The sequence below is a fragment of the Anarrhichthys ocellatus genome, unplaced genomic scaffold, assembly GCF_004355925.1.
Source record: "Anarrhichthys ocellatus isolate YVR2014 unplaced genomic scaffold, GSC_Weel_1.0 scaffold43, whole genome shotgun sequence".
Classification (NCBI taxonomy): Eukaryota; Metazoa; Chordata; class Actinopteri; order Perciformes; family Anarhichadidae; genus Anarrhichthys; species Anarrhichthys ocellatus.
The window spans coordinates 2867206-2931227 of record NW_022280073.1 but is presented as its reverse complement, the minus strand read 5'-3'; the positions used below and the strand labels follow the sequence as shown (position 1 = coordinate 2931227).

The window sequence follows — 64022 nt, the reverse complement described above, 5'->3', positions numbered from 1 at the left end:
CTCTCGCGCTCTCTCCCTCTCTCCATCAAGTTTCGCAGCGGACCGTCTGTGCGGGTTTTGGAGGACCGGTGGTTGAGTCAGCCCTGCGGGGCTTCTTCAGCCCAGCTGCAGCGCTACTGGCAAACAGGAAACGGAGCCTCTCGCTGCTCTCTCATCAACTAGTAACAACAAATGCCTTCTTGGGATTTTTTCAAGAACGCAAATACATCTCCAAAAGAGGCAATAAAAGTCACAAGCAGAGGCATCCGAGCTGGAAACAGCGAGTGATCTGCTGCGGCTTCCCGGTTCGTCTCTTTCTGTTGGTTAAAATCCTTTAAATTGTAAAACTAGCTCTGACTTCGTTCTTTCTTCTCTCGGAGTCCCAGTCGCTCCCTGCTCCACCGCAATCTAGATGTCATTTTTGGGCATTCTCTCTCTCTCTCTCTCTGGTTTCTACCCCCCCCCACCCACCCCTGGACTCGAGGATTGGAGCGCTCCCGTGGAGTGCCGCGTTTCCATTGGTCCCGGGGACTGGCCGTCACTGGAGCGAGCCCGCCCTGTGCTGTGTTGCAGGAGGAGGAATATTTTCACGGGAAAATTGTCGGCGGCGCTCCTGCTTGAGACCGCTGCCCCCTGCAAGACCCGTCCAATGTGTGCAGCTCCAGGTATACCCCCCCCCCGAACACCGGCGGTGTCCTTCAACCCACCTGGCAGACTCATAGCGGGTTAACAGCTCTGTTGTGACCCGTGCTGTACTTATTTGTATATAATGAATCTCTACTGAGTTTGCTGATGTACAGGAACAGATGGACTTATCCTCCTCCACGTCTTCCTCGTGCATTATAACATATTTATGTTTAATAGGACTCCTCAGCATCATTTTTGATTCCATCATTTTGCACGTTTTTCTTTCATTAAGTTTTGTTTCAGCAAAACCTCCCAGCCAACATGTAATACCCTGCAGCCCATTTGCCCACAATGATACCATATTGTGTCAGTTAATTTACAAAAACATATAGTTGGGATTAAAGCGACCAGAGCTCTCCAAACTCGCCATCAATCCTCTAAATCCTGCAGCAGCGGGCCCGGAGCTCCTTTCCGCTTCTGTCATGTGTCTTTACGCGCCGACTGGCATCTCCAGTGTGATCATGTCTGTACTGCAGTCACCACAGCAGCTGCATGAGTAATCCAGAGGCACCAGAGGAACAATGGCGTATAGCACTGTATATGTATACATAATATGTCTCGGTTTGGTTAAGCTGCTGGAGAGCGGCGCGCGCTGGAGACATCTCTGGAATGCAGAGGGCTGACGTGGTTTATGCTGCTGCCTAATTGCTTTGACTGGAGCGCGCTATAATTGAGACAAATGTACAGCTTGATTAGTTTGAATTGGTCCTTCATTATAGAGCCGTTGTTAATGATGCATGCACACATTTGACATACATTGAACAGGCGCCTCTGCAGTCTGTGAAACATCAGATATTTGGTGTGAAACAGGATATTATCCAATTAATTCAAAAGCCAGACTTATGAGGCTCATGTGAAAATGCTGAGTTGAGCTTTTGAAGAAGTGGACCAGCTTCAGAGTTGATATGCAGGTTTAGTTCATGTTACACACTGGTGGGTAGCTGCATGTGGAAGATCACAGCCAGGTCATGAGAGAACTGTAACATGAACAAGTCTGACCACACACATGTTTGTGTACATTGTGTTCATCTCAGCATTTTAGTTGTTCATGAGCATAATGCTACTTTAAAGGAACCTCACACCCAATATGACCGTTTGTATATCCATCAGTCACCTCGTGTTACCTTGGATTCTTTGAAGAAACGTCTGCTCTGTTCTTCTCTCGGGCCTCACGGTGAACGGAGAACCCAAAACCGGAGAAAAGTCTTGATGAAGTAAGTGGGCCGCTTTTTAAGGCAAACACATTGTTTTTCATCCACTGGTGAATTTTAAGATTTGGGCTGATTTTAGCTTCCATAAAATGTCTTCTTTCAGACTAGTGGAAGGAAAACATCCAAAAATACACATTTGGGTGTTTATTTTACTGTTTAGTCTAAGTCTGTCGATTTCTCCTAAATTCACCAAAAGTCATTCGATGAAGCCTCATGTGCATTTTTTAATACAAAACTTGTTATACAAAAAATATATTCTCTTAAATGAAGTGGTGAAGTTTCATGGTGATATCTAGTTCATTATTTGTTTACGATATTCACCTGTAGTGTCCTCAGGATGTATTTGACAAAAGGCCGTTTTCTCTAAATGATCCATAAATCTGCACTTCAGCAGCTGGTACACCAAACGTTAGAGCTTCACTCCTCTACAGTCTGAAGGGACAGAGGGGTTTGTTCATATATCATTCAGTCAGATTTATACAACATTGTATTATTAAAAACATGGAGAAAATAGATTTCCATGGATGTTAACATTACTTTCTGATTAGTAAAAAGAGATATCCAAAACGCCCTCTGTACAAGCCTTTAACAGGTAACACAATAATACAAGAATTTTGCTCTCTACTTCCAAAATGCATGCATATTTGCTTAATCAAAGTGGTGCTTGTGAAGATTATCTTGCAAAAGCAAGGGGAACCAGTAGGTGGGCCAACAAAAGCAGCAGGACTCTAGAGGTCCCATGGACTGGTTTTTCAAAACATATTCAGATGGAGTTTATATCAGCTACAGGTGAATGAGATGAGTTTCACGGTTACCTGAGAACATTTTAAATGGCACAAATACCCAAATGGAGCCACGTTTGCGCCCTAACACACCCCTGCTTCATATTCTCAGCATCAGCATACAGGTGATGTTCAGACGTGCTGTGGTTTGCTGGAGGGTTTTGGCTGCAACTGCATCATTCCAAAGGAACTATTAAATCTAAAATGCAGTTTTGTTAGACGGAAATTAAATCTTCTATTTATGCTGCGTTCCATATTCATTTACATATAACACATACGGATGCTTCCACCGCTGCAGAAATCTCACAAATGTGACCTTTCTCATGATACAAAGATAGACCTTGTAGTGGCAGAGATGTTCTCTACATGTTGGGCCCATTTCTTTGAGCAGACATGTAACTTTAATTACAGCTGCTTTTTAATGCTGTTGGCCGGGATGGAGCTAATTTAGCTATTCACACTCATATCATATCATACCAATATATCATATTTCATAGTCCGATGATAACGTCTGTGTGCAGAATAAAAATCTGTGAGGTAGCTAGGATCTGGAGCTGTGAAATACATGTAGCGGAGTTAAACATATTCCGTGTAGGTGACAGCATCTTTAAACCCTGCAAACAGTCAGAGCAGAAAACACCATTCATCAGAATACATGAACAAACCTCATTGTTTAAAAGAAGGAATTTATTGACTCAGATCTCATCTGCGGTACAATCATTTTCATAAATCAATACTGTATATACAAAGTGCAAAGACCGATATGAAACTACAATATTTAAAAAGAGAAAACTCATGAGGAAATTTCAGAAGACAGAAGAACTCTGCAGGATCTTGACAGGACTTTTTGAAGTTATTGTTTGAAAAGAGTAAGATGGTGGTTTGTGTCTGAGTCGTGTCACTGTGAACGAGGGCCCAGCAGTGAGAAATGTGCACCACTCCAGCTACCAAAGGCCAGCTCCACATGGTGCTGGTGGAACGGGTCCAGTGCAGCTGCTCTACTCGTTCTCAAACTTGCTGTACGGGTGGTCCGAGTCACTCATCAGACCTGCACACAGGGAGAAAACACACAAGTTTGCGCTGGATCAGAGGACATGATGCTGTGTTCCTCTGCTTACACGTTCTACTTCCTCCGTGGATCTCAGCGGTAGACCACATCAGTCCAAGGACACACATTTCTTTAAGTTAAGTGGAAACTCCACCATGGATGTTTTTATAACGATACAAATCTGACGTTCAGTGCATTGCTGAAATGCTTGAATTAAGCCAATCCAATCTTTTCCTCCATCGGCCTCGTCTTTCTACTTTTTCTCCATTTCCCAAAATGACTTTTCAACAATCCCCAAAGATGTAAACGAGCATGAAAGTGGTCCTCACGTGATTTAGTATGGCACCTCAGACACATTAAGGGATTTAAAACACAACAAGACACAAATGTCAACAAAAGCAGCAAGGACCGTGGTTTCTTGACTCTTAGTTGGATTAAGCTTCATAAACACTAGATCCCAGAATGCAACTCAGTAGCTGGCTTTTCCTAAGAACTACTGCCCTCCTCTTCCATGTGCCACACCCCGTGTTTAAGGCATGCTTTCCCTGAATGTCAATGCATTACTACCCTCACGACCTCATCTCAGACTTCAATCAATATTGAGATCAACAATTAATTTCAGAGCACTGATTCTTTCTTGCTAATGTACAAATCTATGCATTCAAATAAGAACTCAAATCTAACTGTACCAAAATGAAATCAACAGCTGTGCATCATCTGGCTACTTCACACATCTTTGCATCAGAATAAGACAGAAAACAAGGTTCTTCTTCAGCCAAGTTTAGTCTGTCTGCTCTCTGAACACACAGTGCATCACAGCTCCCCAAAAGTGAAGCCAAAACATCTGGATCGCCCCCTGGTGGCTGGCTGTTAGTTTAGGAGGCGCTTGATTCAATATGCATCAGAGGTTTGGCTTTCTTTAATGTCAATACTTCTGTTCGATCATGTTCATTTAATGGTGGGAATACAAAGAAACCGCTGGATTGTGATTAATATTGCATTAATTGTGCGGACCTACATCACACAGCTGCTTACACAGACTGGACACTACTCCATGAGAAGGAAACTGATGTTGAGTTTCCATTTAACATCCTCCATAACGTACAGAAGAGGAGCGGCAGCCTGAGAAAGTACATCACTGAATACATCTGTGATTACCACAAGTAAAAACAAAGCCTTTCAAAAGTATTCACCCCCTTTGGTTGCTTTTATACACTGTGTGCACAATTATTAGGCAAGTCGTGTTTCTGAGGATTTATTTTATTGAACAACTACAGAGCTCTCGGTCAATCCAAAATGTTAATAAACCTCAAACCTGAATATTTAAGAAAGTAAGAGTGAGGTTTTGGTTTTTTTAGGAGAATATCTATGTGTGCACAATTATTATGCAACTAAATGAAAACCGAAAGGTTTCCCATCTCACTTTTCATCATTTTCATTTTCATCTGTTAAAGTGAGAATAATAAACAAACAACTCAGAATGTACAAATAAACAGTCAGTGGCCAGTAATAAGCCTTCATTCATGGATTCTGGATTCATGAATACTGACCAGCCCCTTCCTCACCGGACCTAAACCTACTGAGAACTTGCGGGCTCTTCTTCAACGGGAGATTTACGGTGAAGGAACACGTCCTCTCTGAACAGTGTGGGAAGCTGTGGTTGATCGTCAACAGAACAAGAAAGTGACAGAAGTGACATTAGTTTGTAAAAATCTGTTTTCATTTTGACATAAAAGAAGCTTTTTTTTTTCAAATTCTTGTCAAATAAGCCAAATTATATTGACCATGATTCCATGTATAAAAGCAACAAAAGGGGAAAACATCCAAGGGGGGTGAATACTTTTTATAGACATTGTATGCGATTCCTCCTCCGCGAATCGCCACCTTAACGTGGTGGAGGAGTTTGAGTGGCTCAGTGATCCTGGGAGCTATGTTGTCCGGGGCATTAGCCCCTGGTAGGGTCTCCCAAGGCAAACAGGCCTCAGGGGAGAGCCCAGACTAACAGCGGTTCAAAACGATCCCAATGAAAAGCAGCCCACGGACTTCAGTCACCTCGCCCGGACCAGGGAAACTGGGGCACCCTCCCGGAGCCAGACCCAGGAGGGGAGCTCGTTGGCGAGCATCTGGTGGCCGGGCCTTCGCCCATGGGGTCCGGTCGGGCTCAGCCCGAATAAACAGCATGGAGCAGCCACCCTGTGGACCCACCACCCGCAGGGATAAGCATCGGGGTCGGGTGCAATGCAGACCGGGCGGCGGGTCAGGCGGGAGGCCTGGGCGAGCCGATCGCCGGCAGCATAGACTAGCTCTAGGGACGTGGAACGTCACCTCGCTAGCGGGGAAAGAGCCAGAGCTGGTGCAGGAGGTGGAGCGGTACCAGCTAGATATAGTTGGACTCACCTCCACACACACTGGAACCAAGCTCCTGGAGAGGGGTTGGACTTTGTCCTTTTCCGGAGTTGCCCAGGGTGAGAGGCGCCAGGCGGGAGTGGGGATACTCACGAGCCCCCGGCTGAGTGCCGCTGTGTTGGAGTTCTCCCCGGAGAACGAGAGGGTCGCCTCCATGCGCCTACGGGTTGCGGGGAGCAAGGCCCTGACTGTAGTTTGTGCTTATGCACCAAACAGCAGTTCAGAGTATCCGTCCTTCTTGGAGTCGGTGGGAGGGGTCTTGGAAAGGGCGCCGCCTACCGACTCCATAGTTCTCCTGGGGGACTTCAACGCTCACGTGGGCAATGACGGAGAAACCTGGCGGGGGGTGATTGGGAGGAACGGCTTGCCCGATCTGAACACGAATGGTGTTTTGTTATTGGACTTCTGTGCGTGCCATGGTTTGGCCATAACGAACACCATGTTCGAACATAAGGTGGCTCATAAGTGTACCTGGTACCAGAACACCTTAGGCCAGAGATCAATGATCGACTTTGTAATCGTATCATTTGATTTGCGGCCGTATGTCTTGGACACTCAGGTGAAGAGAGGAGCAGAGCTGTCAACTGATCACCACCTGGTGGTGAGTTGGATCAGATGGCAGGGGAACCGGTTGGAAAGTCCCGGCAAGCCCAAACGTGTAGTGAGGGTGAACTGGGAACGTCTGGCGGAGGACCCTGTCCGGGAGGTCTTTAACTCCCACCTCCGGAAGAACTTCTCACACATCCCGAGGGAGGTTGGGGACATGGAATCCGAATGGACCATGTTCAAAGCCTCTATTGTGGACGCGGCCGCTAGGAGCTGTGGCCGGAAGGTCATCGGTGCCTGTCGTGGTGGCAACCCGAGAACCCGGTGGTGGACACCGGAGGTGAGGGAAGCCGTCAAGCTGAAGAAGGAGACCTTCAAGGCCTGGTTGGCCCAGGGGTCTCCCGAAGAAGCTGACAGGTACCGGCAGGCCAGAAGGGCTGCAGCTGCGGTGGTCGCGAATGCTAAAACTCGGGCATGGGAGGAGTTCAGGGAGGCCATGGAGAAGGACTTTCGGTTGGCCTCAAGGAGGTTCTGGCAAACCATCCGACAACTCAGGAAGGGAAAGCAGGGCTTACCCCAGGCTGTTCTCAGCAGGGGGGGGGGGGAAACTGCTGACCCGGACAGGGGACATCGTCGGGCGGTGGAAAGAGCACTTTGAGGAACTCCTAAACCTGACCAACATGTCCTCTGCAGAGGAGGCAACGCCTGAAGTTCTAGGGGGAGGCTCACCCATATCCCTGGCAGAGGCCGCTGAGGTAGTCAAAAAGCTCCTCGGCGGCAAGGCGCCGGGGGTGGATGAGATCCGCCCTGAGATGCTGAAAGCGCTGGACATAGTTGGGCTGTCCTGGCTGACACACCTCTTCAATGTCGCATGGGGGTCGGGATCAGTGCCCATGGACTGGCAGACCGGGGTGGTGGTTCCCATTTTCAAAAAGGGGGACCGGAGAGTGTGCCCGGAGAGTGAGTCTACTCAGCCTCCCGGGGAAGGCTTATGCCAGGGTGCTGGAAAGGAGGCTCCGACCGTTTGTCGAACCTCAGATTCAAGAGGAGCAATGCGGATTCCGTCCCGGCCGTGGAACATTGGACCAGCTCTTTACCCTCGCAAGACTACTGGAGGGGTTCTGCGAGTTTGCCCAACCAGTCTACATGTGCTTTGTGGACTTGGAGAAGGCTTTCGACCGGGTCCCTCGGGGGTTCTTGTGGGGGGTGCTGCGGGAGTATGGGGTGCCGGACCCATTACAACGGGCGATCCGGTCTCTATACGACTGCAGTAGGAGCTGTGTCCGCATTCTCGGAAATAAGTCAGACACGTTCCCGGTGGGTGTTGGCCTCCGCCAGGGCTGCCCTTCGTCTCCGGTCCTGTTCGTGACTTTCATGGACAGGATATCTAGGTGCAGCCGGGGGGTGGAGAACGTCAGGTTTGGGGGTCTCGGGATCGCCTCTCTGCTGTTTGCAGATGATGTGGTCCTGTTAGCCTCCTCGGATCGTTACCTCCAGCATTCACTGGGGCGGTTTGCAGCCGAGTGTGAAGCGGCAGGGATGAGAGTTAGCACCTCCAAATCTGAGGCCATGGTGCTCTGCCGGAAACCGGTGGATTGCTCCCTCCAGGTGGGGACGGAGTGCCTGAAAGGAGTCAGCTGAGGTGGTTCAGGCATCTAATTAGGATGCCTCCTGGACGCCTCCCACTGGAGGTTTTCCAGGCACGTCCAACTGGGAAGAGACCCCGGGGAAGACCCAGAACACGCTGGAGGGATTACATCTCCCAGCTGGCCGGGGAACGCCTCGGGATCCCCCAGAATGAGCTGGAACATGTTGCCGGTGAGAGGGAAGTCTGGGTCAGCCTGCTTGGCCTGTTGCCACCGCGACCCGACCCCGGATAAGCGGAGGAAAATGGATGGATGTATGCGATTCCTTTTTTTCCTGTGTGAAATGAAATGGAATGGAAAGTGATGAGTGCAAATATGTTTAGTATTAATGTTTCTCTTATACTCGGTTTGCTTCAGAGCAGTGGTTCTCAACTGGTCTGACCCACCATCACCCCTTAATGACAAGCCAAGACACACATCTTCAACTTCTCAAATGTATTTAATGAAAAGATGGTGCAGTTTGAACCTGAGCTGAACATGTCCTAAACGAGTCTGTGGTCTCTCTGGCAAGTTTTCTCTTTTGGAGACGGTCCAGTGATTTGACTTTCACATCTCACATATAGTAGCCCTGCTCTGCTACCTATTTCCTCGTCTCTCCCCCTTGTGTCACGGTGTGTGTACATCTCACTTGAGTCAGGAAACTTGTCAGAATGCCCATATTTGATTGGCTGAGCTGCATCACGTGATGTGATTGACAACGCATTGGTCGGTGTTTTTCCTGCACCGCTGAACAAGTACCGTAAATGCTGGAAAAGCTGTGCCGGTTAAAATAGAAGCGATCCGTCAAAATTGAATAATTCTCAATTATCTATCCGTTTTAGGTCCTGGGTCCAGATACAACGTCGCCTGGGTCCGGATCCGGACCGCGGTCTGCCAGTTAGTGACCCCTGCTGTGAAATGGCGGGTGTCAATTAGCATCACAAGGCATTAACACCAAATACTGTTAAGGAGTGTGAATAACTCCGCTGCATAAAAAATCCCCTTCAAAATAAAAGCACAGTTTTTGTTTTTTTTGAAAATGGGTCCGTGACCCACCAGTTGAGAATCACTGCCTTAGAGTATCTAACAGGAAATGAGTGATGGAGGTGGTCTGTGAACAACTCATACAAAGTTGTCTGAAACAGAAACAAGTCACTGTGGCTTTGTACTATTTGGGTTTTTACAGTCCAGCATTGGTCATTAGATGCACATTAGAAGCAAACCTGAAGACCATGAGATGTTACACTTCCTGTTGATGCTAGCCAGTTACTGGCTGTTGCATGAAGAGACAGGAGTAATCTAACATTCTGTGAAGTACACACTTCTTTCTTCCCGAGCGAGTGTTGTAGAATGTACGCAGCTCCCTGGACTGTGTTCTGCAGAAGAGACCATGGTGAGGCTGAAGGAGAGCAGGCTGTGCTCCCTGTGGAGGTAAACTGATGAAAGCAGGAGGCCTGAGGAGACCACAGCATCCATCACTCCGTCATGCTGTCCATACACTGAACCATCTCACTGCAAGGATGCTGCCAGGGGCCCCACATTTTTGCAAGATGCTAATATGCTGACTATTGCGATATCAAACATTGCAATTTATTACCTATTTTCAACTGCGAATGATGCAGTTTGTCAACATGTGTCTAATCTAATAAAACACTCGGTTAATCTCACTCTAGTCCATTCCTAACAGGCCTATTGCCAGTGGACTAACATTATTATCAACTAATCTCATCTTTCACTTTGTTTAACTCCTTTATAGAGGTGATTTACATTCAAATGATTACGAAATAAACTATTGTATTTTAATTGATAAAAAAATTCTTAGCATTATTAATTTGAATGATGTATTATAAACTGCTTAGAGCTGGTAGGAAGTTAAACAGCTCATAATTCATCTCTAATATCTATTTTATATTCATGTGAAAACATCTTCAAACCGCTGGATTCATTCAACTTTATCACCAAAAACTACATTTTACAGATTACATGTGAACACATCATACCGTTATAATTTAACATCGCCCAACTCTCATTACTGAAGAGAGTTTGAACGCATCATAATGGAACTCAATGGGACCTCCTTCAGGTCTTGGGACTAACAGCTAATGTTCACTCGCTCTTAAACAGGGCCGACCTGTGTTAAAGTGTCACACAGCCAGCAGCTCCTCACAGCTCCCAAGCGTCCCGTACATTTCCAAACAGATCAACTGAGCACATACTAAGAATCTAATTGGATGCTTTCTCACCTGACCTTTTTACATAGATTACAAAATGAGCCTGCTGACGCATGAAAAGGCAACAGGAAAAGGGACGAGGGCTGCTGGTGGGGTCGGGCGATCCTTTTTATTCTCATATCGTCCAACCGTGGTTACTGAAGGGGGCGTGGCTCATCTCTGAACCTTTAAGCTATCCGATAGCATGGTTAAAGTTTGATTCATGACTCAACCCTTGTACAGTTCAGGCTATGATACAACCCTTTGTCTGTTGCTTCAGTGACCTGTAACATCTGACTCCTGACCCCGCTGCAGGATGAATGATGCTGACACTGTTTAAGCAGACAGGAGTCTGTAGCCTACAGGTGACCTCAGCAGCCTTGCTTGAGGACAGAAGACGCATACTGCTGAATAATGCATTGCTGGCACAGAGTATAGAAATGAAAGTCAATAACAAAGTCCTAGAAAATCTGAAACCGAGTCAAAGCAGACGTAAAGGGAACAGAGGAGCAGGGAGAGTCGGTACCGAGTCTGTCCACCCATTATCAGAGAGGTTCAATGAGGATATGTGGAGAGCCATACATACCATACTTCTTGCGGATCTGATCGTGCCTCGCCTTTCTCTCCACGTTCCTGTAGAGAAACAAAAAGGTCAGAAAAAGATTGAATTTTCACACCTATAGTTTGATTTATCTAGTCAGGCCCAAGAAAACAAATATTTAACGGTTGGGTTTTAGTTCTGGTCCGTTTTGTGTTCACACTGACTTCATACGAATGAATCAAGGTGTGAATAGGAAGTCATATGGACAATTTAGTGATGTCCTCAAACATCCATGTCTGTCCGAAATGTCATCACGTCATCATGTTGTTCTGTAGACATTTGTGTGAAATCGTCATAATTAGCATACAAATTCTTGAGCCAGAAACGTGTTTTGTGAGGTCACAGTGACCTTTGACCACCAACTTCTAATCAGTTCATCCTTGAGTCCAGGTGGACGTTTGTGCTAAATCCTAGAATGGAGCGGACAGACAACCTGGACACATAATGCCTCTGGACACGCGGACAGAAAAAGCACTCCAGCACGAGCAGGTATCAGGGAAGATCAATGCATTTACTGATGAGATAACCAAATCCTCTCCTTCATAGATACGTCACAGAGAATGACACTAACTTCACAAAAATCACTAAATTGTGTGGCTGGTCTTTTCTCCTTTCACACCACCAACCACACCAGAGTCTGCTTGGAGTTAGAACATCGGCTTGAACTCAAACCTAAATGAAGCGGACCAAAGAGGTGAACACACCAAACTGAAATGAGCCAACCATGCGACATGTGAAAGCACCCATTCACACTCAAAGGTGTGTGGGGAGCACGCTGTGTTTGCTGTGTACACGGAGCTCATTGGACCTCACCGTATTCATCCAACCTGTGCACAACTTCACCATGTCAACCCAACAGAACAGGTTCAAAGGTGGACCTCACGGAACACCTGTCACCCTCCTGTCCTCAGACACAAGCCAGGCGCCACCTTCACCACATCACTGACCTCTGGTCTCTGTCACAGCTAACTGGAGATCACTTTAATGAAACTTGAGAATGTGTAAGTGTAAGATGACAGTGACTGGCACAGGAAGCGGAGCTGTGATTGCAGGTGAGAATGAGGATTTGAATAAGCGCGCACACACTGCTGGCTGCAATAAGACATTTCATGTGTGAAGCTATGCTGCAGGAACCACCACATTGGACTGTGTGTCCATTTTAAGAGGCAGGATGTTGATGAAGTGATTATATTTAGGATAGAACTGCTTTTGCTTTCAAAATATACAGAAGCAAATGTAGAGAAATGATGATTACAATTGTTGATATGATGGTTAAACATGAATATATATTGTTGATGTTACTGAGCAGGAACAACCTTTTTTCCTGTACTGCCACAGTGACCAGGGAGAGAGTTATTGATGATTCTCCAGACCGGCTCTCCATGAGGGCTCTCCGTGGGCCAGGCAGTGTCTAGAGACACTCATCTCTCCCATGATGGGACCGATCTCGTCTCAATGTCCTGTTCACTGCGTCTATGTAGGTCACTGCACTAACTCCGACCTGGGAGATTTGATCAAGCTCACTGCAGGAAACCCAGTAGAGTCCGTGGCACGTGAGAGAAGAGCTCAGGGGGAGGTTGGAAAATTCAACTCACAGGCTCACTCTCGCACGCACACACACGCGCACACGCACACAGGGATGTTCCCAGCTCTGCAAGCGATGATGAGGATCCACAGTTACCGACTCTCCTTCTGCACGACTGCTCGGAGGACGGATGCAGTGGGAGCACAGCTACTCACTAGGAAGATGAGGCTGAAACATTGATGGGGCTGCAGGAAGAGGAAGGCTGCTGGCTGCTGTGTTCAGAGACTAACACACTGGCTCTTTGACGGTGGATGAAGCCCGCTCTATTTATGACCACATTACCCAACAGCAGCTGCTCAGCCATGACAATCCAATTGGTGTTTTGAGATGCGAGTGGAGGAGCACGGAGCGCCTCCTCTGGGACATGGACTTGTCGGGGCCACACACGCGCACACACGCACACGCGCACACACACACACACACACACACACACACACACACAGGGCCCTTTTGTTGTGGACTATGAACTATTCGGTGGCAGGAAATCCCGTGCATGTCCTGCTGGGATACCGAAGTGTTGAAAGAACAGGATTAGGATAGAATAGTCTGGGCCATTCAACCTCATATGATCACACAGCTAGTTTGATTCTATTTATATTATATGAATGAATGTGTATTCAAATGATTTGCTTAATTTAGTTTCCTGTGGTCTCATAATAGAACTTTTCATGTGAAGAAAACAGAAGAAGAGAGTTGAACCAAAGACAAGTTCCACTCCACTCCACAAATAATGATCAACAGATGAATCGATTAGTTGTTTGGTCGAACCAAAGTCCCCAAACAAGACCAAGATGTCTTCTTTGTCCAGAATTCAAAGGTATTGAGTTTACTGTCACAGAGGAGTAAAGACACCACAGCATATTGCTATTTAAGAAGCAGAGAACAGATTTTGGTTTTCCTTAAAGAAATTGATGAATGGATTATCTCAAAGGTTGGTGATTAATGCAACAGTTGACAGCTAATTGATTGATGGTTGCCGCTCTAACACTCCACAGCGGTGCTCAAAAGAAGGACTCAATGTATGCTTTCACTCAGAACTAAGAGAACCCAGGGACATCTGTTCAGTGGACTTTTATCCATTTAGCTACAAGCATTACAATAAAGACTGTCCATCATGTCAAAGTATAGATGGAGCTACAGAAACAATGGAGCTACAGTGATCATATTATGTTATGGTTGTCCAAATTTCATAAGTAACTAAATGAGTTATTAAGTGTTTGTTTTATTCAAGTGAAGTTTCGCTAATGTAATGAATAAAAGTTTACTTTAAATGTGATTTTGCTATTTTTTATTACATACATACAGACTAGACATATCAGAATAATGTCCTGCTAACATTGTGATATCAGTCATAGTCATATCTACCAGCCCTACAACGTTTACATCTTGTAGATAGAAGAAATATCTAATTGTTGTTTATTGTGACTGATGTTGCAAATGTAGTTTTTGGCGAAACAACTTGAAGATGTTTTCACAGAAACATAAATAGATATTATTTATCATAATTCAGGTGATAATTCATCTGAATTATGACCTGTTTAACTTCCTACAGCTAGCTCGAAGCGGTTTATAATACAGCTTTTACAGGTTTCTTAAACAATGAACATTTGAACTGTGTGTTTTTAAATCTATAGATGGTGGTGAATAAGTTAGTCTGGAGCCTTGCTGTCACTATAGAAAACAAACTGCAATCGGTGCATCTCCAATAGTTTTGACATGGTTGTTGTCATTTTCATGTAAAACATATAAAAATGATTCTGGTGCGATGTTTGCGTGGATGTGTACCGAATGAAGGCTGTAGAATATGATGTGTAGGTCAGGACATCTATTGGGAGCAAATGGCAGCTGACCATATTATAGTTAGATAGAGTTTGGATAACTCGCCCTATATGTAGTTATTACTTGAACCAGAGGGGAGCGACACAGCATTAGTTATGACAATAAAAAACACAAAGACCTTCAAACATTGCTTTCACTTGATGAATTATTGAACGCAGAGAATGAAATCACGTGAAGCCGTTATTTAAATCAACATGTTATTGTTTTTACTGGAGTTCTTACCGTTCGTCAGCGCGCTGTTTGATCTCCTCTCTCTTCCTGACAAACCTCTCCTCATCTCTGTCAGGCCTGAGACATAAAGACATGAACAGAGCACACCACTCATTACATACGTCTACCAATTGCCTCATTTGCTTGAGGGAGGTTCTTTCCACAAAGCTCAACAACATAAAAGTTACAGTGAATCAAATTCTCTGAAGCGTGGTTTGTATTCTGTTCATGCTTTTGTCTGCAGCTGGAGAAGCAAAGAGGAACTTGATGTTCAAAAGTAAAGCGAGAGCTTTTGCTACGGAAACAAATGTGCGTCACCTTTGATAACGGAACTGCCTCATTTAACTGAAGCTGAGCAATCAGGAGGGGAGAAAAACAAAGTGCCTCTCGGAAATGTAACTACAGGGTCCATTTAAACGGGCACTCTGTGTGTGTTCCTCTGTCAGATGATCGACGTGAACGAGACTCCTACACCCACAGGACTGTCAGTGTGTGATTGACTGACATGACAGTTTCATTTAATTTAAGCCACACACACACACACACACACACATGCACACACACACGCACACGCGCACACACACACGTCTTGTCAAGGCAGCTAAAATGATGAGGCTACAAGAGCAACAGTGGAGAGTGCATGTAGCCCAGATTCACGGGACGTTCACTGCACTGAACACTTTTTGGCCACAGAGCAATTACAGAGGACCAGCAGCTGCTGGGAAACGATATTATTTCATTTAAGATGACTGGTGTGCTACAATTTGAAACCCTTTCAATGAGCACTGTAGAGAGCATCCAGACTACAGAATGTGTCTGTAAAGCTATTTTTGTATGAAAACATGAAACCTTAGACATAAAAAGAATAAAGATGCACAAATGTGATGTTTCAGTCCTGATAGCTGGGCTCTGCACCAATACCGAGTAGCAACCTGACACCAGTGTTCATTAATAATAATGAACAGGCTGTATGCCCACTGTGTGGACCTGACACCAGTGTTCATTAATAATAATGAACAGGCTGTATGCCCACTGTGTGGACCTGACTGGGATCATTCTTTATGTGGAAAGAAACATCAGGCCTGACATTAACATTGCTTTTCCTAACTTTGTAAATGTAACAAATAAATACATAGATATAAATGCACTGAATTATTGATAATAAACTCTACAGAGGAAGGTAGAATCTCTCTAAAACTTGATCCACTCAAAAGAACATATGTCACAGCTGACTGTGATTCAACGTTACCTTGAGCTACGCTTCTTACAGCAGCAGCAGCAGCAGCAGCAGGCAGTAATGCTGATGAGGATGGTTCCACCCAGGACAGCCATGGCAATGATCAGGCCTTCAAAGTTCACTGAATCACACAAGGAGACATCACTCATATTCATATTCTTGACAACAATGGGATTTATTATGAATGAAACCGAGAACTGTGGGTTCCTCTTTCCTTTGAATGAGGATATAAACTCCACTTGTTTGGAAGCGGTGCCACCTGCTGACTTGAGGGCAACACTACAAGTCACCAGATGGTGATGATGAAACTAAACGCTCCACCTGCGTTTCCAGTGAAAACACAACCGAGACGTCCGACATGAGACTGTGAGTCAAAGCCAGGAAGCCAGCAGCAGCAGCTGGACCTGTTTATCAGCTTCAGAGATAAAACAGCTGAACTAGCAGCTAGGGCTGCACGATTATGGCCAAAATCATAATCGCGATTATTTTGATCAATATTGAGATCACGATTATTTATCACGATTATTCATTAATTTTAGGGACATCTTTTTATTGCACTTTCAAGGTTAAATGAACAAGAACACTGCTTCCACTTCCATTGTTGTGCTACATTCCAGCTAATGTACACGCCTCTGCATCAAAATACAACGTATACGGTACTGATCACCTGAAGCAAAATATAAATAAAATGTTTACCCAAAATAAAGGGCTAACTAAAAATAAATATGTCTGTTGCTCACAGTATTTATTGGACATGTCTTTGGCTAAATGAAATGCGATTGCATCCGTTATTTCAGCGTGTCTTTGGGAGGTGGATGGATACGCTGTCGCGCTGTGCAGGGTCGCCGTTATTGTTTTCTGGGTTAACGTTGGACATGGACGGAGATTCAGTGAGGTAACGTTAGCTTTGGCCTTAATGCATTCATCATACTGTGGTTTGTGGTGATTTTTCAGGTGGTTGAACAAGTTAGTTGTATTGCTATGCGGCGCAGACACAACTCTAACGCACTCTGTGCATATGATTTGTTCCTGGTTAACATCACTTGGCCTAAATCCAAAAAACTTCCAGACAACGGATGATGATCCTTTTCAAGGGGCTAGCTCCTCACCTTCTGCTCCTGACATTAGATTTACCTTTCACACGACACCCGTGACCGTCTGTTCTGTTCTGTTGTCTGTCTCTCTACTCTTCTACTCGACTGCAGACAGAACTTTCTTTGAGGGTGCCGCTGCAGGGTGCGCACATGACACCTCCCAACTCGTTCGCCTCCTGGTGGTCGGCTGACTGTTAGTTGAGGAAGAGCTTGATTTGATATGTAGCAGAGCACGCATTTTAAACGTCAATATCGCTGACGATCATGCTTATTTAATCGTGGCAGCCAAAATCGTGATCGCGATTAAAATTCGATTAATTGTGCAGCCCTACTAGCAGCAGAGGTTACCACAGGCTTCCTCATTCTGTAAGGCACTGTGGCTCCTTTGTGCTCAACATCAACATTTCGTACAACTACAGTACCTTAGAGCACATTCATATAGTCTGCTATCCACTCCTGTTGAAGTGATGAACGCATCATATTATTATTTAGAAAAAAAAAAAGCTTCATTACATGAATGCCTATAGGGATATGCATCTAAGCCCACGGCATTATTATCAACCAATTTGACAACTTTTGAGTTGTTTGTATATGTGGCCACAACTCTTCACCCTACTACAGTGTGACTGAAAACTCAGCTAGACTACTAAATGTCTTCATAGCCGGACCAGTCCTTCTCTTCAGTTCCACAGGAAGCACGGTATTAAACCAGTACACAGGTCATCTAGTTTAGCTCCTCTCCACTGGAGGCTCCGGGCATGTGCTCGTTCTCCAGCCAACGAGGTGTAGTAGTGAACATAGTGGTGAGTCTGCTCCAATCATTGAAATAAGGCAGACACAACCCCGGTGGGAATGATAGAGAACAGCAGTGATTGTGAAGCCCTGGTTACATCTTCGTCATTCCATTGAACTATGTTCTGAACCCCCAGTGCACTCCCTGATCCTGACTGGGGGGGGGGGGTCATGCCATATCAAAAATAAGTCATATTTAAAAAAAGAAAAATTCTCACTTCATATATGCATGAAATGTGGATTTCCCTGTTGAGTGTGAGGGTCATACATGATACCATGTGTTTCATCTCTCCAGCTCTGTAATGGGCTGTGTTCTGGGAGAACTTTGACAAACAAGTTCTCTCACTCTGACGAGCCACAGTGTAAGTTCAGAATGTCAATAGTACCAAAGCGATTGGTTGCCCCGTCGCTCAGAGGTCCCTGCGGCCGATCAACCCGGTCGCGGCTGTTTTCTGTCCTGGCCCCACAGTGGTGGAATGAACTCCCCACTGATGTCAGGACAGCAGAGTCGCTGCCCATCAGGCTGAAAACTCACCTCTTCAAGAAGTACTACCCTGAGCCTTCCACTTAGCACTTATTGTATTCGTACTAGTTTGTTGCACTTATTGTATTCGTACTAGTTTGTTTCTGTACGTTGGCTCTGGTTTATGCTCTCAGGTGCTTGTTTAAAAAAGGAGATGCACTTATGACTTCTGGTGACTAGTTCTCTTGAATACCTATGTTGAATACACTTATTGTAAGTCGCTTTGGATAAAAGCGTCTGCTAAATGTCTGTAATGTAATGTAAAGCTAGATCATTTTAGGACATCCACCTGTACACAGGCATGTGACAACAATGACTATTTTTAGTTGCATAGTTTTTATTTCTATGGAAACCTTTGTTATGCTGCATATATTCTATACAGGTTTGATACCTAAAGATGTATATTTTGACAAACGCCCCTCTGCGTTACCAGTGGGAGAATTGATCGCAGTATTGAAAATGTACAGATAAAAGAGAAGAGCAGACATAGTCACCACATTCCACATTTAAAGAAGACTGAAGCACTCACACCAACACACTCCCCAACGGGCCTGGGACAGCTGGCACACGGAGGCCGGAGGCAGCAACCAGCTCACTGGGTATTCTGTGCAGTTGTTGGTGGTGAAGCACCACAGACACTGTGAAGACAAAACACCAAGATCAACCCTCTGCACCCGCTTCTATTAATACCTCAAACTGTCTATTTGATATGCAAACCTAGAGCTGCGACGATTGGTCGATTTAATCAATCAACAGCAAATAAGTTAATCAATTAAAATGCCAAACATGCCCTGGTTCCTGCTTCTCATCCATGCTTCGTTGGTACTTTGTTTAACGTGATAGTAAAGTGAACATTTGGGACGATTGGTCGGACAAAAGAAGCAATTTGAAGATGGCAACTTGGGCTTCAGGACATGTTGACGAGCATTTCCAGAAATGTATTAAACAAGAGGGTAATCAGAAGATGAAGCCATAATGAAGATATGCTCTGTGTGTTCACAGCAACATCAACAGGCTTTTTCATGAAGATATGTCCTCAACATATGTAATTACCATGTAAAAGCTGTCACACCAAACTCCATCGAAATTTGGCAAATGTACCACTGGAATACATGGTGAACTAGCTGTATAACAACTAAAATAAGCAGTACTTGCATTAAATAAAAATTAAACTAAACAAAGTCACCCAGATTTGAGGGGCCCACTCTGGTGCATTGTGATGGTGGATTTGGTGGTAGTACATGGACCAGAACTAACTCGCTGTTGTACTGTGACTACAGAGGACGGGATGATGTTAAGTCATGTCTGGGAGGTGAAGTAGGCCGCTTCATGTGCAGACAAACAATGGAGCATAAACGTATGATTTATGACAGCAGTTTGATAAGCTCGGGCAAAGTCTAGTCCCGTCTTTCAAACTACTCCTACCTAACACCGTACCTTTGCATTTGGAGCACACTTGTCACAGCTCTTGTAAGCAGCGCAGGCTGAAGAGAGAAACAGAAACGTGAGGTTAGCTAACCCGAAAGCAATGTTAAATATAGAAAAGCCACGATAACAGTGACGTATTCACTAAACAAACACCATTTCACTGGTTTCTAACGTAGTAAACTAACGGTACTTATATACATGACGCTATACGGTGGAATGTCACCCTTGTCAACTTTGTCAACTTTAAAAACGACTCAACTACTTTTCAAACAACAATTCAACTTACGAGTTGGCGGTGGAGTTGTTTGGCTTTCCCCCTGGCTGACAAAGCTAACGCACAGCACGACGGCACCAAGAAACACCGAAGTGGTCAATGTTCTCAATCTCTCCTTTTTGAAAGGAGACATTGTGAAAACAAAAGAAGAACTTTGAAGCTTAACTGCGTCTATAAATACACAATGTCCGCCTGTCTAGAGTAGCCGCTTCCCTTTGATAAACGCAGTTGTTTCTGTTTAGCCTGGATTCTACTGCTGCTGTCACTTCCTGGTTATCTAAGGTTAGCGCGTTTGGGGATTCTTGACAGCCCGGGCGGGAGGAGTTTATGCATCTAACAAAAAATACAAACTGTTTCATATTAAAATGCAGCTAAAAGTTGAATTATATAACTTTTGCTTACTCATTTGGGTTCTAGATACAATTTAGTTTTTTAAGAATTTCTAATACCAAAACATGTTTTCTGATTTATTAATTTTATTAAATATTGTTTTGAACCATATTTTCATCGGAAGTGGCTGTGAGACCTTAATGTGGTTTTACAGAACGTTAGTAAACCCACGTTACATAAACATTAAATACAGATGTCAATGTTATGGGCTATTGTAAAATACCAGAAGCTTCATGGAAAACAAACAAAGAATAAAAAGAAAAGAAAGAAAAGAACAGCCAACATGTCCTCTTTTCCCTTTACTCTATGTTTAGTATATACATGCATTAATTGCATTTACTCGGTTATTTAGACAGTCACCGTTTTATCACAGTTTTAAATAATTAACTTTGTCATGGCACATTTTTGATGAATTTGACGTGGTATGGTGACATTGTTGGTTTTGAACCTTGTGGTCCATCAGAGAGGAAACTATGTTTGAGAGAAAACAAAATGTGACGCTTTCTGAGTGTGAGTCTGGTCTGTTTCCTTGCCACAGGCTGGCTTTTCTTTCTGATATGGCATCAGCAACCAAATCACTCCATGGGATTTTAATGCAGAGTAGACTGAAGTGAAAAGCTTTTAGGCCCCTTGTGTAATCAGTAGGTGGCAGTGTAATGCCACACACGCTCTGACTCTCTGCTCAGCAGGATCTACAGGAATCCTTGTGATGACTGCATCTGTCTGTCTGTTGATTGGCTGTTTGACAGAATCTGTGTTCTCTACCACTTAATGTAAATAATGCCTGCATGTGTAATGGGTACTGTAGTGTATTTCACTTTACACATTGTAAAGTGTGCAGTCACACATTTCATGCACTGGTGGTGGTGAAATATGGACCTGATTCAAAAACCCTGAGAGTCTGAGACTGAACATGCTTTAACACAGAGCGTGTTCTGTTTGTCTTTGTCTTCCATCCTCATTACCGCTTGTCTACAAAAGGAATGTCATTTGGAGGACACATGGAGAGGAAGAGAAGACATTAAAGGAGAAGAGACAGAAGTGTGACAGTTGCTTGTTTATCTATCAACATAAAAGTATGCGTCGAGGCATCCAAGATCAGTTCAATATTCAGTCACACCAAACTATAATGCAACAAACCCATTTGTATCTCATTTGTCGTTCAGTGTGGACCACATCCAAATGATAGAGTTCTACAACGGTCTGAGAGACAGTAGTGAGTAAAATAGAGTACTTAAAGGAAATGAAATGTCCTAACATTGTCCAGTTAACATAAACTGGCATGCCAATAGCAACTGTGGAAATCTCAGCGGTTAAATGAAAAGTTAACAAACAGGCAATTGCCTTTGCCAGACAGTTTTAGTGTTGGATTTTATTGGTACTCTGAGGCTGTAAGTTGCCCCTACGCTGTACCCGTCAGGGATTTAGGCTCATTTGTAAATGGCTCACTTCCAGTTAGACTCCCCAAAACACCTATCACACCTTCAGCTCTAAAAGCCCCAGGCCCAAAATGTGTTTACAGAATCAATTTGATTGAAAAATGAGGAGGCAAGTAGATTCTTTTATGCCACACTTAGTCTACCACATTGGCCCAGACTGAAATATCAGCCTCATAATAATCAGGTTGACTTGTTTGTTTGTTTTGGGTGAATTGTCCTGGCAGCTGCAAGATGGATTGCCATAAAACACCCCAGAAACAAACGTTATAATAATATAATAATATCAACAATAATAACAGTAATAATTAATAAAATGATCATTGTCATACAACTTAATTTGATGGAAAATTGAACACAATAGAATAACATGGAAATAAAAATTAGATAAAACACACAGATAGTCCACATCTCCAAGGACCTCTCTTGGACCTTCAACACTTCAACCCTGATCAATACACCCTTCTTCCTGAGGAGACTGGAGAAAGTCCATCCGTCTCCTCTGAGTCTGGTGAACTTCCACCGCTGCACATTGAGAGCATCCTTGGCAACTGCATCTCACTAGTCTTTGTCAACTGCCCTGTTCCCGGACCAGAAGTCACTGCAGTGGGTGGTGAAAATTGCCCAACGCATCAACAGTTTTGGCTTTTTTTCATTTTGTAACATTTTATGCAGGAGTATACTGTTTACTTTCACCTCTCAGTCAGCTGAAGTTATTTTGAAAGAAACCTCTCATGCACTTGCTATAACATTGACACATTTTCACTTCCAACAGAGAAAGAGAAACATTGACATTAATTCGAAGTTTTGCTTATGATGTATGTATGTATGTATGATGAATGTAAGTCCAACATTTAGTACCCTTTAGTTAATTATGTTATTAATAATGCTACGTATGGTAGTTACAATGGGTCCTAGTGCACATGAGGGATCTGCGATGACGTGTTTTTGTCACCCAGAAGTTAGCATCACACTGGTTCCCTCCACAAAAAGCCAATGAGATTTTTCTGTTGGATTTTGGATTTTTGCAGAAAATAATCTCTGTGGCAAACAAATGTTTATGCTATACTTACAAGTTTTGTTCAGCAAGATCATCTTCACAAATGAACACCACTTGTATGAGTTTTGAAGCGTCAATACAATCAGCAGAAGTATAAAGCTAACGTTAGCTATAAACAAACTACACCACGGTCACATCACTTCACGTCACCACGTTCGCTCATAGAACAAAATGTTGAAATCTCTTAAGCTTGTGTTAACCGCAGACCTTATTTCAGGCATCTAACCAGAAACCCATTTGAAAAACCTATTGACTTCAAAACGAGAGAACTGGACTCCAGGGCTCGGTTTTAGGACTCCTTCCTGCAGCTGTATTGTGACGGGCTCTGCTCTCTCTAGGGCCATGGGCTCCACTGCAACCAGACTGCCTGCAATGTCTTCATTTACGCCCGTGCAAATATAACAGAATATCAATTGACAGCCTTTTCGGTCCATCAGTTGCTTAAATTGAAGGATATTGTTACACGATGAATGATGTTTATTTCATTTTGGCATCTTCATCATAATGTGAATCTTTTTTGTTAAAGCCCAACAACATGTTGTGGAAAGAACTCTGTCATCTACTGCCTTGTGTCTGGCACACATGATTGGTTATCAGCTTTGAAAGCATCTAATTCGACATCTGCCTCCAAAAAGCAATATCTGAAAATTTCCACTGCGCCCTCTAATCGCTACCTCTCCATCTTGATCGTTGACTGAGGCTGCTCACTTGACCGCGCGCCTCTATTTGATTTTCAAATGTGCAGCATCAGTCAGCTTTGCTGTATTGGGTGAGAAAAGTTCAACTTCCGCAGAGTTGACGTGACAGCTTTTCCAACAGCTGAGTCATGTTTTAATGGTCCTAATCGCTCGTTATTGTCGTCTCCTCAGGCCCTTTTTTCTTTCTCTGCCGCTCATTTGAGAGGCTGATCACTGGGAGATAATAAGGGCTGATGGTCTGAATGACGGAGCGAGTGTGGGAACGTACAACACAGAGCAGTCTGCCCATACATGTATGTTAGCCAGTTTAAACTTAGGTCCGAACCTGGAGGTCAGTTATTTATTCGTTCAGGGAGAAATGCTGAGGCAAAGGTATGCCAGACATAGGTCCATATATGGAGATGGTCAGAACACAGGCATGTAGGACATAATGGTCCCTATTTAGATCAGAGCTGACTCCACTGGTTTAATCACCTACACCTGTTCAACGAAGTGTGTCCAGTTACACAGAACTCATCTGTGAATAGTGTGTGCGTGTAATTTTACAACAAAGAGGACATATATACTAATAAATTGCTATAGTATTACATACAATGTTATCAATCCTATCATGAGATATAAAATATCTCCACACCGTACACTACAGTATGTGAACCATGCAATGGCCTCACGCAAAGCTAGTTAGACCTCTAAGCTGTGTCCAAAATCACTTCCTCGTTCAACTCATGGCTGAGCAGTACATTGAGATTTTGGACACTTACTGTCACACGACTGTAATTCTCACATCTATAAAATGCAACACATTGCATTGTGGGATTGTTAGCAGACAGTAGAGCACATGTCATGGACATTGGCTTCATTGTTTTCAAAAGTCCAATATATTGCATAACATGTACATGCAGAGCACTCAAGTAAAATGGTGGAGTGAATATGTAAAAAGTCAGGTTGAAGTTGAATTGAGTTATGCAGGGAATTACGTGATGTCGCCAAAGTCTATTCAGGTATAAATAGTCTGCTTTCTCCGCAGGGGTTAAACAATAGTCACCAAAGTCAAATCAAATAAAACTTACATGAATCCAAATAATATATATAATCAAAGGCGGGGTTGGCAATCTTCTTTGATTTCAAATTTTCATTCACCCATTCACTCACTGATGGCTACCATGCAAGGTGCCACCTGCCCATCAGGACTATCTAACATTCATACAACATCCACACACTGTAGGCACAGCTATGGAATTTAAGTGTTTTGCCCAAGGACACATCGACATGGACTAGCAGAGTCGGGAATCGAACTGCCGATCATCTGATTGAAGGAGGACCCTGCTCTACCACTAAGCCGCAGTCACAATAATTACATTAAATTTTTGTAGCAAGTGCTGCTAGCTACTTTCATTGGAAAAGAGTTGGCAACAGCAGGCTGGATCTTTAGGTTAGATCATTTTTTTAATCTAACATACTCTTGCTTGCTTCTAAACATCACCAACCCTGCCTTAAATATCTGATTCACCGCAGTGTGATGCAAATTATGTTTGCTGATTTAATGTGTCAACAACTTTTACTCCTTTTCTTTAGATATTATTGGCATGGTAATGGTGAACGGCAGGATATCTGCATTATGAATCTCAGAAACGCTCACCAGCTAATGAACAAGTAGTCTTGTTGTAGTAGTTTGATTTACAGTTTGTGCAGTTACAAGGTGTGCTTGAGTCAGATTTGGAAAACTCGTATGAGCAATGTGGGAAGTTTAGGGTAAGAACAAGACAACACTTCTCCATGAGTCCCAATGTGTCAGACCTATAACTTTCCTATAGAGTGGGGTATTACTTTTCAATACAAGGGTTGATACACTACAATATTAGAGTTCTGTTACAAATACCAAAGCAATGCTTCTTATTAATATCGTTGTTTGATTTTGTCTAAACATGAAGTGGATGCACATATAACTTTAAATTTAATAAAATACAGTCCAAAATGACAGTCTGATTGAAATGAACTATCTCATCAAAAATTGGTAAACTCAACTAAGAATATGACCAAACATTCAGTGCCAGCTATTGGCACTTGACAGTTTTCAGTACTTGCTGCTATGCCAGCCAGCTTGTCACGGTTGGGCTTTGCTGTGTGTGTGTGTGTGTCTCCTGATCATGCTCATTCTCTCCACCTGTGCCAAATCACCTGCCCCTGGCTTTTCCCTCTGGAAACCCCATTCATTTCCACTCACCTGCCGGCAATCCGCTCATCACCCCTCACATACTTATACTCCCCTGCTTGCCCCTGTTCCAGTTGCCGGATTATCATTTGTCCTTTTCCCTCCCCGTGGACTCTTCGCTCCCCTGTGGTCATCTCTCTTGGTGACCCTCTGCGTTCCACGGTTTGTGACTGTGTTTTTTGTGTCGAAGCCCTTTTTATGACTTTGCTTTTTATTGCAGTTTTGATTTCCCGCGCTCCTGTTGGAGTTGTTTTTGTTTTCAGTGCTAAATGCCCAGTAAAGCCTTGTTTTCACCGCAACTTGTTTCCTGTGTCTGAGTCTGCGCCTGAGTCTCTGCTCCACACCTAAACCCACACGGAACCCCGTGAACTCTCACACAGCTAACCCCATGTCATCACTTCAGTCCAATCACATGGCTGGACAGACAAAGGTGGGATGTTGGGTCATTTCCAGTTTTTACATCTGACTACCTTTGGGTAAATATGATACAACTGGCTGAGTTCATATAATCTGTTTCCTATCATGGCTGATGAATTAAAGAGAAAGTGTAACATAGCCCCAGTTAATTACTCAATTACATTTGTGTCAGAGTTACAGTATCAATATTTTTTTTTTCTGAAACATGGATATCAAAAAGTCTTCATGAATTCTGGAAATTATTTTCAAAAAGCTGTAGTTATTAAAATGACCCCGTAACTATGTTGATGAAGATTGTTAAGCTGGTCCTCATGATGCATATCCTTGCTCATTTTATTAACGCATGCTCTCATAGCAATGAGACTGATGACTGAAGGCTGCAGCATATGAATCGCACTCTTTTCACACCCACACAACTATTCTGTGAGCTGTGGATGCCTCTGCTTTCAGTATGTTTCATAAATGTTTTCCGGGTTTCCCTTTAGCCTTCTATTGTTAGTTTTTCACAAAGCTATAGACTCTCATATTGAACCTACAATGCCTCTCATTTACCACGGGGTGGAGTAAGGGGCCTGCAGAAGGCAGCCAGTCTTCAGCAGCAATCATATAGAGACAGACAACGATCCCGTGAGAAGGAAAGGACAAAGCGGGGATCAATTGAAGCATCTATTATTGGCAAACGAGAGTGCATTCTCTTCTTAACATGCTCCTGAATCAGACCAGCACATTGACTGTAATCGCTGTCAATCATGGATCAAAAGGAGGATCGTCTTTCTTTAGAAATATCACCGATCCACCTGTAGGTGCATTCTCAGGCCTCATCCGAGGGACACTGCACATGGAACAAAGCCAGCATTCAGTACCTTTTTAAAATACTTTTTTTTTTTTTTTTTTTTTTTTTTTTTTTTTCTTTTTTTGAAAGTACTCATCACTTTCATAATACCTCTAAATGCAATGAATTGATGTATTTAGCTATGGATTATTTTTTCAGTGACCCAGTGAAATGAAAAATACATTTTCACAGTTTTAACCCTGTTCATGTATCTCTTGTTGTAAGAATGTCTACAAAACGGTTTCAAATGTTTGACTCATTCTGCACTATGGGGCTTTTAAAAGAAATGATCCAATCAAATTAGACTTTGATCGACTATCTAGCCACACCTTTCCCATCAAACTGCTCTTAACCATTTGTGGTTCGTAGTAGCTAAGAGCGATATGGAGAGAGACAGGAAGTGTGTTTGGATATCAGCGGGCAAAAACGGTGTCATTTCTAAAAACAATGTGGCTGAGGTGTAATTCATTCAAGGGAGACTTTGCCCATTTACAACCAGCTCTGTGTCACTGTGGCATGGGGATCACATGCAGAGGAACTTTTACTGGATGAAATGAAACGATGGCAAAAAGACTGGCAGAGTTTTGCTGGCGGTTGAATGAGCTCTGGTGCTCTGGCGGCATTCATACTGCCTGCGCTGCAGTGACACAGAGCGGGTAAAAAATCTGCAAAGTTTCCCTTTCATCTTCTCTTCCTCCTGATCTTAGAAAAGGTGAGGGAGGTGGGTGTGTGGAGCAGTCCTCTGTAGAGCCTACCTCTTTATATCGGCCCAATCGAACGCCAAGTATTGAATTTACATCTCTGTATCGCTCAAATATTCCGTTTTGCTGTGAAACACTTCACAGCACAGAAGCTAAAGACGCTCTAACGTGTTTCACTTTAAGGACGGCTACTCCATCATATACTATGTCATGTGAAATGTCTTGACTATCAATGTAACAATCTAGAGCGACGGTATAATACAAAGAGGTTCTGTGATAAAGCTAAATAATTTAAAAACTGCTATATTTCGTCGTTTCAATCTTGAAGTCGTACTGAGCTCACTTAGCAGTTCCCCTCCAGATTCTTCAGCGCGACATCTTATTCCCTCTCTCCCATGTCGCCTTAATTAATTCTCATTACGTCCCTCAGTGGGGCGTCTACTGTCTTTGTAAAGTCTGTTTAACCGATTTCAACTGTGGATTTTTCTTTGAGTCAACAGAAAGTTAACAGAATGTGGTTAAAGTCGGTGGCACTTAGCACAGCTGGGGGAAACGCACACCATTTCCAGGTGCAAGACAAAGCTCTTCGAATATGTGCGGTGGAAAGAAGTGTGATGGAAGAAAAACTGGACTACTCTGGATCTCGTTATGGTGGAGGTACACAGCTGACACCCGAGTGAGGGAGAAAGAAACATGTGAGGGGAAGTGGCTGGCTCACAAATCTGTACGCTCATGAGCCAATCTGTAGTGAACAACCAGTCTGTCACTAGATAATGATCCAGCACACAGCGTCCACCTTACCTTGGAAACTACCAGTCGTACAGGAGGGCGAGAGTTCCCTGATTTGAGTCTCAGATCTCAGCTGTATGTCTGACCTATGGCTCAGTTTTATACGTGCAGTTCACTTGTATAGTATTAAACTGAGTTTAAAAGAAGAATGCATGTCATTTAAAAATGACTGTCGACACACACACAGCATGGAGTTATGAGTGTGTGTGTGTGTGTGTGTGTGTGTGTGTGTGTGTGTGTGTGTGTGTGGAAGGTGTGGTGCTATGCTTGTTGAGGTCAGTAAAGAGGTGCAGGCTAATAGAGGAGCAGAAGGTTGATAATGGCTCAGCCTCAGACCTCCAGAGTCTGCAGCAGATTCCCAAGTCCACAGTCATCAGCATGCACACCACGTGACGCCTCCCTCTCTCTCTCTATCTCCCCCCCTCTCCACCGCCTCCTTTTTCTCCTCCCTCCTCTCCCGCTGTGTGTCTCCCTCTTTCTACTTCTCCTCTGGCTCAGTGGTGTGTTTCCAAGAGATAAGACCCTTGCTCATTTCACACATGAGTGGAGTTGGGTAAGGCGTGTGTGTGTGTGTATGTGTGTGTGTTCATTGTGTGTGCGTATACCTGTGTTTGTGTCTGCATGTGTGCGCGTATGAGTTTGCACGCTTATGTATGCGTTGAAGGTTAGAGAAAAAGAGTCCAAGTGCAGACTACGACTCCAAGTTTTCTCCACTTGCTGCTTCTCTACTTCAGCTTTTTGGAGGCGGTGAGTCGTCTATCCTCCAGAGCTGTCTGTCACAGGGGGAAAGAGGCATTCATTTCACTGTTAATTAAGCTCTTAATTTTCACTTCGGTAAGTTTATGAATACAGACCAAATCATACCATTTTCTTGGGCAAAAATTATAAAACAACTTGTATATTTGTTTTGTCATCGCTGCCGCCAGGACACCACGTCCCAAGGAGAACAGTGGGCAGCAGCTCCGGAGGCTAGACCTTCAGTTAGCAGTTAGCTGTAACAACTAGCATTCAGCAAGCACAAACCCCAGTGCCTGGAGTCACAGGGGCTGGTGGAACGCTGGGCCTAACCTGTGTAACAGCTACAACTGAACATTTGCTGCTCCGGTAGGGAGTCGGAAGTCCCTGGGATCAGACCCCAGAGTTGGGGTTTGTTCTGGCTGAATTCCAGTTGCTACAAAGCTACTGACTGAGGGTCTTTCTCCCGGAGCTCTCTTCCTGGCCAAGTTGTCCCCTCGTGGCGACGAGGAAGAAACAAAAATACAAGTTGTTTTAACGTTTCTGCCACTTTTTCCAATAAACGAACTCTGAAAACATACGTGGACCACACAGGCCCAGTTAGTGGTACAGTTACCACACAGATGGCCAACGTAAGCTATAGGCCAACGCCACACTTGAAGATTATAAGATAGCAGTGTTATTCTGACCGGTTTAGAGTTTCAACAGTTTGATTAATCTTATTGATGTAGCCACGGCCCAGGGCAGGTGTCTGTGCGATTTTTTTATGTATACTGAATTGAAACTACAGCAGGCATGCTGCAGTTTTTGATGAGCAATGGAAGCAATTCTCCACAAGGCAAAGTATATATATGTGAACAGAACGAGCATAGTGAATATGCAAAAACAAGCACAATGTGTAAACCATTTGTTGTATTTGTACACAGGAGGAATTATAAGGTTGGGACTATGAAATAAGGGTCAGAATCAGTTGTGCCTTTCTTTATTTCAGTTTTCTTTTGGGGGGGTGGGGGCTGTCAAGGCTTTCCATGCAAACACAAGCTAATGAAGAGTTCTCTCCATCCTCAGAGGGCTCCCCTTTGTCTCTGCTCTGAAAGTATAGTTTGGCGGGAGGATGGGCGCTCACAGCGTCGTTCATCTCTGCAGACAGTCAGGTCCCATGGGGAGCAAAGAGAAGGCGTCTCTGCCGAGGAGCTCCTCGGACAGATCTGAGTGGTCTGCCTGGCCTGTGCTACAGTTAACTGTCTCCTTCTTGGTTCGCCTGTACCAGGCCGCATCGACCCTCGCTGTCAATGCTTGAGGAGGTGTTTGGAAAATGCCCATTTTATCTGGTAGGCTCATTTATTTTCTACATGAGCGGGTCAAGCATGTGTCTTTTACAGGATGTTCCACATCCCTCCTTGATTGAATTTTAAAATGAAATTGGAGTTAACTCTCAAAAAACTATGACTAACAAACCCTATCCATTATTAATATGTCAAGATTAAGAACATTAAGACTTTGAAATTAAAAGGATTACAATCTTCTATTCAAGGTCGGATTACCAATCGTGGCAAAATGTGCAACTGCCCCAGACCCTCGGGGGCCCTAAAAAGGCTCCAGATCCTTGAAATGCCAGTTCTAAAATAAGTGTTAAGGCATAGTGGAGGTCCTGTAACAGAAATGTTTCCGCTATCTCACTAAACATCCACCCCAAATACAGTGGCGTGACACAGATTTGACACCTGCCCTCCCGCCCGCTCTCATCTCTGTGCCTCGTCGGCGGTGTCAGCGGCTCGGAGGACCCCAGGGACAGTCAGTAGACAATAAATGCATATTTACGTTCATAAAATGCACCCGAATTCACAAATATGTAGGTTATTATTAAAGACAATCCTAGAATCTTATGTCTCAGTACTATTTCCAGCAAATTGTTTATCTATATTAGTGTTCGGGGTCTCAGAATACCACAGCCGCCTTAGAGAAATCTGTAAAATACAGATAAAATTAAATTAAGTTCCAGTTATTTTCAGCATGTGGTGTCAACCAATCATTGGGCATCAGGAATATATAAACACATTACACACAAAGTAGGCCCTTTAGCACACAGACATTAGTCGTTGCACATTTCTGTAATCATTTATGAATTATGTGAGAGAAACAACTGACACTTTTACACAACACAGCACAAAAATAGCAAAAATGATTTGTCATTCAATCTGTATCTATGTATGTATGTATGTATGTATCAAATATTATTTTTGAATTGGAGGAGGGGCAGAGCCCCAGCACCCTTAAGGACCACACACCCAAATCAGATAAAGTTGCTCATTAAGACAAGGCAAGTGAGATTTACTTGAATTAAGTCAAACAGTCTTGCATTGTCTTGTATCCAATACATAACCAAAACAAGTCGGACTAGATGAAATGTAAATATAAAATTAAGAGTTTTTTCAGTGTGTCTTTAGTGGCCTTTTTTTCTTAAATTTGATTGGAATACTTTTTAAGTAAACCACATTTGCAGTACTAATACTACAGAGAAGTTTGCAAGTATTGGTAAAACTTCCCACCAGAGATGATGCAACTACAACATAAAACTGAACTTGATATTGAGGATGAATTATTACATTACAGTGTATGGTAAGAGACAGTGCAATTCAGTGCAGATCACCTTATCTTCACCTCACACTGTGAATAGACTGATCTGGCCCACTCCCTGGTTATTGTTACAATATTCTGGCTATAGCACAAGACTGGATTAAGTGTGAAGTTGCTTTGCTTCCATTTTTTCCCAACCCACCGATAAAATAATCCATATGAAGAAATTACACTGAGGTGACCATCAGTTTATAAGAATTAGATAAGGAAAACTATGGTCAAAGAAAACCTCAATTGAACCCAGCATGTGTGTCAACAGTGCAGCTTCCAGTCCCAGCACAGCCCCATAGGTTAATGCCTCCAGATAATGCAGTGCTGCCCACAGTCTGAACCCTGTGCTTGGGTAACACGGAGGCTGAGCTTGGCAAACCCTATCTCCTGAAACAGACATCAAGTCTGAAGCCAATTTGTATGCAACTCGAGTGTGATCCGAGTGTGAGCCTCTAACTTGAAAGGCCCTCCCTGGCGGAAGCAGGTAGTCGTCACTGGTGGGTGGACACTAGGTCTCACTGGGCGTCTCACTTTCCTGACAAAAATAAAGTTCTCTCGCTCAGGGCTAAGGCAGAATGTAGCAATCCAAGCTTGGGTTATATTAAGAAGCTCCATCTCCAATGTACTTATTACAGGAGAGCCACAGTGAAACCCGTCTCCTCTAAGCTTGGGAGTAGGAATATAGTGCATATCAGTGTAATCATACACCCACGGTGAGTTATAATAAACCTATGTGGTTACTGTCAAATAATACTTTTCAGCAGCTCTGCGCCAACTGTTAATGCTGCCTCCTCTTCCCGAGAGGATCAAATATTAGCATTCCATTTGGTAAATATGTCACTTATATGGAAACCATGCAATTAATCATAATGGTTTGATATAAAAGATTTACCATATATTTTCTTATTTTCAAATTGGCCCTTATTTTTACACTTTTTCGATTATTTTTCCAGGTTTTGTCAAGATATCAGTTGATAAAATGATATGTTTAGTCATTGTTAAGTCCAACTGTTGGAATGTGCTTTGGTTCCTGGTGCAGTGTTCACACAATGAACGACGCAGCAACAGTCTACAAGTCCTTTTCAGTTGAAGCCGGTGACATATGAAGCTATACACTAACTGACCCCGTGTGACTCGCTACAAATCAAAGCTGATCATGTCAACCAATCATATGTTTTTGTTTTACCCTGTTCCATTCCGTCAAAATAATAAATGCAGTTAGCCTGTTCCCAGTGCTATTTCACGCCATTAGGCCAACGAGCGCTTGAGCAAGACTTCATGGAAACTTCGCCAACAATGGATGGCTGCGCTTGGTCATTTTGTTGCTTGTATTGCTTGTGGTGTTAAATAACGTAAGTGTGTTGGATTGCAGCGCCACCAGCAAATAAGTTAAGTCATAATAATTTCAATAAGTGCCAAACTAATTCTTCATGATGTCATGGAATAGGAACAGGTCATTGAAAGAAGAAGAAGAAGAATCACTTATCATGATTACAATTCATAATATATTGTTAGTCTTTCCTGGCCTCTGAGTTACTGAGCTAATTGTCTTTGTTGATACACAACACAGGTAACGCGAGGAGAAGGAAACTTGTGGGTTGCCCAAAAGATATCACCACATCATCACTAGAATAGGAGTGGAGAATGCACCAATCTGTTGTATGCACAGAGGGGACGGGGGGGAATCAAGCCCCTACTGCACATGAAAATACTTCAAACCTGTAATTTTCCACTCTTTACAAATGGGAGGAATGAGTTCATTACAATTCCCTTCAAGATAAGCTGTGGGCTGCTTATAAAAATTATATACTTTGAGGTTTAACTAATTCCATGCCACTAAGTCCATACATTAGTAATTGTACAGAGGTGCTGACCTTTGGCTCCATGTTGAGGTTTGTTCTGATTACACGTTGCAGAACAACCAATACCAAGACAAATGAAAATGAAAATACTGCGATCATGTGATCTTTTCCATGCGTGAAATCTCACAGTGGTCCTTCTAGTTCTTAGGGATCTGCACGTTTGAGAGTTTGACTTTAACATCCACTCACCTGAGCTGAGGCACTATGATGTCCATGCATTAGATATACTGTATGTGTTGAAAACTCTAAAAATAAATAAATATTGTAACTATATTTGCTTGGCAAAAGAAAAACTGTAATAGTGCTGTAATATGTTATCGTTCATAACAATATCTAATAAAAAAAGCTTTTCTGGCACAGTTCATGCAGTCAATCATTTTTCTTCACAAGGAAAAATGAATGATTAGTTGCCTTTATTTGTTTTATTTGATCACAATAGTCTTGAAAGATGTGATAATATAGTTTAATTCCGTATGTTAAAAACATGCATTCATTATGCCATCATTACATTTTCCCTCCCTCAGTTTCAACACAACCAATCACGTTCCCTGCCACCTCCTGCCTCCCAATGGCTGACCAGGACGTGCAGGTCCGATCCCGCCCCTTGGCTGGTCAAAAACTCACTGCTTATTAATTTGTTGTTTTTTAATTGAATTTCTCCCACCGTTTCCCCTCTACGTTAATCCCTGCACTGGCCTGTGGGCAGATGATTGGCGTGTAATTACCAGCTGCTGGCATGTGTGCTTTCTCTGGGCTTCTCTTCTCATTCTGCTCGCTGCAAAGTCTTTGTGTTAATCTATCTCCACTCTCCACCTCCTCCTCTCATCCCGTCTGTTTCCTCTCTTCTATCTTCTCCCTCCTATCTCCTCCCTGTTCCTTGCACTCCAACTCTCCCTGCTCTTCCCTCTCACTCGATCCACGTATCTGAGGAAATATCGCGCCCCAGAGGGAATTTAAAGAGTGGGAGTAGTGCAGAGGAAATAAAAAAATAAAAATAACCACAATTTTCTTTTCAGGATCAAGAGAAAAGGAATGGGGGATGTTTTTCTCCCATTTTCTAATCATTTTCTGTGCTGGTCTATCGAGCGTGGCATCAGTCGGAGCCAGGGCCAAGTTAAGCTTCTCCATTCTTTGAGGACACATGTTAATAAAACAACCAGCAGATAACAGTAATTACCTCTCAGTGGCTTCTGCTCCTCATGGGGGACACGCTGTGAGAGAGAAGTCTGCCTCTTCTCCAGCCTGTGCGTCCAAAAGATTAATTCTGCTTTGAATTAGAGCAGACACTGAGTGATACACCAAATGTTGCCCCCCCCCCCCCCCCCGCGTGGATGATTGGGTGGGGGGGGGGGGAGGGTCCTCAGGGAAGAGGATCCTCTTCCCTGCTTCCCTGCCTCTCTGTTGTCACCCTATTAGCATAAGTAATTAGAGATTCCTCTTTGCTTGCATGGTCTCGCGCTTTAAATTGAACGGGTTGATCTCTTTTGATTCTTCTGTAGTTTGAGGCTGCCTGTCTTGTTCAATTAAGATAACCTGCAAGGAGGGTGGTTGATGGTGGGGGGGCTGGAAGCCTGCAACCCCGCTGTTGAAGCGTTATCTCTATTTTGTTGTAAACTCTCCAGAGTTCTGTGGAGATTTAAGAGGTGAGGAGTGGAGCTTTTGCAAGCTGAAGCTCGAGGGCCAGCTGCCTCGCTGTGAGATGAATGTTCGGGAGGCTCCGGGTTTGTGTCGTTTCATTCATTTCACTTTGGTGCAAATGTACAAAAAAAAGAAGAAGATCTGCACCTGTTAGCAGATGTAAATTGTGACGATTCTGCCGTGCATACCCAGTGCTAGTCCGAATAAAACACAATGGGGCATCAGTTCTGCTCAGTGGAACTCTCCAAAATAAAACTTTGACACATGTCAATTTCAGCACCTCTTGTTGGCTCTTATCTTTGTCCATCACACAGTACCTGCTTAACTTTATCAACCCTGCACATATGACAATACAAACAGATTCCTTTTTCACAATTGAGAACACATTTCCTCATGTATGTTAACAGCACCGACTTAAGTCTGTCTTTGCAGATGTACAGGCATCAGCTCATTCTGTAATACTAGTAATTGAAGTGTCCCAGTCCAACAGCATTGTCATCATTTTGTGGATAGTGCCCTGTTGTAACCGCCAGGATTCAGACCCCTTAAGTCTCTCATTTGAGCACACCCACTTCCCCCCACATTTCTAGGTGATAAGGGATTCGTGATTAATTCAGAAAGAGGATCTTTGAGGGTTCTTCATGCTGAGGTCACTTAAAGGAGACATATTATTCTCATTTTCTGGTTCATACTTATATTTCGATTTTTTATTTGCTTTAATAATAAAAAAACATTTTTTCTATCATACCTGTATTCACGCTCTGTTTTAGGTCCTGTCTTTTTAAGGCCCTAAATCCTGACAAGCACAGTCCGCTCTGATTGTCATTTGCGGTCTTCTACTTGTAAGAATGGCCAATACCAAACTGCTTACATATTCACTGCCAGATCGTTCTCCGCATTATGCCAGACCCTGCCGGTTTGGACTTCTCCACCTTGCCTCTGCCCCGGTAAACCACTCAGCCTTCTGTCCCCGACCACGGGATTCTGCCTCTGCTTTCTCTGGTTTCTGTCTGCCTTCTCCCCTGACGGCTTGGTGTTCCACCGAGTGGATTTCTACACGTGTGCAGATCCAAGACTGTTTGCTTGTTGTGTGTTCAGCCTGGAATAAAGTTTCGTTCCAACTATTCCGTGTGTCCGTCTTACTGCTTCTGCGTCCTTACCACAACCGTTACAATCAGATACCGAAACAGATGATCATTTCTTAAATGGGTCTGTCATTTTTCAATCACAATTGTCAGAAAAAAAAGACAACAACTTTCAATGGCAAATCAGATACATATACTGGCAATTTATAACAAATGTAGTATAAAAGCAAATACGAGTGTAATTAAATAAAAATGTTTGTGACACTAAGTGTAAAACAGTCAGTCCAGTATTTTACTGAAATGCTAGGATTTAATATCAAACCTTTTAACTTTCAAGGTGTCTTGTTTTTTGAATGTTATCAGTAGCCGTCCCCGACCCACGACAGAGGGAGTCCTTTTTTCACATAACGCACACTATTCCCCTCCAGGTTAGAACTGTTAACTCTGTCAGCACTGTTGCCTTTGTTAGTACCGTTGGTGGTGTCAGCCCGGTTAGCTGCTAGCCGCCGTCTCTCTATTTTCACAGCTGTGTGCAGGGAGCAGTGGTGTCGCCAAGGAGTTTTGCAGGGGTTGAAGGCCAAAATGTTTTGCCCCGAATAAATTTTAAGCGTGAGCCCGTGAAGATCAACAAAAAAATATATGTGTAATATATGTGAATGCGCATGTAAATGTTCCAGACTGTCAAAGCAAATGCATGGGGGGGGGGGGGTCTGACAGTCAGTGCTGAGTGGCTCACAGTGGGAGGACTAGAGGAGAAATGGCAGAGCATACAGTTCCAGGTGGTAAAATAACTAAATTGTTTGGTAGAGGGAGAAGTTTAGCCTAAGAAGTGAGCCTATGTATGATTAATAATATGAAGCAGGCTACATTTCTCTTCGTGATTGTAGGTGCCGTTTGATTATTGTTACGTTATGGCGTGGCTCTTAAATTAAATGGTGAAAGACTAAATTTACTATCTGTGAAAACTATGTGCGAATGCACTTGCTTAAGGTCACAGTGGAGAGAGAGAGACAGCAGCTGAGGATTGAAAGGTAAACATTGCAGGCACTACACTAAATTAACTGTGTCTGAAAACTGTTTGAGAGTCAAAAAACCTTAATATATAATTATTAAATAAACTGATGTTATCATACAGTGGTGGAAGAAGTACTCAGATCTCTACCTAAGTAAAAGTAGTAATACCACTGTAAAATACTCAAAGTAAAAATTCTCAATTTAAAATATTACTCAAGAATCCAAAGTAAAATTACTCATTATGCAGAATAAAGTACACTATATTGTTGATTATAATCATTGACATATTCATGCTTTCATAATGTTTAACAATAAGTGTGTTTCTCCTTCCGTCCAGAAATGTGAGCTTTTCTTTTGGGTAAGCATCTCTGCAAACTGCTAGCTAGTAGCTTTGAATACAACTCACAGAGCGGGCCATAGGAAAAAGAAGCATGTGTTGCAAACTGTGGTAAAAACCCATATTCAGATACATATTCTGATATATAATGCATGTCCAAAGAATGCTACTAAACCCTGAATAATGTCAGCACATCTCATATGCCTTAAACAGAAAATGCTCCATCCGGAATGAGGCCACAATGGTTATATCCGAATGGAATATGCCATTTACATGACCCATATTACACTTGGGATATTATCATATTTGGAATAATAGTGTAATATTAGTGTGCATGTATAGGTAGTCAATGTCTACAGTCCGATGACATTGCATTACTTTTGAAATAAGAGACAAGTGGTGCTTTGAGAGCTGAGATGGTACAGAATCCATCGCTGGGACCCTTTCCTTCACAAACTGCCACTCGAAAGCAACGGGAGCCAGTGTGCTCTCCAGCCAAGTGTTAGAAGCACACACACACTGGCAACAGGTCTTTATCAAATCCAACAGTGAGTGAGGTGGAAGCGAAGCTGACGTCTGACAGAGGTGGCTTTAGTTTGCATGCCTGAGACGGACAGAGGAAATGAAAGACTGAGGGAAAATAATGACTTTGGAGAATATATTTGAAACTGCCTTGATTGAGGTTTCTGACTTTAAAGATAATTCCAATTTATTGCAACTTCAGCTCCATAGTTTGGCCATTTCAGTAATGACCATTATGGTCACAAAGTAAACTCAAAATCGCTGAGAGAATTTCCATCGCGGGTCCAACGATTAGACAGGTTAATTAAACTGAAACAACTTCCAGACCATCTTCCTGGTACTTTGACCTACTGTACTCCATATAGTTGTTGTGGACTGTAACGATGCACCTCCGTTACTTAGACCACGGATAGTGTGTGAGATGGGGTGTGATGGAGTCAAGGAGAACAAGTTATTGTATGTATTTATTGTTGGACTGTGGATGCTGGGAGCCATGTGCACAGCTAGGACACAGAGCTGGTCCTTTTGTTCTCCCTGCCAACAAACAGACAACCGCAGTCAGTGACAAAGTGAATAGACTTGACTGTGGTAAATGTCTATCTAGCAGAACATTATTGTGTATATATGCAACAACTTACCTCTGCCTGTTTCCTCTTCCCAGGGTGTTCGGGCAAAATACTTCCCCGGGGGCTCGAGCACCCATTTATAGTTCCGGGAAATACCAACTACAGGAAGCGGGTAGGGGGAAGTGAAGATATGTGTTGCTGTGTTTATTTCGATAAATGATGGTGTTTATAATTTACTTTATTTATAGGCATTATAATTAGATGTTAATTAATAGGGATACTTGTGGTGTGGGTAAAATCAGGTAAATATTTATTATACATATATGGTTAGAAATATATTTACCTGTAGATGGCAGGGCTGGTCCAATTAGATGGACCAGGTGTATATAAGGGCCTCATTTTGTTTGTGTGGGAATTAGTGGAGGCAACTAGACACTGGTGTCAACGTTGGTGCGATGATCGACTTTTAAAAATAAAAGAAGTGTCTTCTGAAACCTCTCTGGACTCCTGAACTGTTCATTTGACTCCATGGCCACTCGGGCATGTTTACTTGGACGCACACAGTTTTCCTGCACAATGGACTATTATATATTGCACTCTCTTTCAATTTTACTTCCAAATAAAGTGGTTTCTGCAGGCTGGAAGCAGAACTACAGAGGAAGACAGGAGCTGTGCAATGAGAAAATAAGCTAATGGGGAAAAAATGTATAATACATGTAGTGTATTTGTGAAAAATTATTAAATTATAAAATAGCTTTAACTTTTTGTGATTCTGTTTAGGTAAGCAGAGAAGGCTTAGCTGCCCTGATGGCCCACCACTGGTATGAACTGTTTGTTTATAACCTGTTTGATCAACTGACTCTCGACCAGTCAGACTCCAAAACCTCAACAATTACTTTGATGAGTGCATTGTTAGCATAATTGATAGAAATGATTAACAGAACTACAGAAAAAAGATGCAAGTCATAATTAACCAGTATGATCCTTTAATACTTGGATAATTGGACTTCTTTTTCAAATCTGATATGGTTCTCTGATATTTTGGAGGTGTCTCCCAGTCCTCCACTAATGAGATGAGACACTTAGTGATCATTTCAACTTGCAGGAAGGTGCGTCAGATTGGTAAGCAAATCTGCTACAATGTTTATTGCCACCTGGTCACAAATGGCTGTGGGAACTGTTAGGATGTGTTATCTTATACCTTACCATTGATATCTGTGCTTTATTAGGCTCACTACATTTTTCAATACACTTGTTACTGTGTCTTTTGCCAAACAATATTTATGACACGAGCCCTTCTTGATTCTACACATAACACCCACAAATTACTCAATTGCTCGTCACTAATTGTATTTGTCAAGACAATCTTGATTACTTTTAGCACAAAAACTGCACTTACATGCTGCAGTGCTCACAGTTGTGTAATAAGTAAGTGTAATTTTAAGTTCAGAACATCTTGTGGAACACATCCCTATATGGCTCAAGGAAGACTGTGAGCTCCATTAAATTGGTTGGTGTTTCAAAGCCACTAGTTTGCTTCTTATTATGAATTTGCTTAAGCGATGCATTACTCGTACCAGTGATAACAGTGAACAGATTAGGAGAGCTCCAGGCTCTGTCCATGCACAAGAGCTGCTGTCGATTCCCGCCAGATGACTAATCCAGCATTCAATCAAAAGGTGCTCTCGAACTGTAACCTGAATCAATCAGTAGAGTTGCGATCCCTCTGCCTGGGCGAGGAAGATCGACAAAGGTCATGGCTATGCCAAGTCAGAGCCCTGAAGGTTTACATTCAACGAACAGAGGTATTCAGGAAAACAGACCGTTGTTTGCTTTAAATCCCAGTGCCTGGGTCAGCCAGTATGTAGGCTGTCTCATTGGGCTGTGGAAACAATTCAGCAGGCGTACAAAGGGACTGGTGCACCAGTGCCAGAGGGAGCAAGGGCACACTCCACACAGGGTGAAACAACCTCCCGGGCCTTATGACAGGGCTTCAAAATCTCTGAGATTTCTATGGCAGCTTCATTACCATGTCCATCTACCTTTGCCAGACTTATGCTTAAATGTGGCTGATGGTATCTCCTTTGGGGATGGGGTGCTGGGTGCCAGTGAGCAATAGATATCATACTCACTGTGCGCCTGTGCCAGGGGGCCCGTATTGGCCTGGCCACGAAGATGTCTAGAATTTTGGTCAGTCACTCTGACTGAACGAATTAACTGGAAAGGGATGAATGGGAAAAAGTCCTTCAGCCAGATGGAGTCGAAGACTTTGCTCCTGCGTAAGTAACTAATATTTAATGAAAACAATTTGAAGTCACCCAGAGGTCTTAGGTAGTGTTCAAACTTACAAATTCTCTTCGCAACTTCAACTTCATTTCTCTGTGTCTTAGGAGGCATTACATACCCAGAAGTAATGGGTAGAGCTCTCCTACATACCTCTTGTAAAACTCAGGCCGCCAGGGCCAGGGGCTTTACCAAATAGGAGATTTTGGATCGCTCCAGTTATTTCCTCCATAGTGATTGGCAGATTAATTGATGCCACCTGATCCCCTGACACAGTGGGAAGACTGAAGGGAGTTAGAAAGGCATCAATCTTCTGCCTATCTATGTGGGACTCAAATGAATTGAGGCTGATGTAGAAATCAGAGAATGGTCCATATGTTTCATTGGGTTCAGTTAATTCTACAACTCCCTGTACTTTTATAGCTGGGATGGAGCTTAGAGCCTCCTTTTGTTTAATGTAGCTCACCAGCATGTGTCCAGCCTTGCCCCTTGTCTGCTAGGCCTAGCCTAGTCCTGAACAATGAAATTCATCTTTATGGGTCAAAAATAGTATCGGTTAATCTGGTTAGGGAGATCAAATTTTTTAGAAGATGCATTTTGATTAAAAGTACTCCCCGCTATGCTAATTTAATTTCTCCCGGTCAAGCTGCTTGATGATGCTAGTCTTTTTTTAAATTAGGAATGTTGTATGATATAATCTCTGGTGAACGCCTTTATGGCTTCACAAATGATGCCTGCAGAGGGTGCAGAAGGCAAGTTAGTCTTCTTATAAAGATAAATCTGAGCCCTTAGAGTCTCTATCACAGGGAACGAGCTGTTGTATTGAAGGGGAGCATACTGAGAAATAGCGGGGCGTGGTCAGAGATTAGTATGTCCCCAAGAGTGGAAGATACTGGAGAGGAAGTGACATATTTTGTGATAAGGAATACATCTAATCTTGACAGTGTACCATGAGGGAATGAGAAAAGTGTAATCTCTAGTAGTAGGATTAAGCAATCGCCAGACATCAACAAAACCAGAGTCCTCACAAATGTCCTGTCAGGACCTAGCTCGTCTATTTTAGTGAAGGACAGGTGGGTTTTGGTCCAAAATATTATCTAAAACTAGTTGAATTCCGCCCCCATAAGTATGAGTAAACATTGGCTAGTATTACAGTTTGACCTTAAATTTCAGAAAATAAAAATGCCCCACTCCGTTACTGACTTTACAATAACATTTATTTATTAATTATAAATTACGACACCCATGATTCTATTACTCCCACATGTGGCAGAGACATGACCCACCCAACCCCAGCATTAGGTGTGTCTCTTGCAGAAACACAACATCACACTTCTGGCAATGACATAACCCTCTTGATGCATTCCCCCTATGTTCCCTGTCATTAAGTTTAACCCTCTTTTATTGCCTGCTTGCATTCTCTGATCTGTTGTTAAATGTCTCTGAAAAACAAAAGTTGACCTAACAGAATGTGTGCCATCATATGGTTGTAGAGAAAGAAAGAGAAAACAAAAAAACAAAAAGTCCTGGTGAAAAAAGCAGAACTTCATCCAGGGAGATTTGATGCATCAACAAATAAAAAACACTTGAGTGTGTTGTTTCAGACAGCATCAGCCTTGAAAGACAGCTGTGTAAATGTCAATACATTACTGACTAATTCTGAAAAATTAACTTATTATGAACATGCATCCTAATAAGTTCCAATGGGACTAAATTCCACTATATCATATAATATTCTCAGATTCGAGTATTGGTCTTCAATAACACAGTGCCATCCACATTTTGTGAAGTAGGACAAAAGGTTATAGGCCTATTAAAGATAGTTTGATTCAACATTTGACCCTAAGAATCTCACCAGCGTTGGTTGAATCACCTAGGGAGACCTTCAGGTTGTAGGGAAAGAACAAATGGATGTGACTGCTTTCTTGTCGGCCTTCAGTTGACAGTATAGCAGGACACACGAGTGAGAATTTGACGAGATGTTCAAATATTCTGGGAAGACTATTATGTGATGTTTGTGCCATGATCCTCTCTCCATCGTCCGTGCTGCTTCGCCAACTCGCTCTCCGTCCTGGAACTCTATACCATCTAGTTGGCGCTTGGCGATGGACCTGTGCGCTTGGTCGATATCCCAATAGGGTAGTCAAGCAGGAGCTGTGGGATGGTTTTCATAGAAAATAGTGAGTGCGTCCCTCACATCCCTCAGGGAAACGTGAAGTTGTCACTCTTGGTGGCTGGGGGGTCAGTTTCCATGGTTTGATTGGCATCTTCAAGAAAATCTAGTCAAGATTCTACATTACCGTGATTTCCGCATGTTTGTTTTCTAAATGCTACGGTTGCTTGCTGAATGATGTCAAGTATATCCTCACAAAGCCAAATTTCTTGTATGTGTAACATACATGGCAATAAACCAGTTCTGATTCCGATTTACAGAGTAGTGCGTACATTTTAGCAATGTGTCCACATCAGGCTTGCTTAGCTTGGTCCGGTGTTCAGCTAGCATTGGCACTGTAAACTCAGCCCATTTTTTTGCCGTGTTTGAGCTGTTTCTTTTAAAAATACAAGGTGTTTTCATTTGGTTAGGCACTTTGTAGGTTTAATTTAATATTCCCATACAAGAGAGGTTTAATCTTTTTCAGGCTGTCATACTTGCTGTATGTCTCACCTGATTCCGAGAAGGTATCGGGCTCCACTTTTGAATAACTATCTTTTTTGAGTCTCACAGAGTCTCAAACTGGTAAATTCACCATACTTACCACATAATTGTGATGCATTTAACTGCTGCTGTTAGCTTTTAATTCTTCCATCAATGCCTTCCGGTGTTTCTCTCAGTCGCGCCACCTTTGGATTTTTTGTGAAATTTTGGTGGAACACTACTTTAGGGGCCTTGAACACCTCTTAATTTAGGACATGTCCAAAATATGTGGGTATGGTTGCCGATTTGTGTACCACAGTTTCTCCAACATTGGTTAATTGTGTTGGGCCTATTTTAGCCACTATATCTGGTGTCCAATCTCGTAATTACCTCCCATTTGAATTCCCTCCTTGTCTTTGAATTGCCTGCAAATATTTGACAAAAATAAAATGACTTTCTTATTCCTGTTGCCTATTTCATTTTAGCAAGAACTCTTCAATGGGATTGTGCTTCAAACCTTTATCCCATTCTTTGTTTTTATAAAAACATTCCTTAATTGCAAATACCTAGAAAAGTCTGTACTAAGAAGCATAAATTCATCTCTTTCAAAATATCAGATTTTTACTACACGATTATCCAAAGAATTCACGATAATGGTATTGCAATATATATAGATTATTTTTTAAATAATACAACAAACAATATTGATGCTATCAGTAATATTCTTCTTTAACTTTGTTTATTGGGACATTTGTCTCCTTTTTTTGCAAATGATTTATACTCAAAATACAAGTGCAGGGAGGTTGGGGGACCATAAATATAACCATAATTATATATATAAAATGATTTAAGAGGTGCTGGATTATTCAAACAATATTATCATATCTCAATATGGAGAAAATACTTTAGGCAATCCAATCGATTGATTTATTTTCCTCCAAATGTTTAGTCACTAGTCCATTCACCCATTTGAGTTTCTCTTAATGCCACATGTAGAAAAGGCAAGGTCTCACACGTTACTTTTTTAGATGATCCAGCATGTACATGAAAAATCCTGAAACCATATTGTTAAAGGTTTTACCCCTTCTGGCTACGAGCGCCCCCCATTTGGGGGGCTCTCGGGCTCAGCGCCCCTGAAAATATTGTTCGGAAAATAGCCTTATTGTTCGCCAGTATTGTGGATTTGTCCAGTTTTTTTTCCGGATTAAACAGCAACGTATGGGCAACACTATCATATACTTCTTACACACTCCAAACACAACTATAGACTACTAGTATAAGCATCTAGAAAATGTGGCATAAAATCATGAAATCCTGGGCAGAAATCGGCGTTATGTCTGCCTCAAATCAATATTTTCACCATGAAGCTAGCAGCTAGCCAGCTAATCCGGACATTGTTTAGCATTAGCATCACGCAGAGAACGCATACATACCGTCGGTTTTTATCTCCGTGGAAGCACCATAACGCTGTGACTGGACAACGGTCCAATGCCACTGGTCTTCACCAGAAAAAATCCATGGTTTTTGGTCAGGTTTTATGAAATATTAGTACAAAAACATCGAAAATAATCCATTTTCGAGCGACCGTCATGGCCGCCAAGTGCATCCTGTTTACAGCCGAGCTGTTTCCTGTGGAAGGGGGGTCAACCCACCTCGGGCCAGTGGTCAGATTTTCGGCCAATGGAATTTTACGCTCGGGGAGAAGCGGCACTTCTTGCAACTTTACTGGCTCAAACTTCTGTCAATCAACAACCGCTTTTACACCCGCCTTCCTGAGACTCTGACGCGTCGAAGGAGGGCTCATTGACTGAAATCGACCGATGATCGGCTGAGCTACAGCCCCATACACACAGACCAACTGAGAAAATCCTATGGATGAGAGCCAGAAACAGGCTATGAGATGACCCTTGCTCTCAAAATCATTCTAAACAGCTGTATTTGGATGTATTGAATAATATGAGTGATAAAAAAAGTGAAATATATAGTTATATAGTATATAAAATTAGAATAGAGCATGAGAGAGAAATGAGCATTCGGCTTGAAATTCTGTACTCAGACCTCCTATTATTCTGGCCTGCTTCACTCAATCTAAGTAAAATTAGCTTAGAGAGTCCACAACCCTGTTGTGCTATGACACAGGAGTATTTGTAGGCTTCACTCTGCAATAATTCCAAAAAAATGTTCAATGAAAGTGCTTTTTTTCAGGAGAACCTGGAACTTTTTCAACTTGAGCTGTGCCATAAGTGTATCAGTTATAAACCAGTAACATATACACAATATTTACACAATTCAACACATCTCACAAGTGTTACATGTATTGACCATCAAAATTATTAAAATAGACCTTGTAGTTAGAGCTGGGGACTCTCTTGAGTATGGGTATGCAATTTTCGAGCAGAGGCCTAAAAATAGGGCTAGTAGTTAAAAGGTTGTGCAGGTTTGAGCCATCCATGTGGTTTCAATATCGTCAATGTTTTTAGTCTTGGGCGCTTTCAGGAAACTTGCGTCCCGAGTTGTCAGCCCAGAGGAGGTGCAGCAGCAGCAGAGCTGCAGAATTTGCCCTGGTGTCACTACAGAATCACAACTCAACAGTGTAAACTCTGTGTTCTCCAATCAGTCTACACACTCACTGCAAGTGCTGCACTTCTCATCACCAAGGAAGACATTTAAAACCATATGATTCTGACCTCTGAAGCTTTGTCAACCATTACATTTCCAGTACAATCTTTGGTTGTGGTTTTGTCGGACTTGAGAGTGTGTTAACCTCTTCCACCCCCCCCTATTTTGGAGCAAAAACGCCTAAAATGATATACCCAAATTAAAATGGCTGTAGCTTCTGAGCCACCTCCTACTAACCTCATTATGACCACACAGCTACAGTAATTTCTTTCCAGGAGTGTAACAATACACGTATTCGAATTAAACCGTTCGGTACGAGGCTTATGAACCGAACAATACGTTTGAATAATACTAGTGCATTTGGAAAATGCAGAAGCTTAAATTGTAGGAAATATAATGTTTTCTGGCTCACATAGGAGACAACGGGCTGTGTGACCTCTGAACCGGAACAAAAAAACAAAACAAAAAAACAGCTGAGTTACCACACGTGTGTTCTGGGAGTCTACACTAAACTAGCTTAACGGGAAAACAACAGCGGAACACGCATTCTGCTACACACTCGAGGGCATGGGCCATTCAGATATTAGATGTAAAATAACAAACGCAGTTGACTTACCAAATGCTGTTCACTTAATGACAAACCCCATCCTCCTTTCTTTGTTGACAAAGAGTTTAATCCCACGGTTAACCCAACTCACAAATCCGTTTCTCCTCCTTCAGCCATTGAGCGTTAAAAAAAAGAATAATCTACACCAAGCAAAATGCAAAAAATGTCATAATTTCTTCCATATATTTCAATTTGAACTCTTACTACTCCAACTAAGGTCTGATGGCTACCGTAAGTTTTGTTTTCCAATAGTAACGTGCTCGCCCACTGACCAATCACAGCGCACGCTGCACCTAACTGCAGAGCTGCACCTGAAAACTGAGCTGCACGTAATGCTGACGTACTTGTAGGCCAGCTAGCAGGCTCTGGCACATCAAAGAATACGCCCAACATGTCAAACTAAAGATCTGATTGGTTGAACACTATGACAATCAACAATATCGTCCCCATTCACTTAAACTGCAAAGGGATTCACTTGTGAGTCTGCAGGCCTCAGGCCTCTCTTCTTACCGAGAGACACAGAGGTGAAATCTGATTGGATAAAAGCTCTACTTAAAACAAGCTGCACTGGAAGCAGAGCAACTGAGGAAGACAGTAGCTGTGCAATGAGAAAATAAGATAATGGGAAAAATATTTTTATAACTTATAATACATGTACTGTATTTAAGAAAAATTATTAAATTCTAAAATAGTTATAACTTTGTGATTCTGTTTAGGCCAGCAGAAAAGGCCTTGCTGGCTCTGACGGCCTACCACTGCAACAGCCTATTTGGTCTTAAAATACAACTTCCTTGGTGGCGATAATAAAGTCCTCATGCTGTGATAAGCTGAGAATCCCTCCAACACTGAGGCGGTACTTTCTACAGTAGAAAATTAAAAGAGAAAAAGACCGTGTACCAAAAATTTAGTTGAGTCGAGCAGATCTGTACCATGCAGTGGAAAGACGGCCAAAGAGATCTAGCATTTAAGTCATTTCCAGTAAACTGTCTTAGGGTTTGTGGGGTTAAAACAAACTCAGGTCTGTTTTCCCTGTTAGTATGGTTAATTTGGGCTGATGTGAAAGCTGTCAATGGAAGCCTGGTGTGGACCTAACAACAGAACTCAGACCGTGTGAAAAGATTGGTCTTGGTCCCCACGTGTGTCCTGATGATGCAGGATGACAATCGCCAAAATGGTCTTTGAAACATTTACCCTAATTAGGAAATAAATATTTTGAAATATTTTACTCATATCGGTTGAACTCTGTAACATTTCACTGAAATAAAACTTGTTTTCTCTCTCAGTTGACTGTCTAAGCTGTTCTATAACACTGCAGTCTGGTGTTCTATTTAAATAAGCCGTATGCTGAATGTGTGTGTGTGTGGTCAGCCAGTGTGTAGATCGATCAGCACCGGTCAGAGAAAGGACCAGGGCTGTGATGTTTTGAAGCTCAGTCTTTTGTGATCTTAACAGCAGCAGTGGGTTTGGGTGCAAATGACAACTGGGCCAGTGGACCATTAAACAGCAGCCAGAAGAGCGGCTCTATCTAATGGCTATTGAACAGGCCGCTCCAAACGAGAGGTAATCAAAGCCGGGTGTAATTACACACTCCTCTGTGCTTTTCCAAAGCCAGGCCATTGTGCCCTGAGCTCTCCACATCTAAAGACACAGGTAAAGGATCAAGCGGAGCTGAGGATGAAAAGTGGCAGAGCAGGGATGCAATTATGTACCAATCGCAAGGTGGTGTTTGCAATTTGGCTTCACCACAAGGGCAAGAATGATGAATGCAAAAAGAAAATATGAAAAAGAAACTACCAATCAGACTCGAGGATGATCACAGCAATCTATTTTCATTTGAATTCTGATGTCGGGAGATTCTTTCTTGGAAAGCCATCAGTGATCTTTGATCAGCCATTCCTTGAATTATTAGTTGTGATGCACATACAGCAAATTGTCATTTCTGTGCTATGCTCACATTATCGAAGGACAATATTGAAACAAACAGACATAGGGAGTCTTAAAATAGTCATTTTACAGACTGTCATGTAAATTGTTTCTGACAATTTGTTAATGTTTGTGCATTTCTTTCTTTTTTATCTCTTCAGTGTTTTTTCCTTAAAGCTGCAACGAGGAACTTTCATTTTGTGTTGATTTTGGAAGTCCCCGTGGACAAAACGCGGTAGTGTTTCCGAGCACCAGAATCACTTCATGAAAAACCTCTCATTTTACTGCAGCAGGAGTCTGACAGTCTGCCGTGCTCAGTTCTCGTTCTGGTTCTCCAGTACATCCCTTCCCTCCAGCGGGCCTAGCAATATGAACTGGGTCTCTAACAGCGCAATGTCAGTGTTGGAGCAGTGAGGCGGAGCAACGAGGTCAAGCTCTACTCCCTGATAACTGTTGGTAAGTTCAAGTGAAGATCTTGGCTTTAAATTGTACTTAAATTAAATAACTATGTTAGAATACGTTGACGACTTTTGGTTTCACACAGGACACAAACAGCGGTCTCCCAGGTGAAAGTCCGTGTTTGTTTGACCCATAAATCACTGTCGCTCTTTATACTACATCACCTTACTTCCTGCTTTGCTCCTGTCATAATTACTGGCGGCACCAGAAGTTGGCGTCGTCTTCTTATATTTGTATTGGTGATCAACCACGTAAACAGATGATGACTGCCTGCTGAACCTGCCAGTGGGTGTAGCAGGTTCAACTCATATATGAGACTGAAAATGGTAAATGGACTTGTGCTTGTATAGCGCCGTTCTAGTCTTCCATCCACTCAAAGCACTTTAACACTGCATGTCATTCATCCATTCACACACTGATGGCAGGGGCTACCATACAAGGTGCCACCTGCCAAACTAACTTACCAGTCACACCCATTCATACACCGCAGGCTCAGCTAATGGGGGAATTTACAGTAATTGTCTTGCCCAAGGACACATAGACATGGACTAGAGAAGCTGGGGATTGCACCGCTCTATCTCTGAGCCACAGCCGCCCAAAACCACTGACAATGCCCATCCAATCGGCAGATAACATCTGACGCAGGTGGGCTGTAGCTATCCCAGCACACACTGGGCAAGTTCAGCATATCAAAGGTCTTTACACATTGTTGGACACATTCACACCTACAGGCCATATAGAGTTTCTATTTCAACAACACATACAGTCTTTGGGAGGAAAGCACTTGCTGGAACACAGGAAGAACATGCAACAGCCACCATATTCAGTGGTTAGAACATATTCTTTGCTAGCCATATGTTTCCTCTTTTACAAGCCTTTATTGTCCTTAATTTACCTGCTTCTATACACAAAAATGAGACAAACTGTTTTCTTGTTTGTAGTCATTCAAAAACAGTCATTCAAACACTAAAAAGCAGTGTAAGAAATAAAATACAGTAATAAAATGCAGAAATTGATTAATATCCTTGAATCTGGTTCAATTAAAGGCAGCAAACAGAAAAGTCTTCAATCTTGATTTAAAGGAGCTGAGGGTCTCAGCAGACCTGCAGCTTTCTGGGACTTTGTTCCAGATATGTGGAGCAGAAAAACTGAATGCTGCTTCTCCATGTTTAGTTCTGACTCGGGGAACAGAAAGTAGACCGGTCCCAGACGACCTAAGGGGTCGGGATGGTTCATAAGCAGCACATCAGAGATGTATTTTGGCCCTAAACCATTCAGTGCTTCATAAACGAACAGCAGGATTTTAAAGTCAATTCTTTGTTGGACAGGAAGATAGGAAGCCAGTGATCCAAGCCTCGCGAGCCAGCCGTACCACGTGACTGATTCAGGAAATGGTTCACAGATCTGGCGTGCGATTTGAAATATAAGGGGCAGCGAAACGCAACGGATCCCCTGTCACATTTTGTGTACTTCGGACTTTATTGCGCGTTTGTTTGCAAACTATTCTCTGTACCCCAGTTTCATCTGTGCCCTGTGAAAGGGTGTTTTCTAAAGCAGGTGAAATAATGTAAAAAAAAAAAAGAAACCGCCTGAAGCCCAGCACTGTGGAAAAGTTGTTCTTTTTAAATAAAAATTAATAAAATGTTATACGTGTTACATGTTGTCCCTAGTAAGATAAGGACAGTCACAAACCAAGGAACACAAGCACATTTGTCCATGGCTCAATGGGTAGAGAGGGTTGTCTGGTAACTGCAACGTTAGCGGTTCAAGGCTTAGCTGCTATATGTCTTATGCCGAAGTGTCCCTGAGCAATACACTGAACCCCTAACTGCTCACTGGGCGCTTCTCAGCAGCCCACTGCTCCCAAAAAGCTAAGGATGGGTTAAATGCTGAAGTCAAATTTCGTATATGACAATAAAATCCGGGGTTGGCTGAGGGAAAAGCCAGGAGCAGGTGATTGGGCACAAGTGGAGAGAATGAGCATGATCAGGAGACACACACACACACACACGGCAAAGCCCAACCCTGACAATAAGTCCTCTAATCCTTGATAAATTCTTCAGGTGATAGTAGGCTGATTTTGTAATTGTCTTGATATGGCTGTTCAGGTTGAGGTCTGAATCCATAACTACACCTAGATTTCTGGCTTGGTTTGTGGTTTTAAACATCAGTGATTGAAGCTGAGCACTGACTTTCAATCGTTCGTCCTTGGTACCATTTAGTAATAGTAACACTTGACTGAGGGTGAGACAGTAAGAATATTTCCCAAAATGATGGACTGCTCCTTTAAGACCCTAAAATCACTGCAGACTGATGAGTATATTTCTCTGACACCATAATAGAATCATTTATCTGGTCATGGCAACTTATGACAAGCTTCTGATGATTAAAGCATTTTGATTAGCTGTACCCACCTTTTTAACTATGGTGGACAATAATATATGGGAGATGTCAGATCATTAATAACAATAGCAATATCGTCATTGTTTATTGGTGTGACCCTTGTGTGATACTCAAAACAGTCAGCTCTCCAAAGTCTGTCGCAATAATCCTTCCCACAAAGCGTTAGCATTGGGCAACAAGAGAAGCAGAGCAGTCTTAACCATGTAGAAAAGGGCATTTTCCTCGACTAGTGTGTTTCAGCGACTGCAGGCTCTCTTATCTGGGAGTGTCAGAGGGAGAGAGAGGAGCTCAGCTAATCCAAAACAGCTCTTCTCAACTAATCTCAAATGAGATGGAAATCCAGACCATTCATAGGGCCAAAAAACATGCTGCCTCCGTCCTGTAAGATCTTGCTTAAGGGGAGAAAAATACATTATGTTTTTAGTGCTTTTTTATGATGATTTTAATGTTTGTAAAGTGTCTTTGAGAATTTTGAAAAGCGCTATATAAATAAAATGTATTATTATTATTATTATTAATTTACAAATGTGGTAAATCACAAGTAGTGAATAAAAAAAAAGTCTAATAATCAAAGAAGTTACACTCTGCTTCAGAGCAAATTCATATTGTTGTCAAAAGTTTCTGCCTGTCTCCCTGCAGCATAAAACATTGACAAATATTGTCTGCCAGTATTGGAGAAATTGCACTAGCTCTATTACTAAAACAGTAGAATTTACACTTCTCCATATCATACGTAACTTCAGGTTGCATGTAAACAGAGACGCTCTCTGGATCTCAAAATGGCAGCTGCACCTTTTGATTGAAACCTCATTTGACCCAATAGGAGCTTCCATGTCCTGTCCACAGCCTAGAATAGCCAACGAGAGTCTTATTGAAGGAAAGTGCCTGCCCCTCTTCTTTCGTGTAAAGCTCGAGCCAATTGCAACTGATCGTTCTGATCACTGACGCTTCGTATAGCCAATGAAATTTCGAAAATAACGATATACAGCTTCAGGGGTTAGATTTAGAGCCAGAACACGGAAGTAACCTGCGTAACCGCGAGTCAGGTCCCTGTGACCGTGCTTTAAACTCAAAGTGTGGTTTTTGAGAGTTGGAGAATTTAGGAAAGAAAATAATGGTGAATTAACTTAAAGACTGTATTTAGACATAAATAAGCTTTAGTTTGAATAATTAATACACATTTCTACACAGCTTAGGTATGTTACTATGGTTACCATAGGTCCCCAAATGTCCTTTTTTGGAAAGCGCCTAGTCATACCCTTAGTAAAACATGTGTAAAATATTGATTTGCTGTAGTATTGTTATTAAATTTGAGCTTGGACTAGGTAAGGCTTCATGCTGCGGTCCCATTGTGTTTTCCAGCTAATAAGTCCCAGCTATAGTCATCTGCAGGCATCTGTTTGCAAAAACATATTCAGGCGGAAATAAAAACCTTCTACTTCAGTGTGTTCAAACTTATATTACTCAATGCCTCTTTAACAGTGGAGTGGCTCTAGGAAGGGATTGCGTGAGGGCCCGTATTGAGAGAAGGAACAATTACACTATTGTGTAAAACATGTGGCTCCAAACACCTCCATCAAACTCCAACAGTGAAAAGGACCGATACATGAAAGTCTGGAGTCACAGATAAAACAGTGCTGGAGACAATTCATTTCTGCCAACACAGTCTCAAAAAGCAACACAGTCCCAAAAACCATTACCACCCTTTTCATAGATCTACCAGATAAAAGTCACACTTATCTCAGTCAAACTGGTGCCACGTTCAGACTAATGCAGTACCTCAGAGACCTGAATGACAATGTGAGGAAGGGACAGGGAGGGACAGAACACAGATGGTGAACAGATCAGTTTGAAGTACCTTTTACACACCATCTGCAGGTATGACAGCACAATACCTGAGCCTTACTTTCATAGGACTATGTGTGTGTGTGTGTGTGTGTGCGTGCGCAGTGACACAGCCATTCATCTTGGAGGACCTGGCAGAGAACACCCCTGTCTCACTAATGGTGTTATTTGTTATTCAGACGCCAGGCAGATGCATTCAGTGATTCACCGTACCCTTCATCTTTGTCCACATTAAAAGGGAGCGTTCAGACACACACACACACACACACACACTCGTTTGTTATAGTCTGAAACAAAGAAGCATAGATCTGAACAAACAGCACGGGGAAGCAACAGTCCTTCCTGACCATCATATGTGATTGTCTCAGCTCCCGTACAACCACAGGGGATATCAAAATGCTGGGTTACCACCAGTGCTGTAGAACTCCAGATCGGTTTTGGTCTCAAGAACAAACCGCATTTTAACTCAATGTTGTCTTGGTCTCAGACAAAGTGGACACAGGATTTTATTCTAAGACCGGTTAAGACCTCGACTGCAGAGAAATCACTAAACTGCATGTGCATTGTCTGATATATTAGTTAATCATTACTGTGATTGCTCATAATTCAAATTTCGTTAAAATTCCCCTCTGCAGTGAATTTTAATTATTTTATCAAGACATTTCAAATGTACACATAAACATACACATATACACAGTATATATGGCAATAAAAGAGGAAAATGAAGATTTGTTTTCTGTGGTTGTTTTTATGTGAATGGAGATCTTGTTGATGAATTTAAGGAAGTGCCTGTAGTTTGCATGTTCCACATTTCATCTGAAGTGTGTCATGCAGTATGGGACTGCTCAGGTCTTGGTCTTAACCCCTCAAAGTCTTAGCCTTGCCTCGATCTCGATATGCTCTGGTCTTGGTCATGAGTTGTTTCGGTGGGCCCCTGGGCAGATGCATGTAAAAGACCAGGGATTTATAAGTACATCTTTGTCATTTTACCTCAGCCAAGCTTAAATACTCTTCTGCGTTTCCATTCAGGTTTTTTATGCACAAATTGGAAAATGGTCATAAAAACAATTTGGAACTGGACTCTGTCAGAGCGACGTCTGGTGACAGCAACATTTATATTCTTATCGTATGTACATTTATTCGTGAGAATTACTAAACATTCTCATGTGGATTTGCAATAAAACTTGGACAGGAGAGATTGAAGGAGACATTTTTACATTGAAGTCCAAGATGATTGACAGGTCACCAGAATCTCATATATTTGCATAATCTACAAAGATTTCGCACTCTGAATTACATTAATCCAAAGGCCCTGCAAACATTTCTTCTTACTGTGAGTAATGTGGCTCAGGAACACACACGTTTTCTGCCAAAGTAAAAAAAAAAAGGTTTATTCAATAGGAGAGATTTTCTTTTAAAAAGATGATGTCACATACTCCCGTGCTCCAATCAGGATGTAGCAACATATGAGACAAAATGTGGGTTGTTTTGTTTGTGTTGCCAGCACTGTCAATCCAATCTGATCAAGCCACACTCTCACACAGTCCCGATGATGTAAATCAGCTGAGTTGTTGACTGCTAATGTCTTCATGAATAACATATTGAAGCATTTCTGGTTGTTACTTTACATAAATGAGGGATTTTATGTGGCTGTGTGGCGCTGGAGGGGAGTAGAAGAAAGGATGTGGAGTTGAAGAATGGCTCAGGAGGCAGAGGTCTGTGCACAACAAAAAGGAAATGGTTTTATTAACAATAAGTCACAATGAAACAGAGAAGAACAAAAGTCCAGGGAAAATTAACAAAGAGCAAATAAGCTGAAAAGATGACTGGAACAATACAGCCTCACAGCGAGCTGCTGCTGGCTTTATATACACTCCTTATGTACCTCATTTAGGCACAGGTGGCCTGACTCAGCCCGATGACAGTGATTGCTGTAGGGAATCTGGGCATGTGAAGGTATAATGGGAACCTTTTTTTTATGTCTACAAAGATTTTATTTTTTTTGCAAATTGATAATAATGATTAGTTTCTGAGCCCAGGCCGAGGTGACCCTGGTGACATATTAGATAGCTGCGTTCCAAATCACATTATATTTCTTTTTACTTTTAGTACATACTGCAGCTGCCCTTATAAAGTACATACTGTTACATGCAGTATGCATGTAAATAATGGTCCCATTCACAGTAAAACAGACCATAAATAAACCTGTCAATCATATGTTTATTCAAATGATTCATTGTCCGGTCTGGGAGTTGTCTGAGTTTTCGTCTTAGAATTTTATTAATTTGTAGTGTGTTTTCAGTTCATGAAAGGTAATTTTAATATTTGAATCACATAAAAATGTCTTACTCAGCACTTGGGTGTACTTAGCTTCGCCCTCTAGTGTCACTTCTGGTTGCAAAAACTAAGATGGCGACGGCCAAATACTAATATGGTGACCAAAAACCAGTGGTGTATAGTAACGAAGTAGAAATACTTCGTTACTGTACTTAAGTCGGTTTTTTGGATATCTGTACTTTACTTTACTACTTATATTTCTGTTGACTTTTAATTTTACTTCACTACATTTTGCAAAGAAAACTGATAATTTTACTCCGATACATTTCCCCTGAAACCTTCGTTACTCGCTACAAAATCAAATCTATCTTTAGAAAAAAAGTTAATCATGAGCCCAACGTCGGTGACTGTGGTGGAACACAGACTGCAAGCAAGCAGGTTTGGTGAATCAGTGGTCCTAGCTTGCAAGTTAAATCATTGGTTAATCACGTTAATACGCAATTGCAAACAAGTGCTCTCAAAGCCGTGGTGTTTTGATTCCCAGTGATGCCCAGGATGATATATGCTATAGCTAGCGAGCGACAACACGAGTAGAATTCCACACAGGACGGGTGGGATGAGGAGAGGTGGATGGGTCAAACAAACACTGGTGTTTCCTCCAGGAGGCCGCAGTTTGCGCCGTGTGTGAAACGAGAAGCCAATGTTGATTTATTTGTGACTTGACTTCCGTACTTAAGCAACGCCACTTCCATAGATATTTTAACGCAAACCACGATCTTTTCCTAAACCTAACTAAGTAGTTTCATCACCTAAACCTTAGTTGTTTCCTGTGAAGATGGAAGTTTATTTTCAAAAGACAGTATGCATGTAACAAGTGAAAACAGACTCATGTTGCTGGACTTTTGCAGGAAAAACGCATGAAAAATGAGGAGTAACTTTTCGTAAGATATCAATAAAATGGGGATGAATTTATATCATTGTATAAAGAGAGTGACATGAGAAGATCAATCTCATGTCTGTAAGTTAAATCAGCTATAATCACTATTTTAAAGTGATTAGTGACTTGTCTAAAACATTTAAAAAAGGAATAACTTCAATAGAATCATTCTATACACTGTAGCTTCTTTACATTCTATTAGAATGTAAATAAGTTACATTCTAATAGAATTGTCTTTTGAAGATGAACAGGACATTTTTCAGTTTCAAGTAATGACTGGGTTGTTACTTTCGGTGCTGCTTTAGTATTCATGTTTTGATATTTGAGTCATTTTGTGGATGATCAGATGGAGTTATGATGGTAGCAGTCGCCCAATTGCAGATTCAGCTTGAGCAAGACCTTTGCCTATTGTGTTCAAATCAGGCCCATAGGAGTTTACAAGGCAGGTGTCCTTTCTCAAAACACTGACCTGATGCATCAAGTGGATATTTTTTGCTGAACACAATATTATGCATTTGGCCTCTACATCCTCTAGTCGGAATGAGCATACTTATAAACCCACTGTTTCAACTCCTTCATAGTGTCATATTGCTTTTCGGAGAATTATGATGATAAGTTCATAGTAGATGCAAAAGTATACTTATGTACAATATATTATGTTGAACATTGTTGCTCCTGGATGGATCACAGCCAACCCAATTATTGTCAACACAGCTCCATGTCCTTGGTCATGGTGGCCACAGCACTTAAAAGAACAAACTTCATAATTCTCAAAATTCTGACCCTTTGCTTTTTTATTAACAGCATTTACTTGTACTTTTACTTTCTATACTTAAGTACATTTAATATCAGAAAATTACTTTTGATACTTAAGTACAATAAATATCAGATACTTCAAGACTTTTACTCAAGTAGTATTCTAATAGGTGACTTTTACTTTTACTGGAGTAATTTTCCAGTAAGCTATCTTTACTTTTACTCAAGTATGGCTTTTGGGTACTTTATACACCACTGCCAAAAACTAAGATGGCGATGCCAAAAACTAAGATGGCGACGGCCAAAATGCCAAACTTTAGGCTTCAGGACTGAAGTCCACAAACCAATGGGTAAAGTCACGATGACTTTCTCTACTTTCTCAACATATGCTTCTGCTTCCTGCCTGTAGCATCCTTTGAGAAAATCTTCCCCATCCACCACAACTGTACAGCCATAGGAACACATGGAGACTCAGATCTGTCTCAAATTAATGTTGTGCTTGTTTTTTTGCGAGGTCAGGACTGAACGAGGGGTGTGTTGATATATAGACTTTGAGTGCTTTTAATATCAGTCTGTGTCTGAACAGCAAATTAAACATGCTGCTGTCGTCCTCTGGACAAAACCAAATGGGCCTCCTTCTTCCTGGGGATTCATCTCTGCTAACAACCACCAGAGGGCACCAGTGGTCTTTTCCTCCCCACTAAGGAGGACTAATCTGGGATCTGTGTGTGTGTTTGCACGTGTGTGTCTGTGTGTGTGTGTGTCTGCATGTATGTGTCACATGTCCCTGCGGGGGAGTCATACTGTTGGAAATCCCGTATGCAACAACCACTGCACTTTAAAAAAAAAAAGTGCTGAGTTCAATCTGGGTCGTGACACATCTGTGTCACTTTTCACACAAAATGATAACTGCATGATGTTATTAGCATCCAAAAAAGCTTTTGATTATGTATTAAATAATATAGAAACAGTCACAAACAGCTGTAATTGCATTCATCGTAACTGTAAATTGTTAATATTAATAAATAATTGCTGCATATTATTTTCAAATTTTAAGTTATTAATGTCAAATTTATCTATTTAAATTGTTTAATTGATTAGATGAAGAGGCAGGCATTTCTGTCTTGGCCACTTCCTCTTCATGTCTGTTGTGATTGCAACCATTTTTTCTTAAAATATATATATAGAAAATAGATATTGATTTCCATCCCATTCATAACAAGCTGGGCTTGGACACGACTCGAGAAAGGAGACAAAATAGGTTCAGTGAATTATAAGAAAACATTGATATAATAATCTATTGTTATTATGGGTTTTAATCACGCTTACATGAAGAAATACATGTTCAGTACAACATATAATCTGGGCAGCATTAAATCTTCTTTAAAATGTTTTTGCTGTTGCAAATTAGTAGAATATGAAAACAATTTCTAAGAGGCAGGGTTGTTTCCAAAAAGAGAGACGTGTCATATTTTGAAAAACACGCCCATCAGATGGGAAATATTCAGAAACACAAAATATCTGTAGCTATAAAAACAGCAGATTTCAGCATGTCACTGGTTATTTTACCTCCCTGGGTCTACCAGAGAGGAAAAGGTTAGGGTTAGTTCTGTGTTAGCACGCTCCTGTAGTTAGTTCAAACACTAAAAACACAACACTGCATAACTTTCTGATGTTTCCACATTCCACTGTAACACAAGTATCATACTGTCAAAATGCGTTTTTTTTCCCAATTTCCAGAAATGAAATTAGCCTACAACTGATATTTGGACTAAATGCCTGCGTGTGCAGCATAGCATACTGAGAGTCAGAGTCCCACAGCGTTCCCATTCTTCCTGCTGACGCCTCTCGTCTTATTGCCTGTACCCTCGGTCTTTTGGTTCGGCAGCTCATAAAAACGTAGTTCTGAGTTTTTTACCCTGTTGGTAGTGCATCCAACCACACAATTTTAAAGCATTTTCCTGATGTTTGTCATCTGACAAAAAAAAGTGACACAGTGCAATGTCAATGGAGAGCGATGAATTGTTTTCCCCTCTGGGTGTGGGCGGGACTAAATTGCGCTCTGTCTTGTATTGAGCAGGTAACACACAGTTAAGAACGTTTGATGAGCTGTTAAAGATGGACTGGCATCTCCAGGACCCCAAACAGAACATTAGGGGTAGTCCAAGAAAATATTTTTACAGATTTAAGAGGTTAATCAGATTAACAAATCAGTAGATTTTATTAAAAAGAAACGTTTCAGAATTAGTTTTGAGTTACCTTTTGCATTCAATTTCTGGGGAAAATATTGGGAACACACTAAATTATATTGTGATGTTCCAGATGATCACTGTATCATGTAACATAAGGCTTTCATGAAATCATAAATTCTTGCTGTGACATTACAGACCCAACCATTCATAGCTTTCCATTTTCAACGTGACATGCTGAGGTGAGGAGGTCGACATCAGCAAACACATGGTAGAAGTGGTCAAACTCAGCAAAATAAAGCACAATAATCGACATGCTATGCATTTTCCGGTATTACACAGGACTTGAGCAACTATCATGCCAAGCGTCAGGCCATTATCAGCCCGAATCCATGTAGTCTGGTCCCTGCGTAATGATTCCTCTAGTAATGCAGAAACAATCTCATAACATCCGAGGTGGATCCAAATCAAGACATCTGCTTTATTTCAGTTCTTTCCGGGCTTTATGTCTCTTTTTGTGATATTCACAGACGTCTAGTCACCAATGAAGTGTGAGAAATCTTGCACAGTATGCTGCTCGACAGTTATAACACTCCTGTCTGTGTGTGTGTGTGTGTGTGTGTGTGTGTGTGTATGTGAGAGAGACAACCCTCTAGCTGCTCTCACATAAATGAAGACAATGCCTCCTCTTTGAGACTAAAGGTACATTGATTCTGTGACATGCTACACGTGTGGAGACTGTTGCTGCTGTTGGATTTTGCGATCAGAAATGGACGGGCATCGCGGCTGTCCTAGCCTTTCACAGCGAGAGCGGTGTCACAGGAAACTCATCTGGAGCTCCGTGGCTTTATCAGGGCTGGCCATTGGGGCGCCGCTGGCTCATCTCTATCTCTGGATCTTCTCTGGTACCAGGTGCCTCTGAGGCTTTCAACTCTTATCACAGTGAAATACATTAAAGACAAGATTAATATGAGAGAGAACACGACAGGGTGTTCTGTAAGACTGAGTCAGGGATCTTCAGCCACATCTCAGTTGTGTGAAATAGTTGACTGGCTGGAAATGAGGATGGTGGCTGAAAACTTAAAGCTGAAGATGTAAAACATATACAGCAGGACATCAGATTCCATTCAAAATGTTAAAATGGTCTCATAGATGCCTGAGTATAGAACATTTAGTGTAAAATACGAACCAAACCAGTACAGTCGAAAGGTCACAGGGTGTCAGAAATGGAAGGGGTTCATCCTCCGGGGAGCTAAAATTCCCTTAGCAGATGTGCCCAGCAATCCGCCAATTACATTTGGACATTTCTTGCATCTAGTGGAAATGTTGACCTGAGAATGATGCTTAAGGAATTCAAAGAGGTCACAAAAAACAAAAACAAAACAAATCCAGTCCTGCAGCCTAAAAGACAAAACAGTCAGCATTTTCTGCTCCAGCATCATTGGCGGGACGGGGCCTCCAAAATACAATGTCTATTACAAATAAATTTTCGTTAGGTTTAGGCAACCCAAACTACGTGATTGTGGTCCATGACACACTATGGTCATGGCTTGAAGTTTGTTTTTGGTAGGGGAGAAGAAGCGGACAGCATCTCCAATGTCGAAGTCAGACACTTTGTGCGACCAGATACCCACCCCAACCTTCTCAGAGGGGTTTTAGTGGCACTTTCAAAATGTGACCAAGAACTATCAGTATATGTTGGACCAGAAGGCATCACAAAAACAAAAAACTTGGGTCATGCAATATTTGGCATGGCCTCCACTATGATCCCGCAGACACTCACTAACTTTGACATTGAGAACGTTGAGGCTGAAATAAACCATAAAGCTGTGTGCCGTAAAACAAGTTGCAAAAATGGTCAGCTGTAGTAGTAATAATAATAATCATCATCATCATCATCATCATCATCATTTACAGTCAGGGCCATGAGTATTTGGACTGTGACACATTTTTCTAATTTTTCCTCTTCACACAACTCCAATGGATTTGAAACTAATCAGTCAATATATGGTTGAAGTGTAGACTTTCAGATTTAATTCAATGGATAAAACAAAAAAAATCACAATAACCATTTAGGAATTACGACCATTTTTACACAGTCCACCACATTTTCAGAGGCTCAAAAGTAATTGGACAATTGTCTGACAAACGGTTTCATGGCCAGATGTGGTCAGTTCTGTCACTATTTCATGAAAGATTATGCAGATAATAGGATTCAAAATGTTATATTAGCAGTTGGTAGCTGCTCCTTGGAACTCTCAGCATGCGGACCAAAAAGGTGTCAATGCAAGTGAAGGAGGCCATTATTATTATTATTATAATGCTGGAGTAAAGGAAGCTAGAACTGCTTATTTTGCCAACTTAATCTCTTCCTCAAAGAGAAATCCCAAGATTTTGTTTGACACAATTAAGAGAATTGTTTCACCGTCTGTCTCTACATTGCCATGCTGTTCTGTTGACGATTGTAACAAATTGCTTACATATTTTAATGATAAGGTAATAGCTATTACGTCTGGCATTCAGCCTGGGATTTGTTCATCTACATGTAGCTCCTCGCAATCTCCTACCGTTCTGGACTCTTTCCAGCCTATCAGCCTTCAAGACCTGATGGACTTAATTAACAAAACCAAGCCATCATCTTGCCCTCTGGATATAATACCAACCTCTCTATTTAAGAAAGTTCTGCTAATTATTGGCCCTGCAGTGACATCTATTGTCAATTCCTCATTGTCTACAGGAATTGTCCCTTCCTATTTTAAACATGCCACTATCGAGCCCATATTAAAGAAACCAAACTTAGATCCGGCATTGCCTATGAACTACAGACTGCCTTTCCTGTCCAAAATTTTAGAGAAAGTGGTGGCCAACCAATTTACTGCTGCACTGGAGAGGCACAACATGTACGACAAGTTCCAGTCTGGGTTTCGCAGACAACACTCTACTGAAACCGCTCTCCTGAGGGTTTCAAATGACATTCTCATGTGTTCTGATGCAGGTGACTGCTCTGTGCTAGTTCTTCTGGACCTCAGTTCTGCATTCGACACTGTAGACCATAACATCCTGATTAAGAGGCTACGCGATTGGGTTGGCATATCTGGCATAGCGTTAGACTGGTTCACGTCTTACCTCGATGACAGAACTTTCAATGTCTCTGTGGGTGATTTTGTGTCTGTTACCTCTCCACTGTCTTGTGGCGTACCGCAGGGCTCGATTCTGGGGCCTCTGTTATTTTCCCTTTATCTGTTACCTTTGGGACCGATTATAAAAAGTTATAATGTGTCCTATCATTTATATGCAGATGATATCCAACTCCATCTGTCATTCAAACCCAGCGAGGCCTTCACATTAACTAGGCTCCTGGACTGTGTCAATGCCATCAGAGACTGGACGGCAGAAAACTGCTTACAACTTAACGACACTAAGACGGAGGTCCTAGTTATTGCTCCAGATGAGTTTGTCCCCATGATCAGGCAGAGTATTGGTCCACTCTCCTCTGCTGCCCATTGCAACCTGCGCAATCTAGGGATTTTCTTTGATCGATCCATGTCGTTTGACCCCCATGTTAAGCAGCTGTCCAGATCATGTTTCTTCCATCTAAGAAATATCAGTAAACTGAGATCTGTAGTATCAACACCTGAACTAGAGATGATCATACACACATTTATCTCTTCTCGTATTGATTACTGTAACTCACTTTTCACATCACTCAGTGTATCTGCTCTTAACCGTCTGCAGGTAATCCAAAACGCTGCCGCCAGATTACTCACCAGGACAAATCGACGGTCTCACATCACCCCCGTACTCCCTGTAGCATTTAGGATACACTTCAAAATTCTCACCATCACCTACAGAGCACTTCACAGTCAGGCTCCTACTCATGTAGCTGATCTACTTCACCCATATTCACCCGCCCGCACTCTCAGGTCAAACGCTCTAGGTCTTCTGTCAGTTCCACGCACACGATTTAAGACCCGTGGTGACCGAGCCTTTGAGGCAGTGGCGCCGAGGCTCTGGAATGCTCTGCCTGGAACTCTACGCCTCGCAGATTCTGTGAATACTTTTAAAAAACTGCTCAAAACCCACCTTTTTA

At 42.2% G+C, this 64022-nt stretch overlaps 1 protein-coding gene across 1 annotated transcript; it reads right to left on the bottom strand.

Moving 5' to 3' along the window:
* Positions 1-3327: 3327 nt before the first annotated feature.
* On the bottom strand, positions 3328-20360 carry LOC116395105 (pituitary tumor-transforming gene 1 protein-interacting protein). Its single transcript, XM_031868684.1, has 7 exons — positions 20090-20360; positions 19813-19859; positions 18905-19013; positions 15979-16087; positions 14742-14807; positions 11081-11127; positions 3328-3707 (listed from the first exon to the last, which is right to left on the bottom strand). Exons 1-7 carry the CDS (start codon positions 20208-20210, stop codon positions 3658-3660), a joined length of 549 nt encoding a protein of 182 aa, XP_031724544.1. The 5' UTR covers positions 20211-20360; the 3' UTR covers positions 3328-3657.
* Positions 20361-64022: the final 43662 nt, after the last annotated feature.

Coding starts and splice junctions, on each gene's coding strand:
- LOC116395105 (XM_031868684.1), bottom strand. CDS start 20,210: ATGTCTCCTTTCAAAAAGGAGAGATTGAGAACATTGACCACTTCGGTG. Junction 14,808..15,978: donor TGTAAGAAGCGTAGCTCAAG/GTAACGTTGAAT, acceptor TTTATGTCTCAG/GCCTGACAGAGATGAGGAGA. Junction 11,128..14,741: donor AAACAGCGCGCTGACGAACG/GTAAGAACTCCA, acceptor GTTTCTCTACAG/GAACGTGGAGAGAAAGGCGA.